The sequence below is a fragment of the Amblyomma maculatum genome, chromosome 7 (genome assembly GCF_055883805.1).
Source record: "Amblyomma maculatum isolate TAMU_Amacu chromosome 7, ASM5588380v1, whole genome shotgun sequence".
Classification (NCBI taxonomy): domain Eukaryota; kingdom Metazoa; phylum Arthropoda; class Arachnida; order Ixodida; family Ixodidae; genus Amblyomma; species Amblyomma maculatum.
In genome coordinates this window covers 130,246,710-130,318,798 of record NC_139350.1, presented here as the reverse complement: position 1 = coordinate 130,318,798, position 72,089 = coordinate 130,246,710, and the positions used below count along the sequence as shown (strand labels likewise).

Genomic DNA, 72,089 nt, shown 5'->3' with positions numbered 1-72,089 from the left:
TTCAACGTCCATGGTCAGTGAAGACGGCAGCGACAGTACGCACCCGTTTTGTCGGAGGAATTAGAGCCCAAATAGTTTCCTTTTAGGTCATGTATTGAGGGTCACTGTGCGTCTGCAGGGCTTAAAATCTCCAAATTAATTGAAGATCAAAACAAGGCTCGTGCTCGCCACTCCAAAACTTACCAGTCCCAAGGACGTCTCTAGGCTCTAAGGCTCTAATTTGCTTACAAGGGCTGCTCATGCAGCTCAAGCCGCACTACAACCTGGAGCTAACGTGCTCGTAAATCCCTTGCATATTATTTTGGCAGGGACATCAGTGCGCGCTGAACGCCCACTTTCGGAATTAGGTGCGAAAAGCAAAGAACTGCTACACGAATACAGCCCAGCGGTAAGTTCTGTTAAAATAAATACAGTTATCAAGATTACGATTTCAACATGCCGCGTAAAGTGAATACTTAACATCGCTAACCAATTTCTGCTAATGAGTCGCACAACCTTGACCGCTCCCTTGTTATTTTGTGTCCGTCAAACTTAGCACAAGCTCAGGGAAGGGGGGGGGGGGCTGCATCAACGCCATCATCACCGTTATTCTCTTATGAAGCTGTAGCAATTTGAAAAAACATCTTTTTGACCCAACCCTATCAAGTGACTTCCTGGGCATACTGTAGCTGAGCTCCTGCAGGGCTACTAATGGAATTTCCGTTTCACTGTGTATTGCTGCAGATGCAGCCCCACTCGAAATAAAAAATAAATATGCGATTTCATTGATATAACAATTATTCCTCCCAACGTGACTTGGCTTTTCCACTCCATTTGCCTATAGAGTGTATTTGATTGCGAAATTTCTTCACATGGATTTGACCATCCCAAAAACGAAGCCCTTAGGTCAGTCTCCTAAGACCGCTTTTGTCGCGCTGCTCTGCTCCGCTATCGTGTACAAAACAGGGCATTTATGCCCGCACTGACGCCGAAGACGACATCGTGCGTGTGTAAGCGCAAAACGAGGTGCGTGAACGATCTGGAAGACATAAATACTGTATTCTTATACCTATCAATTCTAGTTATCTCACATCGGACACATCCCGCGTCGCAAACGAGGCGTTGCACCACTCGCTCACCCTCTGTGTGTATTTCCCTTAAGTCCCATATTGCAGTTTATACAACCACTTTTTTAGGAGCCAGCTGTTTCTTGTTCAACGTTATCGTGGCGCGAAAGGACACGGAGACCAGACGGCGCTCGTCACGTCTTACTCGTTCCACTCTTGCGTCCATGCAGTATTGAGCCGTACTAGATTCCATCGCCGTTCATATCGCTGCTAAAAGTGTTGCAGGCCCAGCACGGAAAGACAGTGAGTCAGAGCGGCCTGACTGAGATATGGTAGCAAGGCTCACTGTTCTAAAGGTTATCCGTGCCGGCGCTAAATCCTTACCACAAGTAGTTAAAAATGGTAACTGAAGCTATGTAGTCGCCCCAAAAAGCTTTGCGACAGCCATCGGCAGGGCTTCGTTTTTGATTGCAGGGCCTACGACATACCCACGGCGGTCCCATCATCCTCGAGGCCGCATCACGCGCGCTCGAATTTGTTTCGGTGGTGCGAAGGGTGGGAGGATGGCTCTGAGTGCACCGCTGTTAGATAACCCAGATATCAGTGCATTTTCCCCTCCTAGATTCCAGCACGTTTCGGAGAGGTCGATTTAATATTCGCGGACGCACGGGAACACACGCACAGACACCGGAGGGCGCATGCAAAACAAAGGACTCAAAAAATCTTGGGCGCTCCGCACCCCGTGGTATCCCGGCTGCCGCCAAAAAAAGATTTCGGTAGGTGAACGAAGTTGCGCGCAGCGACCCGCAGCTTGGAAAGTGAGCGTCTAGCACAGAAGAGTGCACAATCCAGTTCTACCGACCGACTAATCGAAACGAAATTGCGAGGGAAGGTTTCTATGGATAGAAAGTTTCCTACGGATACAACTTTCTTTGAGACGAAGCACGCGTTAGAAACCAGGAGAAAAAGTCAGCCTTCGCCTAGTCGCGTTTTGTGCGTGAGGCACCTGCACTTCACCTCGAACATCTTATTAACCTAGGTACCACTTCAGACCTTTCCAAGACAGCTTAGCGACGCAGGTTTATTAATACAAGCTACTTTCCGAGGAACACTCACCTGACTGCTCCTAAGGTTTGTTATCTCTTTTAGGTTTGTCATATACTTGCTTGGAATGACACACTGAGCGCAGTAGGGTATTGGCTGGCTGGTTTGACATATATGGTGCGACATAGCATGGTCAGTGACCAGTGAATCTGTTGGAAAAGCGCAGTCAATGGGAGCGCCACTGTTGGAAAGGCGTAGTCAATGGGAACGCCGCTCCCTAGAGATGCATCTGACAGCGTAGCCAGGCCAAAAGTACGACGGTTTATTTCCAGATCAAGGGGTATTATATAGTCAGAGGGGTGAGGGGAAAGAAGGAAAGAAAGAATGAAAAGGTTGGTGCCGTTGCCGGTTCATAGATGGTGATAGCATCGATTGGTGCCGTTGCCGGTTCATAGATGGCGATAGCATCCCTTCCTCCTAATAACCATAGCTATCCACAGGTTTCTTGACCCGGGTAGACCTGCGCAGCTGTGTCTATTGGGGAGCAGGGTCTGCGGGCTCTGACGTGGATGCGTTGTTCTGAATTGCCAGCGGGTGGTCCACTGGTTCTGCTGCTGGACTGTCTGTACCCGTGAGTGTGGATCCCTCGACGTTGCGCTTGCGGATTTGATCAGCATGACGACGGACCACCACATTATCCTCCGTCTTGACGGTGACTAGTCGAGCTCCTGTTGTTGACTTCACCTTTCCGGGTGTCCACTTGTCACCAACACCGTAGTTACGGACTAGTACAGGGTCCCCCGGAGCTAAACTCCCGCTGGCGTCGTCCGACTCTGGTGTAGCTGCTCTGCTCTGGACAGGTTTGTTCCTTAGAGGAAAACACATGTCAAGTCTGGTGCGTAGTCGATAACCTAACAGTAACTCTGAAGGTGATAGGCTCGACTGCCTTGGGGCATTCCGCTATCGACACAAAACTCGTGCGAGTGCGGTTGAGAGATCCACGCCAGGCATCTTCTTTAACCCATCCTTAACCGTTCTGACCGCGCGTTCTGCCAGCCCATTGCTTTGTGGGTGGTAGGGCGGTGTTCGAATGTGGGCAATGCCATTCCTGTTCATGAATTCGGCGAAATCCGACCCGGTAAAGGGCGTGCCGTTATCAGTTACTACAGTGCGCGGTAGTCCAAACTGGCTGAAGAGCGTACGCAGCGCGTTTACCGTGCTGCTTGACGTTGCACTCGAGAGTGGAAAGGCCTCGATCCATTTGCTGTGGGAATCAACCACGATCAGCAACATTTTGTCCCTGATAGGTCCAGCGAATTTGAGGTGCAATCGGGACCATTTTTCTTCTGTAGCTGGCCAGTTTACTGGTTCACGTGCTGGAGGCATTGGTAAAGCCTGGACCCAGTTTCTGCATTCATCGGCTATTCGGCTAATGTCCCGGTCGATCTCCGGCCACCAAAATTTGGACCGTGCTACCTCCTTCATGGTGCAGACGCCCTGATGGGCTTCGTGCAATATCATCAGCAGTCTACCGCGCGCCTGTTTGGAGACTACTACACGATGTCCCCACAGTAGGAGGCCATCCTGAACAGATAATTCATGTCGCTTTTTGTAGTATTGCAACATCTCCGTATTACCGGAGCAACATGCTTTGGGCCAACCCTCCTGGACGTACCTGCGGACAAGTGCTAGTACCACGTCCGTTTCTGTGCGTGACCGCAATTCTTCTATAGTGATGGCCGACTGGTCCCACTGGTCGATGGCAAGGACAAACTCTGCGTCTCCTTCCGGTGCGGTCTCCGTTTCCTGCAAGGTTTGAGGTAAACGGCTTAGGGTGCCCGCGTTAACCATCATTTTTCCGGATTTGCAAAGCAGCTTGTATTTGTACGCTCCCAGCAGAAGAGCCCATCTTTGTATTCTCGCGGCGGCCATGATGGGGGTCTGACGATCCATTCGTAGAAGGCCGAGCAGTGGCCGATGATCCGTCACCAGGGTGAACTCCCGGCCAAGGAGGTAGTCCCGGAAACGTGAAACACCAAAAACGAGAGCCAACGCTTCACGTTCGATCTGAGAATACTTCTTTTCGGCCGAAGTTAAAGTCCGGGACCGAAATCCGATGGGCCTCATTTCCCCATTAATGCGATGGAAAAGTGCCGCTCCCACACCGTGAGGTGAGGCATCGCATTCCAAAAGTAGTTCGAGCTTCGGATTGAAATATGTCAACACAGGGGCTGTGCGAAGAGCCTTTTTCGACAGTTCGAATGCTGCTTGTTCTTTATCGCTCCACATCCCCCTGGCTCCATTCGTCAGTAGCTTATACAAAGGCGCAAGTAAGGTGGACAGGTTAGGGAGAAACTTATGGTAGAAGGTGATAAACCCAAGAAAAGCACGCAACTCTGTATCATTACGCGGAGAAGGGGCTAGTCTGATAGCGTCGATGTTCTTTTCAACCGGGTGCAACCCGTTTTTATCAATGCGGTGACCGAGATATGTTACTGCTTGCTCGGCGAAGCGACATTTGTCAGCGCGCAGCTTAATGCCATTTTCCCTGAAGCGTTGCAATACGGCTTTCAGGTTTGAGTCATCTTGGCTCTTGTCAGCTATCAGCACATCGTCAAGATATACCTGCACGCCGGTTAACCCTTGGAGCACGAATTCAATTTTCCGCTGAAAGATTGCTGGCGCAGAAGAGATTCCAAATGGTAGCCGATTGTAGCAGTATAGCCCTTTTTGAGTGTTGATGACGGCCAGTTTCCGCGACTCCTCGTCCAACGCTACCTGGCTATAGGCGTCTCGCAGGTCTAGCACACTGAACCGTTCTCCTCCAGCTAAATTGGCAAACATGTCGTCAATAACTGGTAGCGGGTATTTCTCAATCTCACACACAGGATTTAGTGTGGCTTTAAAATCTCCACAAAGGCGCACTGAGCCGTCCTTCTTCAAGACGGGAACAATGGGTGTGACCCATTCCGAATATGGTACAGGCGATATTATCCCTGCTTTCGTAAGCCTATCCAACTCCTGTGAAACTTTTTCTTTGTACGCAAAAGGAACCTTCCTTGCCTTGAAAAACTTGGGGGTTGCTCCGCTCTTGAGATGAATCCGTGCTGGCGGGTCTTTCAAGAGTCCGGTGCCCTCGCCGAAAAGATCAGCATAGCTGTTCAGAATTTCCCCGGCAGTTTGATGGGCAGCTGGCGGAACCTGTGCTGGCCACGTTAGTCTGCGCTTTTACGTGCAGGAGAGTCATTCCGGTGTCCTTCAGTTTCTGCAATAAATCCCGGCCACAAAGACTGGGGCCTTTGCAGTTTAACACCACCAGATTGCATTCCACTGTAGTTGCTTGATAGCGCACGTCCATGTTCATGACGCCCAGCACTGGTAGCTTTCCAAGATAGCACGATAACTTTATCGGCGATTTCGCGAGCGGAGGCCATTCATTGCGATGTTTGTCATAAATAGCGTTTGAAATGACGCAGACTGGGGATCCAGTATCAATGTCCATTTTTAGGCCAACGCCGTTCCATGTGAATGTTTCCTGAATGGGCGGTAGCAGCGTCTGCGCCGCCGTACGGAGGGACCATATCTGCGATGTACTGCTATCACTGTCTTCCGATTCCTGCCGCTTCTGTGCTTCCATGGTACCAGGGGCCCGATCCTCGATATTCGCCTTCCCCTGGCGGCGCCATATTGTCTTTCTGATTGGCTCTGAAAAGAGTCACGTGCTTCAAACTTGTGGCGCGAAACCATCAGTTGAGGCAAGCACTTTCAGCGGTTACGTCAAAATGACGTAGCCGTGAAAATTGATTTCAACCGGAGCTATCCTTGTTGCCTGGATGACAAATAAGAATGATTTTGGAGTGGAAGCAAAGTTACTGATGGTGGTTTGGAGAACACTTACGCTCGATTAACCAATGTGATGAAAATAATGGCATACTAGGAGGGAGCCGATGCTCAAATTTGATTGGCTGGAGCTATGTCACGTGAAACACGTGATACGCAAGCATATTTAGATTACGTCAAATTGACGCGTCATGACGTAACTGATGTGCCGCCATTACCGAAAATGCTGACGTTTGGCCGCCATAATTTCGCCGAGTGGCGAGGTACGCGAATTATGCTAATGAGACTATGGCGACAGGCAAGCTGATTTATGCAGCCGTTAGCCAACCGTAGTTTCTAAGCTTGTTATTAAAAGTAAAAGGATAACTTTATATACACCTTGCATGGCTTTTTAAACGCAATAGAAAGGCAAATTATGAGCGCGTATGAAATAAACGACGCTTGAGACAATCTCTATTGGGGGCAGAAGCGTGCGGCCGTGTGACGGCGCTAACTGCTCTCTTATTTCAAACCCTTTCTTCCCATGGTAAGAAATCATTGGTCTGCGCGGTTATGCTAGCAATGGCGGCGGCCATGGAGGGAGGTACGCTTACATTATAGTGAACTAGAATATATTCTAGTTCACTATAGCTTACATGGAGGAAAGAAAGAACTTGTAACCTTATGAGTGGTCTTCGTGCCGTTCGTCGTCTGCAAGTAGTGATCGAGGATTTGCTGCAGCACAGCAATGCTGTCAAATTGTCTTGAAAGATAGCTCGTCAGTACAGTCAGATCAGTCATCTGACGAGGAGTGTAGTGTGGCGGCTTTGCAAGCTCCGAGGCGAGAATTGCCCTGCGCTCGGAGTGTTGAACTGTTGAGCTACTGGTGTTTCGGGTGTGATCGCCAGTGGTGAACGCACGAAATGTATTCGTTCGGCCGAGCAACGAGCTCCCGGAATGTGTCTGGCTTCTCGATGGGTGTCGACCAGCAAGGCAACGCAGTCAGTCTGCTGGAAATGGTGCAGCACGTCGAGCATCACAGAGGTAAGTGCAATAGGAAAACCTGTAGAGGTGACTATTCATACAGCGTCATTCGCATTCAAGTTGTACGCAGGCGGGAAATGACTGAAGATTAAAGGAATACTTACAGGACGCATGCGGCGAATCCGATATTTTTAATCAACATTTTGCGTTGCTTTTAGCTGCATATTTCTACGACGCATTATAATTTTCTTCAACTTCTCTACACTGCACGAACTTAAAAAAAAAAACTGAGTGTGCTTGTAGTTGTCAAGATTTATTGGTTAGTGGTTTCGACGACCGAGAAAGGAAAAACAAGTGAAATCGCCTGATATAAGTCGTTCCTTTAATTGCAAAAAAAAAAAAAAAGTTAGCCGTCACAATACAATTTCCGCCACCAAGCCGTCTTTACCCGTTACGGAAATGGTTCACTTAGGTTTAAGTTTTGCACTGACCATTTCTTGCATTCATAGATTACACTTTACCGCAGCATAGCTTGCAGCTTTGATGATTTTGAATGTTCCTGTGCAATGCGTGTTTGACATTTTATTTGCATATAATTTATGCACTAAACATTTGCAGGTGATCGTGTGGACCTTGTGCAGCCGTTGCAGCACTTCCGATCCGAGTCATTATGTGGGCGAGAAGTCCTGGGGCCATATTCCACATCATTAACCTCTCTGCTAGGCTTGTATAATCTGGGAGGCCACGCCTTGTCCCTGGACGGCCACATCAGATGTGAAGTGCTATGCAGATGGACAGCTCTTTTTGAAGATCGTTACAGCTTGTAGTGTGTGCAGATCACATGACATTGACGCAACCTGCAAATGGTAATCGCAGCAGGAACATCAACAAGTACAAGGAAGAGGACGTGCAACATTTATATTAACTCGGACAGGAACAACTTGATCACCTGCACTTGAGATTTTCACTCGCTGTCATAATTTGGATATATCCCACAAGTGATCAATGTGCACATTCTTACTGCGTCATGTTCGATAGCATACTGCTGAAAAGCCGTCCAAGACTTAATTTTTTCTGTGGTTTTGAGATATAACCATCTCTTTGGTGTACATTTTGTTGATAGCATGTGTAAGAACCAAGTTCAGCTTTGGGGTGGCGCAGTGGTTACGGCGCTCGACTACTGTTCCCAAAGACGAGGGATTGAATCCCGGCCTCGGCGGCCGCTTTTCGATGGAGGCGAAAAGCAAGGCGCCCATATGCTGTACGATATTAGTGCACGTTAGTGCCATGTTAGAACCCCAGGTTCGAAATTTCCGGAGCCCTCCACTACGGCGTCTCTCATAGCCTGAGTCGCTTTGGGACGTTAAACCCCACAAACCAAACCTTTCCTTGGTGCTATAATTTTTTGTCTACCATCTGTAGACATACTGAGTGTATTCTTCTACAAGTGCTGTGGCCCTTGCTGAGAGCTGTATATTCTTTGTTGTATACTTTGCTTTTTTGTGTTCTGCTTAAACTCAGTGTGCATTTTATTAAGTGCTTCATGTCAATGAAACACAGGAAGGTACAAAAAACGTTCTCCTTCTACCTCCAGAAGTGCCATTCTGAGTAGGACGTGCGTGCACCAATAGTTCACAATTCACTTTGGTGTTTGTGGCAAGCAGGCAGTCTGCGATGTACTACTTCAGTGAGAATATTTGACATACGTGCACCCTTGTGGATGTGTCTGCAGTCGTGTACCATAGCAGAGTCCATTTCGTTACACCTATCTTGTGTGCTACTAGGGTGAAACGTGAGGTGCTCACTGTGTTTTTCCACAGACTGTAGAGTGAAGCGAGCTGTGCTTCTTTGTATTCTTTGTATTTGGTTGCCTTTATGCTTGTTTTCTATTGCTTCCTTCATATGCTGAATGTAGATGAACAGCAATCAAAGGCAACTATTGACTTCTCTGTTTTGTAACTAGGTGATATTGATGTGCATGTGCACCCACTGGCAAAAGTTCTTGAAGGTGGCTTCGCAGGGGAAAGAATGCATTCATTTGTGTACGAGATAAATTGCTTGACATTTCATGTTTCACTATATAACCCAGTCACAATAATGATGCACAAGCGCAGGAATGAAATAAAAACTTTTTGATAAGATTGTCCTTCATAAATTTTTGACTGCAGCTCTACAAAATGCTTTGCTCCTTTTGTGCATTGCTACATATCTTGTTCCATAAAATATCTCCCTCCATGATAGCGTTGTGTGTAGTCCTTCCATACCCCTATTATGAGGCTGCTAACTGGGCCAGTTGCTTCTTGACACATTCTTGCTGCTGCCACATTCCCTCCGGCACTCACATATGTTAAAAGAGGGTTGGTAAAGCTCACATATTCATGCTCTAAGCCACTGGAGCATGGCTTCATCACTCGAGATGTTTATCGAATGATTGCAGCTGTGTATAACTGCTTCATTATTTTTTTTGGGTAATAAGACAGGCAACCCTTAGGCCATGGAAACGCATCCGTACAGCTTGGTTAGAGTGGGCTTTATAGGTATCTAGACAAGTGGTCTTCCACATAATTGGATAACTTACAGGTATACCCTAAAGATATGTATCATAGAATAAATACTAGGTGTTAGCAGTAGCAAAGTCGATTCACATGAATGAGAGTCTGCAGACAGGAGCCATAAAAGCTGTTGTGTCATAGCGGTAAATGCTGAGCTTGCGTGTCCCCACAATTGTTTTTAGAGCATGAAGTTTTCAAGTGCTGTGCTGGTTTGCCTGATAGCCGTCACATTGAGTGACTTGCTGAAATAATGCTTAAGGCTTGTCTTCCTGAGACAAACATTTCTGCTTTTTGGTAGACTGCATAAAGGGAACATTCTAGGTGTGGCAGGTAAAATCTTTCTTACACACACTATAACTACCTTTGCCCTGTCCATAACAGAATCAGGGAATACTTGCTCTGTCCCAGGTGCCGACTAACATTTAAATGACGTTGAGTTCCATAATCTTTGATACTGGTAATACTGCGGAACGCATAGCATCCCTTGACTGTAGTTGCAGCCTAGTGGTTTGAGCATTTGGGGACCAATCCTCAGTGGTGTTGGGTACTCATTGGTAAAACGGTGGGTGCTTGCTTTGCTGGTGCTGGGGTTATCTTGGGCCAAACACTTGGAGAATGGGTTTTTGACCCTATCTTGTGTTCCCTTGCTTTGTATAAGTAGTTTCTCTTCTTTGGTCTCCAAGGCCGTGCCACCTTTCAGATATGGCGATGAGCTGTACAAGTACAACAATACTGTAATTACTTGAATGTGTGACAGCCTTTCATTTTAGGCTGTGTATTGTAGAGTGTGCAGTGCTGTAAATAAATTTTGTATTGTTTTGTATATTGTAACTTTCAGTTTTCTTATAAGCAAGGCTTCATGTCAGGTGCATGTAAAAAAAAATGCCAAAAAGTACCGAAAGCAAATGATACACCAATTGTTAGTCAACGACGAGCTGTTTAAAGCTATAGGGAATGTGTTACGTGAGTAGCACGTCTCTTAAAGTGTGCATGTTTTGCCAAAATAAAGGACAGAAGCTATACTGCAACCTGTTGGAAAAACCATGCATACAAGACACACTAGCTGCAAATCATACGCTCATTTAAATCACGTTTAGTTTTCCAATGATATGCAATCAGAATGTCGAAAAAGTAAATTCCATGCTTTATTCCCATATTTATGCCCGTATTCAGGTGAGGTTCATTTGAGCATGTTTTTGAGTCAGAGTGTAGAGAGTGGATGTTAGACAGTTGCACGTTGGACATTATGCATTGCTGGAAGAGCACACAGGGGATGGCAAAGCCAATACAAATCATACAGTATTATCACCTGGCATTAATGAACCTTTGCCAAAAATCCAGAACACCACCCTGATGTGCTGCAGGCCACATCAGCCTTGCAATTCATGCCTCTTTTTGTCTAATATTCTTCCCGTGCATGCTTCTGTTTTTCTTTTTTGTTGCTGTTACTTTTTACTTACGGTGTCCTTAAAGTCACGCTTGTTTTCCCCTTTGGCTCCCTAGCTTCACTCAGAGACAGGTTCGGGCTTTGTGTAGCATGTGCACTGGTTAATGTGTGCATGAATGCTACATTCAATGACAATTGCTTCAAGAAAATGGTTTCCATACTGCATCTAGCTCATTGTAATTAGGCATCATATATCATATTCACTTGTCATGTCTGTTCCTTCACTTCCTGAGCGTCAAATAGTATATGTGAAGGCATTTCTCCAGCCGACCTCATCACCCTTCTCTCCTCTGAGGAATCTTGCTGCACTGAAAGAAAGTGCCGGATGCTATTGCAAGTGCAAAACTGGTAACCAGTAGCAAAGGAACTAGGCTGTACCTGACAAATTTTGTTTCTCTTGTGACATTGTGGTGTGATGTGCACCTGCATCAGACGAGCAGTGTTGCTACTTTTATAAAATGTTTTTATGCAACATGCTCAGAAACCAAGCAGAATAATACCGACAGTTTTTTTTGTTTTTTTAACGAGGTAATTAATGCATCTGCCACAACACAGTGACACTTTGCATGCGGTGAAATGTGCATACAGCGTGCTATGTCTAATTCAGGGCACATTAAATGCCATCAGCGTGAAAGCTAACCTGTTGCTGCCAGTGGGCATCTGGATACACTTTTTATTGCATTTTCATTTCTGCCAGAAAATCTTATCTGCTTATTTTTGCGACGAAATTCGCACTAACGTTTCCTGTGCGGCTGCGTGAAAACGTCCCCTCCGCGATGGCTCAACAATGATTGTAGACGCCCGGGCTCTCTAACCCGCAGTATGTGCGTAACCCAGCCACGATGATCGCATTTCGGTGGAATTAACACGCTAAAGGTGGTCCGATGTCAGCGCAGGCTAAGATCGCCAGATATATGGCCTAATCGAGCTCTCCACTATGCGTGTTTTCACTACGCCGCTCCACCGGGCCGATATCCGCACGCTACGCCACTGAAGCCGACACGTATACCCGTAGCAGACTTGCTAACATGATGGAAACGGTGGGCTGCCACAGGCAGTTTCCAACGACAGTGATACCCTGAGAAGGCCAGCGTCGTCGTCGGACAGGTGTGTCTCTTCTCTAGAGGCAACTGCAGCCCGAAAATCTGTTGGGCGTTTCCAATTCTCAGTATTCGTAAACAAATTCTTTAATCCTGATACTCGCAGATTTCTCTGCGCGACTACGTCCATAAATGAAACACGCACAGCTAGCCACATGCACGCATCTGAAGTAAGGCGTCGCTCACACTTGACGACCGGCTGTTTGTGGGGTTTGCGTCGAGTACCGCCGTTCGCTCAGCCTAGCTGCTGCTGGACGTCCGACAGCGTGTGTACTATGATGCACTGTGGTCGCAACGACCGTAACTAATAGTACAGTACAGCCGCAATGTATACGTAAGTATCTCACTATCTCTCCTCAGCCTTGCCCTGCCGCGCGACGCGTGTATGCAGCGTAAACACGGTTCGCACCGACCCTTCAGCTTCTCGGCATCGCAGCGTTGGCTTTTTTGTAATCGGCGCCAAGTAGCAGACGACGGCGTTATTTTTTGTCACTTCTTTCCTTGTTTTTTAAATTTCGTCATCAATTTCTGTTTATACGCGTTTTAGCGCCGCCCCAATTTTCACGTCACGGGTACGTCACAACATGGCCGAAAAAGCGAATATCGAGGATCGGGCCCCAGTTCTGTTAACGCTGTCAGCCGCTGAGCACATCTTCGCTAGATGCCCGTATCGTCTGCATTTGAAACATTGCCGTCTGTTAAAGCTACATACTGCAGTCTTGTGGCCGTAGTTACCGCAGCACTGGCATTGCGTTCGCGGTTGCGTTCGTATCTCTGATTGGCGCCGATGAGTTATCTTGAACACGTTTGGATCCCGAGCCTCGCCGGTTATGCCTCGCGAATCTAGTTCGGCGCTTTCTGCAGCTAGTGCTAGAGCCTCTGCTTCCTTTAGCGACAGGTCTTTTATTGCCAGAAGCTGCTTTTGTAAACTCTTTGATCGGACGCCACACACGATGCGGTCTCTGATCATTCTGTCTAGCATAGACGAAAAATTGCAGTTCTGTGCTATTTGCCGTATAGCGACAACAAATTCCTGCACGGATTCTTCTTCTTTCTGATAGCGGTTGAAGAACTTTTTGCTATTTCGTTTGGTGTAGGATCATAGTAGCTGTTCAAGGTCTCGACTACCTTGTCGTAGCTCAACGAACTTGTTTTTGCTGGCGCTACTTTACTGCATAAAACTTGAACGGTCTTCGTCCTAAGGGCGGCTACTAGTAAAGCCCTCTTCTTTGCATCAGCTGAGATTTCATTGGCCTCAAAGTACGCTTCTACTTTCACCAGGTAAGCTTGCCACTTATCTTTTTCCTCATCGAAGTCCGGTAGCTTGTGACCCATGTCTGGCGCTGTCCTGGGCCCGAAATCCTTGCTTCAGCCTCGTCGCCACTGTTGGAAAGGCGCAGTCAATGGGAACGCCACTGTTGGAAAGGCGTAGTCAATGGGAACGCCGCTCCTGAGAGATGCATCTGAATGCGTAGCCTGGCCAAAAGTACGACGGTTTATTTCCAGATCAAGGGGTATTATATAGTCAGAGGGGTGAGGGGAAAGAAGGAAAGAAAGAATGAAAAGGTTGGTGCCGTTGCCGGTTCATAGATGGTGATAGCATCGATTGGTGCCGTTGCCGGTTCATAGATGGCGATAGCAGAATCTAATCATCAGTACATCAGTGACATAGAGCATACAAAAAATTTCTGCTCATGTCTTCCTTTCCTTTTATCTTCATTTGACTATCTCTCACAAAAAGGGAATTGAGGAATTGGCTCCTAGTTTAGCCAAGAAAGGAAATCACGTATTCTCGGCCGGGACATTTCAACCTTGGTGTTGGTCCCACTCTGTTAAGGAGAAAGCCGTTCGGTGTAATTCCGTCTTCTCAACGGTAGGGTCCCGCAACTTCTTTCTCGTCACTGGTTGCGTGTGAGCAAGTTAAACGGCGATTTTTACTGAGAGGTGTGTCTGAACGCAACCTAAAGGTAACATACACTCACTAAAGGCAGGAAATGATTACGTTGAAAATTATTAAATAGTGTAAGCGTTGTCATTGTGTTGTCTCGCGGCTATGTTCATGGCAGGTTTTGTGGCTATTAAGAATTAAAAACATCACATGATGCAACCTAAATGGTAACACCCTCCAGAAAGATATTAGTAGCCTAATTTAATGTTGCAATTTAAAAAACAAATTTGGAAAAAAAACTGCAAACGCAGGATTCGAACATATATTTCAATCGCTAAGTGCTCAGGTAAGTAGTGTTCATCCATTGCGCCACTGAGGCAACGAGTATAACAGGCTTTAAATGTGCTCTTATAAATTTTTACAATATTTCCGCTATCTGTCGCCAGGTGACGCTGCTCAGAGGACCCTACCGTTGAGAGAACGGAATCACGCAGCCGTTCGTCGCTCACAGGCTGCGGGAATATTCGCCGGAAGTGTTCGCTAAAAAGGCCAGTAGGAAGTGACACTTGAAGGACAAAAGTATTTTTACAATCTCTCCGATCCCCAGCCGAACGCAGAAACCACTACTCCACGCCTGGATTTCCGGGGTAATTTTTAATATAATATTTGATACACTAAAATTATATATTTACTAGTACTATTTACAGAGATTTGATGCAACGTCACAGATGATACCTCAAATGATACCACAGTAACAGCACTAGATGTGAGGTAAGGCAGAGCATTTCGCCAAGAGAGAGTGTCACTGTGGTTTAATGTCGGCCTGATCGTACAGTTCCCTGAGTTGGACAATCATTCCACGCCGAGCTCGTGAAAATCAGATCCTAATTCTCCTTGTCTAGCGCAAGTATAGTAGCAGAAATGACAATGACGATGCAGTTAGCGATCATGAAAGGATGATAGCAGCGATGCTGATGGTAATGATAGAGGGATGACAATGATGATGAAGTTAGTGAAAGAAATCGTGGCTATTGCCCTTCCCGATCATAATCAGGTTTAAGCCCGGTCCTGCCATTGATTTTTGCGTCGAAGAAAGTAATTTTGTTCATTTTTAGTAAAGCTTACCGAAATGAGGGAATGGTACACATGGCGTCATTCTTATACGCCTCTTGTGACACAAACAATACGAACGTGGAAGACACTGACAAAAGAATGAGGATGGACTACATACAGACAAAATTAAGAAACCGGAAAACCGTGCTGTTTTCATAAGATGCCCGTTAGAATGTATTGCCCGGAAGAACGTATCAGCATAATTTGCATGCAAGCTTCCACGCTGGCCTTTGTTCTCGACCGGCTGAGCTTGCTCACGAAAACAAATTGGAGAGGCTAATGCTATGCCGCTAGGACAGATCTTTGGAACCTCCTAAAAAATTCGTAAAAAACTTTTCTTCCTGCAAGCCAGAAAAGACGGAAATGTCTGCTCTGTTAGTCAGCCTGAATTTCAACACCGCGATCCCGCTTCCGACACAGTGCTTACACGGGCTTTGAAAAAGGCCCTGAACGAAGGTGACAAGTCGCGCCGAGACGAAGCCCGTACAGGCGTTTTCAACCAATTCTTTAAGCTGCAATCACATTCCTCAGTTTCTCAGCTGACACGCCAAAAAAAGAAGCTATTACAAGTCTTCACGCTGATCCAGATATTGTTTGTTATACTGCCAGCCGACAAGGGCCCCCATACTTTAGATAAATGCGACTACAAAAAGATAATGTTGGCCCTCTTGGAAGACGCTGGCGGATACTCTCGACTCACTCGAGATCCCACCTCAAATGCTCAAAGAGAACTGCAGAAGCTGCTGGCTGACGCCTTTCGGATGGATCCGCTGCAGCACTGTCCCTGTACTAGTCCCTGTTTTGAAACAATGGTTCAATCCGAGCAATCTACGGACTACCTAAGATGCACAAGCCTGATGTCCCACTGCACCTTATAGTGGATTGCAGACGTTCGCCACTGATAAAATGTCTACACCGTGTAATTTCTCCAGTCGCCGGCTGGAGCCCTACACACATCGGGAACACCAAATACTTCATCGCAAAAGGTTCGGCATCTGGAAATAAAGAACAGAGAAATCATGCTTTTATTCGATGTAAAATTCCTTTTCACCAGCGTCCCAATACACCTTGTAGACGAAGACTGCACCGCTGCCCTTGAGGCCGGCCCGAAACTCCCAGAGAGAACTTAAACAGACGTGCACGCCCTGGTTTGACTTCACAGCTTCTGCCTGTCCAACGCATATCTCACTTTGGAGGATGTCCCGTACAGGCGGGTCCACGGAGGGGCTATGGATTCTTTCATTTTCATACCGGTCTCAAACTTCAGAATGGAAATCAAGGAAGACCGCGAATCGTTTAGCCTACACCCAAAGTGTTCCTGAGATACGTGGGTGACTTTTTGTCGCCCTTAAAGAAGCTTTGCGCGATATTGTTGTCCACCTGAACAACTTGGAACCTTCTATACAGTTCTCCGTGGAAGATGAGATCAATGACCGCCTTCCCTTTTCTCACTGGTCTGGCGAAAGTCCTTGCGTCTAAATTTTAACGTTTTTCGAAAACCCACGCACACTGGCTGTTGCCTTCACCTCAAGTCTGTATACCAAGATTCCAAAAAGCGTTTAGTTCTTTTCTCACTCCTCCGCCGAAAAAAAAACGTCTGTTCTAAACAGGAAGGCCAGGTGGCTGAATCGGAGCAAGTACGCCGCTATTCGTCCTCCTGTGGCAGTACTGGGCAATGCCATTGACTCGGTACAACGCCAGCTTGAACGTCCGGCTGCAATCAACTCATGGTACAGAGAAACGAGCTGCAATTCCATATGTTCCAGGCATCAGTGAAACGCTGGCGCGCGTCTTTTGATCTTATGATGTACCAACCGCGATGTGCCAGCTAAGAAACTGAGGAGTCAGCTGGTGCAAGTGAAGGATAAACAAAAGAAAAAACATTTTTCCGGCTTAAATGTACGCAAATTCATGTGCCGACTACCCATCGGTATATATTCGAGTGCTTAAAAAATGAAGACTACGTGATCATCAGGGTGACGTCAGGAACCGGCACATAGATCAAATTTCAATCGTTGAACACTCGATATCTGCCACGCATAGCATACACTGGGCAGAGGCACATGTACTCGTTAATGAAATGGTGAAGAAGTCATGGCTCTACCTTGAGTGAATGATCATCCAGACGTCTGCACACACGCTGAGACGGTACGACGCAAATTCGCCCCCAATCTACGCACGATGCCTCGGCTCGCTCGTGAGCTATGTTGAAAAAGGCGATGCTGCTAATGTTGAATTGCAATGGCAGATCCGGATCAAGTTTTTCTGCTCCGTTCGGGGAAGTCGTATTCTAGTGGCAGAATGGGAGGAAGAGCTGTCTGCTTCAATGACATACTAGGATCGGGTGTGGAGCTCTGATCGCTCCTAGAGCAGCAGTATTTCCTCCACCAAAATCGGGGGACTTGGCTGGAACCCCGTATGCCTTTTCTCATGTTTCTGCTTCTGCTCCTTGTCGCGACCGTCGCATCCTCGCTTCCTAGTCGCTGCAAGGTGGTGTGAGCAGCTGTGGATGACATGAAAGCTGAGATGCGCCTGCTTGCCGACCTGCAAGGAGTGAATGAACTTTTCCTGCGAAATCCTCGCGGTGAAAAATCTTGCGCGGTGGGCTGCATCGAAATCGAGCAAGGAAGGAACGTTGGCTGCAAGCACCGGAATCAGGCCCATCTCAGTGGGCAGCCGTCGCCGTGACGCTGCATACACGAGCAGTGGCTACCGGTTGCAAAAGAAGCTGCTACAGAATAAGACGGAATAATTTATCTGTAGCAAGCTTTTCTTTAATGTTCACCTTACCAATCACGTCATGTGAGCTGCATGTATGTTTCTCAACGTTGTTCTTGTACACTTCGACAGCAGCAAGACGACGAAACCCCGCAGCCAGCCATGAGGATGTAGATATTCGAACCATATTTTTTCGCATTCGGATCTATACATGATTCCGCGTCAAAACCGACGTAAGAACAGTGTTTCTAAGCACTCTGTAGGTTGTCTGTATTATATCGAGTGAGCCCATGAATAACTGCAGGTCGGAAAAACTAGCATTTCCTTCGCTTGAGATTCCGTTGCGCTGCGCTCGTCGTCGACAGCTTTCTAAAACGGCACCTCTGCCGCTTCAATGACATATGTTAGCTTCAATCCAAAGTGTGATTATGAGTTATCAGAAACGCAACGATTCATACGATTAGAAAGGCTTGTTTTTACAACAGCCGGAAAAAATGTGCTTGCAACATAGCGAAGGCGATGGCGGGAATTGAAGGGAACTGAGCCACGAGAACCAGTTCTGCGCGCTTATTGACCTACGTCCAACAGAGGCTATGCTTTCGACGAAGCGCACGCATTCTAAGGCAAATATGGTGGTAAGGATCTACGCAGGCGATGCGCTTCATTTGTGATCCGACCAAGCGCTCGCTATCTGCCATTGCAATGCAAAACGTTTTTCCATCCTTATTCCTTTGGTCTGTGTCTTCCACTTCGTCATGCACCATCCCGATCAGACGGAATTCCCTCTGACACTTCAATGACACAAGGCCTTCATGCAACAATGCCCCGCATGGTTTGGTTTATGCCTACCGATTGCGACCTCTGTGTAAACTTAGCTTCGGCTACAGGCCAATGAGCCGCACTGTGTGCTTCTATCGACTAAACTCAAACTAAAAGAAAGGAAACGCCAGCAGTTTTTCAGATCTGCTTGACCGAAAAACTCGGTTTATAGCTATGCAAGCCAGCACCCTTCGATTCATTTCTTATGCATACAATGCATTTTGCACCGATATTTGTTTTTTTTTCTTTGCTTTCGCGCCTCTACTCTCCTTTTCTCCTCTTACTCCTTGGCAGCCACATTTTTCCTGCAGGATTTCCCCTAGAGAACAACAGCGCCATACGTCTTCACAGCCACTCACAGTGCTCAACTGGATATATTGCCGCCAAACCTTCAAAACTGTATTTGTTCTTTTTAGCAGCCTCCGGCATGCTGCCTTATCACTCTGATTCTGGCACGCGTATCGATTCTGTATTCTGTGTTTGTTAATGCTCGATGTCGCGAGACGCAACTTTATCAGTTCCTGTGTCGCGCAACATGCACCCAGATCTGTCTCGAAGATTCCGGCCCCTCGCGTATCTTTCTACAATGCTACAGGTTGTACTAGTGATAGTTTGCGACGTTGTCGAGATGGTTCTGAGCCGCCTTTAAATTGAGCGTTGACTTGCACTTTGCAAAACAGCTGCGATCGCACAGTTTCGACAGCCCGGTGACAAGAAAGCTGTGCGCCAATTCCTCGGACTGTGCGCATATTAACGACGAGTCGTCAAGAACTTTTCGAGACTCACCGAACCTTTGACGCACCTTACAAAGGCAACGTGCCATTGCAATGGGAAGCACCTCAAGCGGAAGGAACTTGAGCGCCGCCTACAGTCCCCTCCTGTGCTAGGCCACTTAGATGAGAACGCTGAGACTGAGATACATACCGACGCGAGCAGTCTGGACCTAGGCGCCGTTCTCATTCAGAACAATGCTGGACAAGCGAAAGTAGTCGCCTACGCCAGCAGGTCCCTCTCGAAAGCCAAAGCACATTGCTCGACAACCGAGAAGGAGTGCCTCGCGATCATCTGGGCCACTTCAAAGTTCCGTCCGTACTTATACGGCCCACTATTCAAGGTGGTAAGCGATAACCACGCGCTCTGCTGGCTGACCAATTTGAAAGACACCTCCGGCCACCTTGCCAGGTGGAACCTGTGTCTTCTGGAATTCGACATCACAATCGTCTACAAGTCAGGCCGCAAGCACTCCAGTGCAGACTGCTTGTCACGAACCCCAAGAGGCTTTTTGGCACCGGTAAGAGCCAGCAGTTTCGGAGAACAACAGCGATCAGACCCTAGCTTAAAGCGCTAGTCGATTACTTAGAAGGAAAGACCGCGTCCCCTCCCGCTGTGATCAGACGTCATTTATCATCGCTCGCGTTAAAGAATGGCCTCCTCGTGAAGAACTTCGCACCCAACAAGACCGCGCAGCTTTTTGTTGTGCCTAAAACCTCCCGAAGGAAATTCTGGAGGCGTTGCACGATTAGCCCACAGCTGGCCATCTCGGGTTTGCGCGTACGTTGTGTCGAATCCAGGAGAAGTACTGTGCTGACCGCGACTGCCTGCCGAAGTTACCCACTACGTGAAGACGTGTCGTGAGTGCCAATTACGCTAGATGCCGCCGACCAGACCAAAGGGACTACTGATCCCAATTTCGCCCCCAAACTTGCCTTTTCAACACACTGGGGTGGATCACCTTGGCCCCTTTCCAACTTCATCTGTTGGTAACAAGTGGACATCGTGGCTGCTGTCTACCTTACCCGTTACGCCGAAGCAAAAGAACTGCCCAATGGTACCTCGGCAGAAGTCGCCACATTTTTTGTCGAACAAATTCTCTTACAACACGGCGCTCTAGAAGGGCTCATCACGGACAGGGGAACGGCGTTTACGGCAGAGTTGACACAAGCCATCCTAGAATAGTCATACAAGCCATCGACGAACAACTGCGTACCATCCCCAGACCAATGGCCTTACGGAGCGCCTGATCGCGGATCGCGAACATGATCGCCATGTAAGTCGACGCTGAACACAAGACCTGGGACGCCATCTTGCCGTACGTCATCTTCGCGTATAACACGGCAGTCCAGCAGACGACCAGAGCGACCCCGTTCAAGCTTGTGTACTGCAGGGAGCCCACGACGACGCTCGACGCAATGCTGCCGCACTTAACCTTGACAACCTTGACGTCGCCGCCTACCTGCCGTGTGCAGAAGATGCCCGACGAATCGCACGGCTGCGGATTAAAGACCAACAACGCACCGACAGCCGACGATACAACTTACGACGACGCCACGCAGAGTACAATCCAGGAGACCAAGTGTGGGTTTGGACACCAATTCGCCGTCGCGGACTAAGTGAAAAGTTGTTGCATCGATATTTTGGGCCGTACAAAATGATTCGCCGCGTCGGACCACTGGACAATAGTGCCTAGAATATACTGACTAGTGTGTCGAGCGCGCCGGCTGGGATGGCTCGGATAGCAATGAAAGCCACCGGCGGCCGTGCCGAGGCGCTGCTATGCAAGAGGGTGCTGCTTCCGCACGCCAGTGCGACCGCTTGCCTGTGAGCGTCGCCGGATGCCAACAGGTTGCGGAGAATATATCTGATATCTACCCCGCCGGTTCTTTGCAGGCAATATCAACATTTTCTGTCAGCACTGCTGAGTGAAGACGTTGTAGGTCTTTTGTTTTTATATTTACAGAAGAGAAAACGCAACATTGTGCGCGTGCCAGATTCCGATTTGTGTTCTGTATTTTGTTCTTTGCTTTCGCATTTCTGCGAAAAAGCAGACGGCACACCTGCCGATAGCAGTTATCACAGGCCATACAGTCTAGTATGCGTATGTGTTTACATATCAATAATCTGGAAATAAAGAATGGTACTCGGGACAATTTCAGCTTTTATTTCATCCGAGAAAGAGCTTTTTTTTCGGCTTCTCAACACAAGACAGTACAAAATACACATGCTCAATACAAGTTATGCAAACCTCATTCGACTTTTGAGCTTTACCTTGAACTATTGGCAGTGCCGCAGCTTCAAATACTTCTGCCGCTGCCTTTGTCCTTCACGCTCACTGTTCAAACCTTTCACAAGGAATCGAAATCGTAAAAGAATGTAGAACCTAAGCACTGTTGCTAAAGTATTTTTTCCGTGTTCGGGACACCCTAGCTGAGGAAATGTCAAAGAGTGCAGACACTGCGCAAACTCCTGCATGCTGTCTTCGTGCAGCTTATTTTTACTGAAAAACGCAGTGAATGCATCCTCCATGACCCTTACAGCCTTTGCTAGGTCAACAGAGGGTTGCACGGTTGCACTGCTATCGGTAACATCGAACGGCTCGGATTTGTTTCGCCGCCTTTTTGTAGTAGGCTCCTGCAAGCAAAGGTTCCTCACCTTTCTCTTCAGTGCTTTTTTGGGCACTAGATGCTTGGGAGATTGCTCAAACAATGTTGGCACGGCATCAGGCGTTAGGCGGGGTTTGTCTCGGGCGATCTCGTTCACCACGCCGTTCACAGTCACCTTGAAAGAACGTTCAATGTATTGCTCTTCAAAATGCTTCTCGCACACCGCGGATGCTGATGTCAACCGCCTGTCCTCTCGTTTTATCAGTCTCTCCCACTCAAGTAGTCGCGCAGCGTCGGTGGGCTCAGTAAACAAAGAAACATGCTCCTTATTCAAACGATACCCACTTGTACACAACGGGACAAAACACGTTCTTTCCTTGCACTGTCTCTTTGGTTTGGACATGTTGTGTCGATAGCACTTCACTAAGTGGCACCAAACATCAACGCTGTGCCTCGGTGAAGAGCAGATACGGACACAAGGCAGGCAATAACGGGCGCACAGCAGCAACAGCTTTCAAACATGTGGCTTTACGATGCGAGAGAGCCGCGTCGTCTGCTGTGGCCGCACCCTCCGGCGAAGCAGCGCCCCTGTCATCCGCGATTGGCTTTCATCAGATACGCAACCATCCTCTCCCATAGCGGAGCCTATGCGCTCGTCACACTAGCCAGTATATTCTAGGCACTATAACTGGACTATGAAGTAAATCCCGACAGCACGTCAGCATCACAACGGTGATGCGCCCACCCAGAAATCGTACATGCTGTACGAATGAAGCCATATTGCGCGCGTTAAAGAATCTGTGATATTTAAACTTTGTTGTGTTTAGTTGCTTTGTTTTGGAACATTGAGGCGATGTTTTTTTAAGGGGGGAGTAACGCCGCGAAATCTTCAAAACTGTATTTGTTGTTCTTTAACAGCCGCCGGCATGCGGCCTTATAACTCTGATTCTGGATTGCGTATCAGTTCTGTATTCTTTGTTTGTTAATGCTCGATGTCGCGAGAAGCACCTTTATCAGTTTCGTTGTAGCACAAGTTGCACCGAGATCTGTCTCGAAGATTACGACCACTCGCGCATCTTTCTACAATGTTCCAGGTTGTACTACTGACAGTTTCCCATATTGATGGTTCTGAGCCGCCTTTAAGTTGAGCGTTGATGTGTGCGACAGGCATGCTTAGTTCGACGATCGACGGGCACGTTTAGTGCTATCGCCGCCGCCAAGATGCTTAGTTCTTTTGCGGGCGCAAGTCAGCCCAAAAAGGGTTAATTTCTGTACCATCACGCCTGTGCCTTTTTTTTTATGTGTACAGCCTTGCCACCACTACGTGACAATATACTGCCACGCTCTTATGAGGATAGGTTAACCAGTTCTCCACTGAGCCTGCAGGGGGTGGAGCATGAAAAGGAAATCATAGTAGGCTTAGAAAGTGAATACAACCCATGGGATTCGGTCGGAGCACATTTCACTTGGATAAGCGTACATGTTCGAGCTCACCTGGGTAACGATGCGGTTGAACGTATTCGATACGCGATCGCGTATAGCCTAGACTGCGTGCATGTGCGCGTAGGTTTTACGTTAGGTTATCCACGCTAGGCGTGTTTTGAAGATCAAGATGCTGACGAAAAAGAAGCCGCAAGCAGTACATGAGGAAGATTTGATCTTCAGAAAAACACGTACGCTGCTACGAGATTTCCCGTAAAAATGATGCAAGAAAAACGTGAAGAGGGTACCTTATTGTATGAAGACATAGTCCACTGAGCTCCATTCCTCGAGAGCAATGAAAACGCACCGCGGAGAGCCTGCTAGCCATTTTCCTCGCTTCCTCAATAACGCATCTCTCCCTGTCGTCCTTCTGTCATAGTCCGTCCCGGGTCAAATTTTGTAATCTTCTATAATCTATTTGGGGATGAAGAAGGTGGTAGGCAAACCTCCCCTCTTCCTCATTCACCATCCTCTTCGTCCCCACTGTCGGCTTGTTCGTATTGTTCGTACTGCGAATACTCAGCGTTCCGGTTGCGACTCCTTCTCGCCCTCGTCTTCTTCCTACTTCATTCCGACTCCTCTATTAAAGAGGGGTCCCCCGACCGCGAGGTTGAGGCAGCGTCAAGTCTCCAGTAAGGTTTTGCGTTTTGAGGTATTTTGCTCCGATCTTTCGTCTTGCGCGGGGCCTTCAAATTTATTCGTTCTTTCCGGTAGCTCCTTATTCCATTAATGATGGCATCGCTTACTATAGCTGCCTCTAACTGTCATGGCATGTCCCGTCGCCCTAAGAAGCTGAGATCGTTCAGCTTGCTCGTTCAAAAAATGTAGACATTTTGGTTGTGCAAAAGACCTACATCCATCATATAGCCATATCGGGATGTTTGACAGGGCATTTGGTACCAGATCCTATTGGAGCTATGACGCGTCGGGCTCTCGTGGGGTTGGCACTATTTTAATGAAACTATTCCGCGGTTCGGTTTTGCGCCACTCCAAGAATGCTGAGGTTCATGTCCTGTCTGTTCATCTTGATTCTGGCATTCGTATAGTTAATGTCTACGCTCCGAATAAAGGTCGTGATCAGGGCTATGCCTTCAGACCCTTTTTATATGGATCCCTAACCCAATCCGGCCCTCACGTTTTGAGAAATTACTGAATTATTCCAATTAGGCCATGCAATTTATCCCAAGCCTTGTAAGGGCCTTACAAAGCTGGAAGAACGCAGACTCCTCCATCGTTACGCTAAGATGCTGCTGTGCCCGGCAGTTTTAAACACTTTGATCCTGCCGGTAGACGAAAATGACCGCACTGTGCGGGGAAGTCTTCAGACATCTTCCACATGGTATGGGCATGCCAGTCAACCCCGAACCTCGCCCCCAAACCCAACCCCACCCGGGAGGACTGGGAGGCAGCCCAGCTCGACTGCTCCGACCTGGCAAGCCAGAAGGCCCTGGTCCGCCGAGACCTAGCCACGGCGGTCTCCATGGGCTTCTATAATGAGGAGCCCACCTAGTGATTGCGAGATGTTGCCCCGGCTATCTCAAGCTTCCTCTCAACAATAAAGTTTTTTCACACACACATCAGGGTGCATTCTTCAAGCACATTGGCTCTCAATTAGTATGTCCATCCAAGGTAGTTCTGGTTGGTGACTTCAACTGTGTCCTCGACAGGGCGGATCGCCTCTCTTCTCGTGGCACTCAGCCTACGGAGGGATAGGCGGGGAGCGCAGGCACTTAGTGAGCTGATGGAGGAGCTAGATCTGGTTGACATCTGAAGGGTGCTTCTCTCGGGACAGTCAGAGATGATTTGGACCGGGAGGCGCCTTCAGAGCAGGGCAGACCGTTTCTACTTATCTTCGACACTGGCTCCTAGCATGTACTCCATGTGGCCTGTACCCGCGGCGTTGAGTGATCACAGGTGTATCATCCTTCGCTTTACAGATATAATTCTGGTCTCACGCGGGAAGGGGACTTGGCGTCTCAACTCGCGGCTTCTAGAGGGCCAGGAAATCGTTAAGGAAGTCCCCAGTATCCTCAGAAGCTCTCTCAACTCCAATTCGGACTTAGACGGTGCTGGGTGAGATAGCTTTAAGGGTGAGGTGCGTGACTGTTTCAGGGCGGCGGGAATGAGGCGGGCAAGAGAAGAGCAACAGATTACCATCGTCTCCGATGTCCTCCTCCTTCTATCTAAACCTCTTTTGCGGGCCGGGTAGTCACTTAAGCAACTGGCTCGCAGCGCATCCGACTCCGGAAAAAACTACAACGTCCCTGGGATAGCCTTAAGATTATAGCGCGCACTGAACGGTGCAAAAGGGAACATTCGGGCAGCAGGCACCTTCTTCGACGCCGCTTAGCACGCACGGAGACTTCCCTCACTGAATTGGTAGACCTAGATACGGGTTTCGTCGCAAGCACGCCAGATGCTGTTTTTGAAGCAGCACGGCAGGTCTATTCTGCTGTCATTCATGCTCCAGTTCCAAGCAGAGCTACTTTCCCCTTTGAAAGTCCCTCCAATCTAGTTCACTTATCTGGGGCTTTTCCATAGAAGTCCTTAAGTCCTTCTATAGAAACCTGCGCTTATGTCCTTCTATAGAAATCGCAGCCACGGTTCGGACGGCCTAAGTACTGAGCTTTATGTCCATTTCTGCAGGCAGCTAGGAAGCCTTTCACCACCCTTGTGAACAGGCTCCTGGGTGAGGGGACGCTTTCACATACTCAGAGGGAAGGGCTGATCACTCTCCTTCATAAGGATGAGTCGAGACGCACTGAACTGTGAGTCTGGCATCCAATCATGCTCCTGAACGACTACGAGCTCATAGCTAAGTGTCTGTCCTTTCAGTTAACTTCGTTCCTACCATACCTTATAGGTCCTTATTAGGCTTGTGTTCCGGGTTAGCCCTCAGGGACCTCTTCCTTCGGGCTCAACATAAAAATATTTCGGGTAGTTTCTGTTCCATCGATCAGGAAAAGACATTCGCTGTGGTTAGCCATCCATATTTGTTCTGGAGGAAGCTGGTATAACCTGATTTCCAGCGCATGGTCAGAGTTCTATACGCCAGGCCAGTTTCAGCCGTCACTAAGTTAGGTCGTACCTCAAAGGCTTTGGAAGTGGGCCATGGAGTCCGTCAGGGATGCCCCTGTCTCCTGCTCTGTATGTGCTCGCGTTGGAACCTCTTGCAGAGATTCTCTCGGGAGAGTCAGATAGCTCGTTTTACTTTACCACCAGGTTCTCTACCAGCCACCCATCTTTGCAAATGCAGATGACCTAACCATTGTCATCCTGGATAAGGCTTCTTTCTCCTCCGTTCTGAATGTCATGGAGGTCTACGGTAAGTGTAGTAGGGTTAAAGCCGAAGAGGGCCCCGCTCTATATTGGTTGTACACCCTCCAGTCCTCAGCCTGCTCACGGTCTTCCCGTGACCGCTGAAGACCCCTTCTTTTGTTTTAACTTCACTGTCGGGAATGTCTCTCAGGTAGAAATTGGTCTTTGCATGGTTTAAGAAAAAAAATCGAATTTAGGGTAAGAAGATTACGATAAGCTTTTGTGTCCATTCACGGCTCGGGCCACTATTACACGGACGCTACATGTACTCGGTGCTGACCTATGTCGCTGGCATAACACCCTTGTCGGCGCGTACGAAGCTCTGCCTGGAGAGAATCCTTTACCCTTTCTTGTGGGGCGGACTTCAGCAAAAGGTTAAAAAACCTGTGAAGCAGCCTAAGGATAGGGGAAACATCGACATTCCTTAACTGGGCATCGTAGCATTGGCCTTGCACATCAGGGGGACCCAAGTGGCACTGAGCTCGGAAGTGCCTCTGACTAGAGGTCGGGCTTCGTTTTTTCTAAGTACTCGTCTCGCCTCTCTGCCAAGAGCATGTATTCTCTTTGCGTTCGACGGTCGGGCTCGCCATCGCCCTTATACGCCCAGGTAGATACCTTCCTTGAGTGTGTTCGTAAGGCAGGTAGAACGCGAGGAAGAAGATGGTTTACACGGTATGAAGAAGCACTGAACAAGGGTAAATGGGGTACGCCTCAGTCCGCAGGTCGAGCCAAAGTTTCGACAAGTGGACTTGTCTTCGTCTGGGCAAAGCGATCATCACTTGTAGCGGTTTAAAAGCGCTTTTGCTTCCGAAGAAGAAAAGCTGCGAAGGGGAAAGTGGCTGAGAAGAAAGATGTGAAGGAGTGGGGAGGGGAGGATGGGTGAGAAGAAAGTAGGTCATGAAGTGAAGAAAAAATTGTTCAGTAGGTATTTCTCAGCCTGGAACAGGTATTCTGTGGCCTGCAAAAGAAGTAAAAGCGGCAGTACCAGGAAAAACTACAATACCGGGTAGATGATTAGTCACCACTTAAGCGGGCTTGGTGCAGATACACCTTACAAAAGGACAGGCTTTGCAAAGGGCCCTGATATGGCATATATCTAAGGCGGACAATTCTTAAATCTTTCTGCAAAGGTGGGGAGTGGGAGGAGAAGTACAAAGTCACAGGATAATAACCGCACACGGAACCGCAACTCACATGAAAAAAAAATAGTAAAAATATGTTCGAGGACAAATTCAAGCAACACGGGATAAGGAGTAAATGCATTTAGATGAATATGTACAGGTCATGCTATTGCGGAAGGGAATAGAATGTACATGCGTTGTGAATAAACTGTACAATTGACGTTATGTGGGATTGTTTTCCCGAATAGTTATGATGCAGAGGGAATATACCTAAGGAGTTCTAACGTTCCCCTAGATATATTTATTCCAGAAGGCAGAAGCAGACAACGATGTGGTTTTTGGCTCGCCTCAAGAAATTGGTTAGGCTCCTCACTCCAAGTCTTCCTCCTTACCACCGCGAGTATGATCTTGTCTATGTTAGGCCCAGGTGGCGGTACATAACGGCAGACGTTTTGGAAGCAAACAGAGCATCCTTTATGTACCGCTTCGCCAAAAGAGTCCTCCCTATTAAGACTTCAGCATTTACACCGGCCAGCTTGTGACCAACTTCTCCTTTTTGTGGCGGGAGAGAGAACACTGTGCACATGTTGTCGCAGTGTTTTCTTCGTGAAGAGCTTTTCCTTTGTGTAGCTGATCACTTCCAGCTTCCGGGTATACCGTAACAGACTGTGCGATACCTGAATCTGTTGCCAGGCGCAGCCATTAACCAGTGTATCCTCCTGCACGTGGAGTGCACGCACCATGTATGGCTAGCACGCTGCGCGGCTGCATACATCAGCAGGGTGCCGGGCCTCCGTGACGGAACTGCAAAGGTGCGGAAGGAGGCCTGGTTCTACTTGCAGCAGGAACGTCGCATTCTCGGCGAGCGGAGGTTCTCGGTGATTTGTTGTGGGTTGTCCGCGATTTTTTCGATTACTGGTCGAACACTTTTTGTTTCAGTATGATTCCACTACAACGAACGGTTGTCTTTAATGACGCTTGTGTGATGATGAAGGTCCGCCTCGGCTCAATGCCACGATGGCGCTACAGGCCATTTTCGCGTTTAATGCAGCCCACTCCTGTGGCGGCATCGCGCGGCGGCACCCTTGTCCGGGTAGGGTCCTCACCTTGAACAAACAACGATCTCCCAGACCCTACTTAGCTTTGGGGGGTAGAGGGGGGGGGGGGGGCTGACGGAGGTGTTGAACTGATGATGATAGGCTAATGAGTTATGTGAGACTCTGGGGCACGGCACTTTCCTGTGTCAAGTTCCCCGCCCCATCTGACAACGCCAGGCAAGCCGTTCAGAGAATTCACAACAAAGAAAAATCCCTTAGTGGCCCATTATGCCTGTAGTTTCGAAGTTTCACAAGCACCAAAGAAAAACTGTGAACAGTTTGCAGACGTCAATTTGGTTCTAAATTGTCGCTGCTTGGCGTGGGACAGGTTGCAAAGGATATATTTATTTATACCTCAAATGCCCCTACGGGGTATTGCATGAGGGGGGGGGGGGCTGTTACAGTTCATTGGCGAGTCTTTCAATGAATACTTTGAAGTGTGCTGGATGAGCGTGATGAATTGCGTCGGCAGCAAGGCGATTCCTGTCCTTTGCTGTCTGGACGAAAAAAGCATTTAGATGTGCAGTGGTATTTGCGGATGGCGGGTATTCTACTTTATTGTGATTAAGTCGATGGGATACGCGGTGTCAAGTCATGATGGCACAGTTTCCTAGTGATTAATGGTAAAATTTATGAAAAAGGCGCAGTCCGGCTATTTTGCGGCGTGATTGGAGGGAAAGGAGATTAGATTTTGTCTTCAAATCAGTAACACTTGAGTGATATGAGCAGTCTGAATGAATGAACCTTGCTGCACGATTTTGGATGAATTCGAAGGTGAGGGAAAGGTTAGACTGGTGAGGGTCCCAAACTGCGCATGCGTATTCCAGTGGACGGACGAGGGTTAAATACGCCATGCGCATCGCCTATAGATGCGCCACTGAAAGCCGCGTAGCGGCGGCCGCCGGAACCCAAGGCGGGCCTCATGCGGCAAGTGTGGTCGTGGTGCGCGCGTGCGATCTGCCGTTCGTGTGCGTCTTGCGGGCACTTCCGCAGTAACAGCGTGCGCAAGGGGATCGCGCTGCATAATGTGGACATGTGTTCGATATCACGGCCGTCTGGGACTACATCAAGTGTGTGCTGAAGACGAGAGTTAACAAGGCTGCGTACGAAGTGGAGCTCATTTTGAGTTCCCTGCTTTCATTACAACGCCACGCTAATTCGTTTCTTCTTTCACCTATGAACCAGTGTTCTTTCTTTGCTTAATAATACACATTTGCTTCGTTTACATGCAATATATCGCTACAGTAAACTAGGCGGCATCGTCGAAACTGCGAGTGGTTTCGTACCGGTGCGACCGCAGGAAAAGCCAGCGAGCTTGCGAACCAGCATTCTGAGTATCAGAAAAATAGCACAAATAGGGCTCCTGTAGCAAGAGTTCAGATTTTTATGCCTGTGCTTTTTCATTGCCTGTACGGCATGGATTTCATGTATTCCCTCGTCAAAAAGGCAGAGCGGGTAGATACTTTCATTGAGGAGTGAGATATCAGCAGAGGAATTATCTGAAAAGCTGCATCACAGGTTAGCCAAGGGCATATTAGATTTAAATTATATATCTTATTTTATTATTGTAGTATCATCTTCATTTCATTCGTATTACTCTCGCGCCCAACTGCAGAATTACAGCGCGCTTTATAACCAGTTCTAGTCTGAATAGCAAGCGCAGCGACATGTTATGTTTTCGTAATCTTGCCAGACAAAACGAACACTGGCTCTGGTCTTCAAATCAATTGCATGAAAAGTTTAAAACTGCATATTGGAAAATATCTGTTCAATAACCCGCCACAGTGTCTCAGGCTACTGAGGAGGACCGAGTTATCGGGACCGAAGTCGACTGCGCCGCCCCCGTTTAGGTGGAGGCGAAACGCAAAATGCAACCGTGTTCTGTGCGATGTCAATGCATACTAAAGGTCGTCTGGCTAAGCTTTTCACTAATCTGATGCATATTGTATCTTCCCAGCTAGCGGAGGCGACCAAATTTAAACACGAAGTGTTCACGGAAGGTGCAGTGACAAGCAGAAAACACTAAAAACGTAGTTATCACTCAGCCCTGCCACACGGCAAATTTAATGTCATTTCCATCGAATGACATTCGTTCAAAATGATAGATAGATAGATGGATTTATTGATAGGAAAAGGCAGAGAGGTTGGCCCGAATAATTCAAATCTGGCCTGCTACTCTGCACTGGGGAAGGGGAAGGAGAGAAGAAAGAAGGTCATGATGGGTGACGATGTGGGAGAAGGCATATGAAATATATATACAGACACAGCAGCTTGCTTTACAAACGTGAATCAAGTCCACTGGCGCTCAAATAACGGCAAAGAGCGCGCACTGCCTGGATGCCCTTTCCCTTGTCCTGCCAAGCGCCCAGCAGCAGTTCCTCCGACAGAGGCCTCTTGTCTAAACGCTTCAAGGAAGCAGCTAGCACATTTCTTTCGTTCGCATACTCTGGGCACACCAATAATACATGGTCCACAGTCAAAATGATATTTGTTTGCTGCTACACGAGAAAATATAATGACATTCAATGAAAACGACATTAGGTACCGAATGAGATTGAGGTACTCATCCGAATGCGATCAAGAAGCAAATATGTTATCTCTACACCAGAGACTCGGTGAGAAGATACACCCAAAGTAAACTACAAAAGTTCCACCTGTATTAAATACTACTGGGCTCCTATTATTTTGCAGCTAGTCATCTATGTGAAATATGCCACATAGCATCGTAAAAAAAGAACTGGCACCCATAGCTGCCAGCAAACCCGTAGCCACCGCCGCGCAGGCGGAACAGGTCGCTTCTGCTGCCGCGTTCCGTCGGCGCCGAGTCACCGACACGGCGGATTTCTTTCGCCGCCTTCAGAAAAGCATGCTCTGTTGATATTAAACAATACGCGCTTAATTTGATGAAGGAACCTTAAAAAAATATCTTTACTGAGGATCGCTGTTATGTAACGAGATTTTGGAAGACGTGATAACATCAATACAAGCAAATTTCTGCTCACATTAGCAGCTGCCGCCGGTGACATGGTGCGTCATCTGTCGGGCAGCGAGGCAAGCGTGCCAACGGCCAGGATGGAGCTTGTCTCACTGCTCGACAGATGACGCATCATGTTAAAATAGCTTTTCGACTCTCTTCTGCGAAAATTGTGCACGCCACTGAGAGCAGTTTTTTCTCGATTTCGGGAAATCTAGGCAAGTATCGACGTTGAATCACATATCAGATAACGTAGACTATATTTTGCTACTTTGTGAACGTTATTTCATCTCGAATGCGATAGTAGATTTTGCATAGGAATTTTTTAAATCCCAGCCCCCAAATATTCAAGACCCTGTACACTAGATATACTGACTATTTTACGTGTTGCTCTTGACACTTGATTTAGTGCGCAAAGTGTATGTAGTTGAAACTCGTACGCGTTTCGCAGTCGAGCGCAAACGTGCGCACCTTCCGTTCCCTTTTGTAAATAAACGCCGCCGACATTGCCGCTAACTTCGTAATTGGTAGTCCTAATCAACAGGTTGTTTAGAAGGGATGCAAGACATGAATGTCAATTGAAAGGCTGCTTTCGCTTACAGCGCAATCATCTTCGCAACATATTGAAGGTGCACCAACATTTGCATATCAATCGCAGTAGCCGTAATTTGGAAATGGCATTAGCTTTGGTTGTGTATTAGCGCGTCGAAAAAATGACATTAACTTGAACAAATGTCATTCAGTGGGTTTGCTTGCTTTCTGCGTCGAACGCCGCGATTCACGCGCGCCGTCGTTCGTGTGAAGCATAACGGAAACTTGTACAAACGTGTTCCTGGCAAGGTTTTATGTGTGTTCGAAAAACCAACTACGCAGCAATTCTTCCCGGCCATTGCTAAATGCTGACAGCGGCGTTATATCTGTTAAACCACGACCAAAGACGAAAACACGATGCGCGCGCATAGACACTGACGTGAACAGCGTCCGACCGAGCCTGCCTACGCTTTGCAGCTTTGGCGACAGGCGGCGTTGTCGGCGTTTTGCGCATCGCGTATAGACCGTTTACAGGGAGCAGTTCGCTTAGTTGACACTCGCGGCGCCCCTGTCGTCGCGACATGAGTGGCCTTCTGGATAGCAGCCGACTACAGGTGATGTCTATCAGTCACTGATCTCGCATTCTGATCTCGCTGCTGCATACGCAGTGCTTTGCGAAGAAAATGTGGAAAAGCCGAGGGAAAACGTGTTCGGTGTTTGGGTGTAAAAACTGCGACGCCGACTTGAAAGTGTGGGACAAATCCGTTTGTCAGACACACTTCCCTCTACTTCATGAAGACTGCCCGTGCGCTAGGCCCTTCGGAATGCATCGATTCCCGCAAGGTGAAAACAACAAGCCGATTCGCCAGCGTTGGATTTCGAACCTGCAGAGAAAGAACTTCAACCCTGGAACATCGGCTAGAGTGAGTATGCTGCATAGTAGAAATATCGCGCAACGATCGTTTGTTGATGGTAGCTGCCATGCCGACCGCCGTCAGTGATCATATGCCCTTGAGCACGGGCTCAAAACAGTTCCTGTGCGCGATTGAACGGGAGAACGTGTGCATGACTTCATTTTCAATGTCGTTGACTCTTTGCTCACCCTATCGTAGTGGGATACCATTTAAGTTTTCGAATTACGTCCGCGTTACGAGTCAACTGTGCGTTCGCGCTTGTATTGCAGGTCAGTACTGTAAACAACTTATGGGATCAAACTTGTTTCGATATATTCTTCTTCTTCTCCCTCGTTGTAATGGCACATACCCACAGTGGGGGATTGGCCAGAGTTCGTTGTAGGTGACATAATATTTTTGATAATAATAATTTGATAATATTCAAAATGCTTTAGATGAAGTGTTGGATGCATTTCGGTTTCACCGCAACGATGATGCGCTTGGGAGTGTTACGCGCGCATGAAATAGGCAGTTCTGCAAACATCACAAGCCTTCTGTGCATTATGTTGGTCGTTTTTGTTTCAGCGAATTGTGTTATTTCATAGTAGAGGTAATATGTGCTTGGTTTCGTTGAGTAATTGCGGACGCCGGTGGCAGGTGATTGCTGCTGTGCTTTTAGCTTGCGATTGCGAAGGAAATTAAGGTAGGCTCGCGTTTTCTTTATGCCAGACAGCCTCACTAATACATTCCTCAACTGTGCTGTGTCGGCGAAGTTAGTGGTGTGCACAAACACGTTTCAGTGATGCATATGCTGTGCCTACCTTTGTGAATTATTATAAATGACCATGCTGGAAAACAAAGCAAACAAAAAATATGCCTTGAGAAAACGTCGGCAATGAATTGTTATTAAGAGAATAAAGGAAAACGAGCAATGCCATGGGCACCTGCATGGAATGACTCTACTCGATTATGTGACTGTTTCTGTTAATATTCTTTGTATTTATGGCTTTGAAAGTAGCCTGCTTACACTGTTATTCAGTACATGTTGTAGCCCTCGCATTTTTTTTTTTTTTTTTCAGGTATGCTCAATTCATTTTGTTGACAGGCGGCCCTCCAAAGATAACCCATATCCAACGCTGCACCTTGGAACGCCGGTATGGATTTGGAGATTTTGTTTTGAACTAGCATAAACACTACCGGGTAATGACTATCATTACAGAAACTGCCTCACTGCAAGCGTTAAAAAAAACATAAACATACACCTTTTGTGCACACATGTTTGAGCATTTTTTATTCTTTTCTTCAGGGTGCTAAGTGGTGATTGATAACTAACATTGTTCATAGCTGCATATTTTTAGTGGTTTATTACCATGCCTAGTTTGGATTTTGTTTCACAGCTGTGTATTTCTCATATTAATATTAATAGTTTTTACTGTCTGTATTAATGTAAGCCCGTTATACCTAGTGGCACGGGCAAAGGCAAAACATTTTTTTTTTGGGGGGGAAGCCTCACCATATTATATGTCTGTATTAATGTATTACTTTTGTTGTAATGGTATTGTTTAAGAATTTCAAAGCACTGTGGCTTTGTATATTACTGTACTGCTGTTGAGTGATGTGTGTGGGGGTGGGGGAGGGTACAGACACTGAGTCAGGCATTTTTTGCCTTTTTGTCTGCATCCTAGGAATCTTGCTGTCTGAATGAAATACTTTGACGTTGAACTTGACCCTATTTATGGTCAAAAGAAGTAATGCACTGTCGTCGTTTGAGCATTATTTCCCTTTTCTACCAATATGGCCAAACTTACTCGCTGCTTCAGTCTACTTACCGTCCTTCTGTATTTTTGTTCATTGCAATACCTTAGACTGTTCATCACAAAGGACGAAGGAAGCTAGTACGGCACATTGCCACAACTCTGGAGCCAGAGACCAGTAAAACGCCTTCCCCTGTGCCTTGCAACGAAACAGGCACACAAAACAACGAAGACAGCACTGAGGCTGACCAGCTCCCTGGGGATGTTGCAGCGGTTGAACTTGAACATAGGTACAGTACAGTTGATTACTTTTGACGGGCACTCCTTTATATGGTTTTGTGTTTGTCTTGTGTAAAAACATAAATCTTTGCTTTCAGCAATATGTGGCAGAATTTAAGAATTTCAGCAGCATAGCTCGTTCCCGCTATAATGTAGCTGATATTCTGCGATGCACAGCAGACTTTTGCATATTGTTCTTGCCAGCTCTAGCATAATCATGTTCAGTTAAAATTTCTTGGGATCACTCATACAAAGCCAACCTGATTACAGCCGATAGCTTCCAGCCAGAATGTCTCTCATGCTGCCAGGTGTTAAGTTTATTCGAAAAGATCATGCAGTAGAATTGAATGGACTATATATATTATTCTAGAAGGCTCCACAGTAAAAATTGCCAGGGGACTTCCTAACAACAAGTGTGGTAAAGGGTCATAGAAAATGCAACAAATAGCGATAACATCAGTAGAGCATTTATATTTTCAAACTAGCAATCGAAAGCAGGTAGCCAAATGCATTGAAGGAAGAAATAGTTTAGCTCATTTGTTACCAGTCAATTGACTGATGACATGCTGTTAAATATGATAGTGAAATAAATCTGAAGCACACAAAGATTTACTTTCAAAATGCAAGGTAATATGCCATCAAGTTTAGTGGCAAATTTTGCATATTTGATCCTAAGTTTAGGAAAAAGTAAATTATAATGCTTTGAAAATCTAGTGTTTTTAGTTCTATTAAGCTCACTTGTGGAGAAGAATCAGCAGAAATAATTTATCAATCAGTACATCATGCACTTTAATTGAAAAAGTTGTCAGAAGCAAACAGATGTGTAATGCCTGTCACATGAACATTTCGAAGACTTTCAAACTTATAGCCTATTAATTAAGCAGCCAGTTGAATGCTGCTGCACTGGCAGCTCCAGAAGTCAATAGTTTATTAGTTAGCCAAGCAGTGCAGAACTGAGATTTTAAAGACCCTCAAACAGCAGCAGCAACAGCATGCAGAGTTGGGTGCTGAATGCTGTCAGGAACATGCTAAGGAATAAAATCGGAGCTGCATAATTGTCGAAAAATTGTGCAGCTCCAAAATAAGACTTTTTAAAACCTTTTCTCAGGTTACAAATGTGGTCATATTGCTTGCATGACTGTAAAATTATTGTTTACGTGGGCCACATCATCTCACACCACTTTATTGCTAGATTTTGGAATGTTTCAGCAGCTCTTTGCTATGTGGCAGCAGCAAAACTATCTCTAGATCGGTCACCATTGAGGATATAAAAAGCTGTCAACTTGATAGCAGTTTGACTACTCGTGTGGCTGGTGTAAAATATGTATTGCAATAGGAAGACAATTAGTAAGAGAAATTGCAAATATTGCGATTCTGAAAATACTGCTGAATTCTGATAATGGCATCTAGACTGAACAAAATCTTCCTTGGTGTTGAATAAATGCTAAATTTTTGTCGAAAACTACATGAAGCATATGGACATTGTTCTTTGCAATAGTACAATAATTTTACATGTTAGTGAATGGTGCAGAAGTATGTAAGCTGCATTTTAGTGGAACAGCCTTCAATATTGCATTCATTTTCCCATGCAATGCTAGTTTGTCACATGAAGCTTGTACATGTTTATGATGACTTGTTTGTTTCACGACATTTCCCTGGGTGGGAGTTCTGTACAAGCAATATATGCGACAGGTATCTTATTTTTAGTGCATGTACATTGTAGAGCCATTCTACTGCACAGTTTAATCATCTACTGCATGCTGGACATAATACAGCATTGGTACTATTTATAAAGCCTTTGGAACTTAAGGAAGTTGGCTAGAGAGTACAATATAGGTCATTTATTTGCATATAGTACTGGCACGCGGCAAGGTGATCATGTTTTGGGTGGTATAATATAGCGGTGCCAAAAAACGGTTCTATGCCGTGTTGATTTTTCACCCGTCACGCCCTGCATTCGCACTTCATTATTGGCTGCAGCCTAGGCCGTGGCATTACTTCTGTCAGTGGCAAGGGGGGGGGGGGGGGCTTAAAATGGATTTGGGAAATAATTTTTATATTATACAGACCCGAGTGTACCTTCTGGCTCATGCTGCTGTGTTGTTTCCTATATTTATTCACATTTTTCTTTGCACAGGTTTGAAGGAGCTCGGAATGTGGTCGACAGCTGCAAGACCTGCGGTTGCAGATGCAAGAGTGCCGAAACGGCTGAAAAAGGAGTTCAAGTTCAGCCAGCACGTATCCATGACCACGCATATGCAGTCACCCGCAAGCAGGCCCCTGTTGTTGCTGACAGTGCTTGCCAAACAGTGTTCAGTGTCAGTTCATTAATAGCAGCAAGCCAGTTCCGTTTCTTTACAGGACTATCGAAAGTGACATTTTACGAGCTGGTCAGGACTCTCAAAACTGTTGTGAAGAGCCTCTTTACGATGCCTTTTGAGGACCAAGTCCTTCTAACATTGATGCGGCTTCGCCTAGGCCTCTTGCTCAATGACCTCAGCATACGTTTCTGCGTATCGACAGCAGCCGTGAGCAGAATTTTCTGCTTCGTAGTATCTGAACTTGCCAAGTTTGCCAGAGAGTTTTTAGTGTTCTGGTTGCCCCGACAAACAATAAGGAGAACATTGCCTGATTGTTTTGAGGAGAATTATTCGGTGACTTGCATTGTGGATTGTTTTGAAATTTTTATTGACAGGCCCGAGAATTTGCTGCGAAGAAACATAACATATAGCTCATACAAATCACACAACACGGCCAAAGTCCTTCATGCTATCGCACCAAGTGGATTCATAATGTTCACTTCGAAACCATATGGTGGCCGTGCAAGTGACCGCTACATAACACTGGAGAGTGGTTTTTTAGAGCACTTGACGCAAGGTGATGAAGTTCTCGCCGACAGAGGCTTTACCATCGCCGATCTTCTTCCGCCTGGCGTGAAAGTTTCACTACCGAGCTTCTCTAAAGGCCGGCCCCAGATGAGTCGGTCCGAACTTGTAGCTTCGCGTCGACTGGCCAGACTACGTATTCATGTGGAACGGTCAATCAGGCGTCTTAAGTGCTTCAGAATCCTGAAGCAATTCCCAGCTAGCATTTTTGCTAAGAAACCGCTAGCAAACAACATACTCATTGCCATAGCTGGGCTGTGTAACCTTCAGCCACGTTTGATCAGGGATCAGTGCAATGGAATGTCAGTACCTGGAGCTTGATTGCCATCGCATCCAGACTAGCAGCTAGGAGACAACAGATGCCAGATCTCTCTAAATTTCGCATTTTGATTTGCCCACTTGACTGCCACTTTGATATTATTGGTTATCTCCCTTTGCATTAGGTGTCCTGCCTGCAGCCACTGCTTGTTGGTTTCAACTCAAATACCAATAGTGAAACTATGTTCACGCAATAAACCCATCCTTTTCCATAGCTTGGTATGCTGCCTTCATCTTAATTCCAGGCTTATTTGTTAGGATCCAACTACCTTTCTATGGTGACTCCTGGCAAGGATACAGCTATTGTATACTCCCCTCTTGGGGGATGCTGGTAAACTATTGTCTATGATGCAAGGGTTACTGTCAAGTTCGCTCTAGCCTATTTGTGTACTCCTAGCTATTTCAGTGTCACGGTGATGACCAGCAGTCATTACCACTCATTAATAGATGTATTCATTTGCCCCTTCCAATGCTTTGCTCTGTATCGTGAATTGGTGTTCTTTACCCACGTAGGTAATTTTTTTATATCAGATTTTGGATCCGCATTATTATTTCACTTGTTTAGATCATCATCTCCACAGCTTGTTGTATTACTTAGCAGTGCATTATTATCAATCATCGGAAAATTGCAAATATATTTTCCATTAACTTGATCTCATCCCCATTGAATTCCATCGCTATGTTCTGGAAAAACCTGATTAGTTGTGAAACTGTCTTATCTTTGATTGGTATTTCGCCATGTTTTGTATGGATGGCCATCATTGCCTTGCAATCTTTATATATTTCTCAGCACTTATGCACATGCTTTTTCTGCACTTAGGTTGCACAGTCACTGCCAGTGTTTCGATAAATCAAATTTCTCAGTCACTGGAGGATATTTTTTCTTTTGTTTTGTAAATTGGTACAGAAGGCTATCTGGCATCTGCCTTTGGCCCTTAAGTGCACACCTTAAACCTTTCAAGGTGAAGCAAAAAATATTACAAGTTGGTTTTATTGTCTTACCTGCTTTTGCAAATATTAATAGTTATTGCAAACTGAACAAACCAATTCATTATTCCTTTAGGTAACATATACTTCAATGAACTCTTGCAGGTGCTATACTTGAAGAACCAAATTTTATCCACAATGTATTGTCCATGCTCAGTACTGATGCCAATATGTGATGCGAGTTGCCCAGTAATTACTTTGGATTCCCAAAGTACGGCAGTCCGCACCTCCTCAGAGTGCAGAAGTTGGTAGAAGTTTAGCTCGCAGGACTGTTAAGAGAACTTGCTGTTTCTAATACTAGTACACAATAAATATGTCATGTGTAAAATGCAATGTCATATTTGGCAGTTTCTGTGTGTGCTTGCTTCGTGGAACCTCGCCTTTAAAAATGCTTCCCGAGCTCCTTGCGTTCGTTAACAACTAGAAATTGACTTTTCAAGGAAAGGGTTGACCAGAAGTTGAACACTGGGCAAGCATGCAAGCCTGTTGCTTTATGTAATATGGTATACTGTGTACATTTTCTAATTGGTTCACGGGAAAGGAAAAGCGCAGTAACTGTCACATTTGTCCGTGGACACCCGAACCGTGCAGTAAGGGAGGAGAGGGAGGCGGAAATTTTTGTATTATGTAAATATGTGCTCATGTTTTGATACTAGTGTATTATGTAGAGCATTAGTAAGAAAGGGCAGCCAGTCCAAACATTTTTTTCGATGAAAACTTTACTGCTTGCTCTCGACGATTGCCGGCAGCAGGTGTGAAAAGTAGAAATCTTCAAGATGTGCTACTTGCTTCTTTAGAAATAAGTCATCATAGGGCACCTCAACAACATATGCCTCACTGGGTGACCAAACCACAAAGTCACATTGGCTTCTCTCACAACAAAAAAGCTGTAACTGTACTTGGTGGTAGTACCTGTTTTTGCCAGTCTTGCTTAGTATGAAGCGGTTGTCATTTTCCACGACGTCATACTTGCCACTCTTAAAGAGGGCAGCAAGACTTCCATGCTTTTGAATTGTCTGAGGGGTTGGACACTTGATCTCCAGAACTTTATCCAGGCTTGGAATAAGGCCATCAGGGCTGGCACCCAGCCACGACGTAGCAGGCCGGACGACAAGGCCGCATTCTGTAACGTCCGCATTCTTCACCTGCTCGTACCAGGCACGGGCTTTCACTTCTGACTCCCTTCCATACCTTCATGCAAAAATAGCAATCATGTTCATGTGTACCTTGTCTAATGCAAGCCACTGCAACAATGATTAGTATCCCAAAACACTCAAACTGTGCATGCAAAACATAATGAATATCAGTAAACATTCCATTCAGAGCCTCCTACTTAATAGTGTCAGTATTGCACCATACATGAATTTTGCTTTGAACAGTCAAGTAATGCTTTGTCATTCAAAGCAATGCATATAAATAATAACATGCAAATTTCCACCACAAGCTACAACTGAATAATTCTGTGCTTTGCAGATAGATGCAGCTAGCATATGCCACTTTGCGTAATGCTATAATAGAATCCATGCTAATTTGTGACAGTGCTGCTCTACCTAAAATGTTATAATTTATAATGAAAGCATGGTGTTCAACTGGCTTATTGACAGCATCACAAGTGAATGTTTAGCCAAGTTTCTTGCACTACCAAACTTGGCATAGCAGTTATGAATCAGTGCTGCAGAACTAGACTTTCCGCATGGCATGCACAGTAAATGTGACCAGACACAACTCAAAAACGAAGTGAGAATGCCCTTCAAAGGAGAACTTCCAGCTGATGACAAACTGTCATAATATTGAAGTCAGATTATTAATCTGGTGTTAATCCCCTGACACCTGCCATCCACATGTGATGTCATGACAGCGGGCTAATTAAAGAATTTAGTCCCAGTGGCATGACAGTCAGCCACATTGGCAGGACGGCTTCTCTTGAGGAACACTGAAAATTCGTTCTTGAGTTATATCCTACTTTACATCACTTCAAGTCTACAATCAGTGCGACTGTTCGTGACACTGTGTTTAGATCTTACCGTGTGCTGGCATTGCCATAGAAGTTTGGGTGTATGTGCTTCGTCACCCACTTGTCAGGGGCAGCCTTGACAGGAACTGTTCGAGCCTCACTCGCTGTTATTCTTAGTAGACGCTCCTCGTACCAGGCTGCACTTCCTTGGGGGTGTTTCGCCAAGGCTACAGCTCGGTCAGGGGACAGCAACACATTGTCCCTGTAGAACTTCTGACATGGCTGGCACAGCAGCCTTGTGTCATGCTGCCCATGCTCTTGCTGAACAGCTGTAAAGTTATGAGGACTGCTTTATTAACGAGCTCTTTCTGTATACATTCAAAACTAGTTTCAGGTGGCTCACACCTAAGCTTTATGCGATCAGAATGAACACTGGCAAATCAGGTATTATGTATTATGTTCATCTTCAGATCGCACAAACTTGAGAAAAAGTTTGCTGCAGTATGGCCTCATGGCCCAGGTTTATGGCACAAAGTAATATATCAAATGAGGCTGTTGTAAAGTGATATCGCATTAACGCATTTTCATTGTCGACAATGCATCCTATTCTATTACTAGGCAACTTAGATTGTGTGTATCAGCATGAACAGTCTGCTTGATGCAATACTTCTTGTCCCAAGATCAAGATGCATGCTATACTGTAAAGCTTAACACCGGATAACCATCACAGCAGTTTCATATATTGGGACTATTTTAACTAAAGAAATGTTACTTACAGCTTTGAACACAGTAACTGATAGCACACTTTATACTCAATACAATGGAAAAGGAAATCTTACGTGCACGTCGATCTTCATCTGCATGTGCTTTCTCGCGTTGCATGAGGACGGAGTGTAGCATGGTGTTCTGCAGCTGGCTAATATCCAGTGGACATTTTTTAAAATGCTCTATCATTTCTCTCTCGGACAGGAACTGTAGAGTTTTTGCAGTTGTTTTTTTGTGACAGTAGACTGTCTCCATTGTTGCCGGGGTCACATTTTTTGCCGTTGATTTATTCCATGTGCACAGTCTGTCTGTGGCTGATACTCCAGTAAGTCCCCTTGATGTAGCATCAACAATCTTCATAAAGAGGGCACAGATATGGCTGCATCTTTCACTCAGCCCTGCTTTGCATGTGCAGCTTGCTGCGACAGTTTCTCCAAAATCAATCTGAGTACTGTACATCCTGCCAACTGTTTGTGATGACCTGATTGTTGCTTTTATGCTACACACATTTTTATTTTGCTGGCACAGTGCCACGCCAACATGCCCACTGTCGAGCAGGTTGCTGCCCTCGGCGAAGCCTCGATAGTTAAGGGCTGGTTTTCCGTCAGCGTCTGGAGCATTGATCATGTAGTTGTAGACAACTGAAATAAAAGGAAATGATGTACATCAATTTTGTCATTTGTGAGTACTACTTCCATAGTTGGCTGACTCTTGAAACAATACAAAAATTGCCCCCATACTAGAAGCTGGTGTGCATGCCAGCTGTTCCCTGTCTGCTGTTAGGTTTGCAAGGGACCTAAATAAAGTCAATGCTAATGCTCTGAGCTGGGGTAGACATCCAAATAAAATAGCAGAAACTGAGAACTGGTGATCGCAAGCGCAGATCTTGCGTTTTTTAAAAGTTAACCTCACAGGTGCAGAAATAGGCACAAAAATTGGAAATTGCGGGATTTAATGTTTAAAATTGGGTATCAGCTATGAGGAACCCCATAATGGAGAGCTCTAGAATGATTACGACAACTTGAGGTTCTTTAACGTGGAGTGGCATCGCAAAGCACACGGGCACATTTTGCGTTCCGCTTCCATCGAAACACGGTCGCCGCAATCCAGGTAAATCATGCAATGAAGAATAATGCTTGCGCTGTCATTTTTCTTCGGTTTACTGACGGCTGTAACTTATGGCTGTCTACGCTGGCAACTGCAGTTTATCACACGCAAAGCTACCGCAACACATCGCGGCATGTAAAGCAGCAACTGCCGGTTGGGCAGCAGATCTCGCAAACAAGGTTTTTAAAACGCACCTGAACCAGTACGTGTTGAATATTGCACTCGTAAGAAAATAAGAAAAGCTTGAATTCGAGCACGCTGCCCGCGCAAGCGCGAAAAAATCAATCTCAAGCGCAGTCTAACGTCGGGGGGCTTGTTAATTCTACCAATCTGCGGTGGGTCGCACGCAGAGCAAGATTTCAGCAACTTGAAGAAAGGCTTGTGCGATAAGGCGCAATGTAATCAATCCTCAATATGCATTACCACCTTGTGCACTGTTGCGAGAAATTTCTCGTAGTTTGGGGCAGTTACGCGCCGGCTACATAAAATACAAACTTTTAAGCTTTACTAGACGCGCTTTATCAACAGCTCCTACAACGTGTACATGCATACGCCAAAACTGTCGCAAACACACAAGCAGGCATTAAATTCCTAGCAGTGCATTTAAGTTTAGAAAAATTAGGAAAGGGAACAAACAGCGAAAATGCCATCTTCAAACAGTGGAGGCGTGAAGGCCGAAGAGAGGCTCGAAAACAAAGCCAGAAAGGCAGCGCACTTACACGGCCGCTGAAGGTTTGGCCAAAGCTTCGTGTCATCAATCCATCCCGTCGTATCCATTTTGGGAAGAAATAACAATATTTCAAATGTACTTGCAGTAACAAACAGACTCGCAGGTCTAGCGTCCACACGGGCAGGCAGCGTCCGCGCGGACAGACAGCATCAATACGGGCGGACAGCGAAGAACGAAGGCCACCGATGGCGTCGGACGTCACGTGATACAATATGGCAGCCTACATGCGTGAGCGCTGTAAAGGGTCTATAGGTCAGCAGTTTGACAGAAGGAGGTGAAAGTCGAAGTTACGGCGTAAAAAACCAAGCGTGCGATTGGCGTCTTTAGCAATGTTAGTGACGTAAGTAGACCAAGTAAGGGAACGGGTAATGGTTACACCAAGATATTTATAAGAGTCAACTGCGGAGATTTCAGAGCCAAATATATAATACGAAGGTGAAGGAAAGAACTGTCTACGGTGAAATGTAATTAATGACATCTTATTTGTGTTTAGGGACATGAGCCATTTGCTACACCAGGATTCGATGTAATTCAAGTCGTTCTGTAACAGTTTAGTATCGTTGCTGTTAGCGATATGTCGATAGACTACGCAGTCATCCGCAAACAGTCGTATGTTAGAAGTAATATCAGTAGCCAGGTCCTTAATATAGATTAGCAAAAGTAATGGACCGAGTACAGTACCTTGTGTCACTCCAGAGGCGACGGAGCCTAAAGGTGAGGAAAATTCATTAGCCTGTACGAACTGCTTTCGGTTAGTGAGAAACTGTTCTATCCAAGTTAAAATGAGTGGGTCAAAGTTCAAACGTGAAAGTTTAAGAAGCCGTCTGTGGGGAACTTAGTCAAAAGCTTTCTCAAAATCCAAGAATAAAGCATCAACTGGTATGTTGTCATCTAGATTAGAACTGATGTCATTAATAAATAGAGCTAACTGTGTGTCACATGACATTCCTTTACGAAAACTGTGTTGGTTAGGGTGAAAAAATTTAGATATAAGAAAATTTGCGATGTGTGTGTAGATAACATGCTCCATTAACTTTGAACAAATGCTTGTGAGGGTTATGGGACGATAGCTATGGCGTGAAGATGGCGAACCTTTTTTAGGAACTGGAATCACCTTGCTTACCTTCCAGTCTTGTGTCAACATTCCAGATGATAACGATTGCTGAAAGATGTGCGACAGAATGATACTTGTGATACTTTTGGTGTTTTTCAGTAGTTTGGAGTTGATGCCATCAACCCCGGCTGAGGAACAGACCTTTAAAGAATCAATTAGTTTCGCAATTCCGTAGGCATGAAAAGTTATGGGAGGCATGACAGGGTGATTGTATTGCGGAAAAACAGGAAGTTCATCTTTAGACTCGTTAGTATAAATATATAAAAATACAGAATTCAGAACTTCTGTACATCTTTATCAGGAATAGGATTATTTCGGTCATCAAGCAGAGATAAGTGATTGCTACACGAAGTGTGAACAATTTTCCAAAACTGTCTAGGGTTTGTCCGCAGCATGTTGGGCAACGTATTGTAATAAAAGCTTTTCTTTGTTTTGGCGGCAAGTGTCTGAAATGTTTTGTCGATGGTGTGATATTTTTCCCACGAAATTGAGGTGTTTAAGCGTTTAGCTGCTCGATAGTACCGTTTCTTTTTGTTGTTCATTCGTTTTAGGGCAGCGTTAAACCACGGCGATGTGAGTCGTTCCGTTACAGTTATAGTGGGAATGTGGCGATACGTTCATGCATTTTTGTTCTTGAAAAGCGACCAGTTAGTTTCGACAGAGCGAGTAGTGAAGTCGGTTAAGTACCACGTCGTAAACTCGGACAACTTATCATGTATGTATCCGTAATTACCGCTATGATATAGCGTTAGTTTCTTTTTAGCCTTTTTTGTGCGAGGTAGCTGGCCTTGGAATGAAGCTTGTATTATTTTGTGATCGCTAATACCGGGTAAGTACGTAAGGGACGAGACGTTATCGGGGTGGGAAGTTAGTACCAAGTCGAGTATGTTCGAAGAATGGTTATCTTCCCTGGTAGGGGCGGAAACAAGCTGTGACAAATTGAACGCGCGGCATGCGTTTAAAAATTCGCTTTCAGTGTTATTTTTGGCGATTGTTAATGGGACATCAGACCATGTGATAGCAGGAAAATTGAAATCACCCGAAATAAGAACGAAAGCGTGGTGATATGACGAAGTTAAGGAGTGGATAGTGTCGGTAAAAGTGATTAGAAAACAAGGCATCAGCATCTGGGGGGCGATAGAAGGCTCCGATGATGACGGGAGGGTAAGAGAGGTTGCACATTATAAAAACAGCTTCTAAAGGGGAATTTGGGTTAATTACGGCGCAATGTATAGCTATGATGAGTAGCTATTAGTACACCACCGCCTCGTGTCTATTTACACGATCGAGTCGGAAGATATTGAAATTGGGAAGAAATCTTAGAATCTCGGAGTCATGGATAGTTGCGTTTAACCAGGTTTCACTTAATAGCACAAGTTTGCTGTCCGTTGTGTCGATAAGGTAGTGAAGTTTGTCAAGCTTGGCATTAAGCTCCTTACGTTAGTATACAGAAACGGAACGGCTTTGGTAATTGATATCGGGTTAGTTTTGGATTCGAGTAATGGGGTACGTGGGACGACTGTTTTCGTGGCATGGTTAAAAGTATAAGTTTCATTGTCAATAATGAGTTTATTATAACGCAACTTGAATTTTTTGGGTTGTGCCTTCCCGTATTCAACAAGATGTTTTCGCGCGGTACGGGTGTTGGGTGAGTAGTCCTGGCTTATACGGTAATCTGCGTTTTTCAGCTTATTAGCGCTTGAAAGTATGTTTTTTTTTTTTGTCTTGAAGTGAGCGAATTTCACGATGATAGGTCGGTTTTGTTCGCATCAAATTTTCCTAGTCTGTGTGCGCGCTCAATATCCATCGGTGTGATATCGATCCCATGTTTATCGCTGCAAAGATTTATGATTGCGTCTTCGGACTGGGACCAAGATTCGTTTTCTTTATCGTTTAGTCCAAAGAATAGGATATTAGATCGGCGCGCCCTGTCATCTGAATCATCCAGCCGGCTTGTTAGTACTGATATGTCGTGGGCGTTATCTTCAGCCAGGGCCTGGACATCTTCAATTTGGGTTTCTGTTACTGCGATAGACGAGAATGCATTTTCGATTTTTGATAACCTTTGCCTAATGTCCTCTAATACTGCGTCGTTTTGGGTGAATTTAGTTTGCATTGCCTTTACTTCGTTTAAGATGGAGGCTTGACCTTCACGAATTTCCTTGAGAGCGGTCAAGATGTCGCCAGACGCCTCGTTTTAAGACGAACGCGTATGAGGGCCTGGATTTAGCTCAACGTCGCCAGCTAGTGCTAGAATTCCAACAATATGTCTGCACAATCATGTCTGCACAATGTCAATGCAACAACAGGGGCTCGACAGCACTAAGAAGGCAGGGTAACGGGTACGCTGTGCGTATAGTGAGTACCGATTCGTTACCTGAAAGGTGAGAAGACGGCGGGCGTAAGACGACCGCATCGTTGCTGTGCTGCCGAGCCCACTGAAGGGAGTGATGGGGTGAGAAGCGCTTTTAAGCGGCTGTGTTGATGTTGCTTTCGATGCGATGGCTAGCTTTCGGGGGGGTAGCGGGTGACAAGCGCCGCGCCAAAGTGTCCAGAGGCGCACTGGGGCAGCGGCTCAAAGATCCCGCTGCTCAGTCTGGTCCAGATGATAAGCAGCGCGGCGAGGCAGGAACATCCGAATCGCCACCGCTCAGATTGGTAACTGGCCCCGCATCAGATTCGCCGATTAAGCAGTCATCGCCAGACGTCGGTAGACAGGCCAGAAGGAACAACTGAAAGGTGAGAAGATGGCGGGCGTAAGACGACCGCATCGTTGCTGTGCTGCCGAACCCACTCGCCAGCACAGCCCACTCGGACCCACTCTGCACGTATGTTGGGGGCATGAAGTGTGTGACATTCGCATGATGAGCTGCATCATTTCGGTTTCCACTACATGGGTCATTCATTTGCTTAGTATGCAAAATCAAATCCGGCACACGACGACTTACATGCATTACAGTGCTACACGAGTTTCCTTTTGAGCCTATGAACCTCGGCCTTCCACTTCAGAAGCAAGTTCTGAAAGCACTGTGCTGTAACACTTTTCTTCTTTATGGTGTGAGGTGGCAGCACCTCCTGGCCGCTCTAACCCGGCTTATCAAGCTACCCCGGCAGATGGACATAGTGATCAGTGCGCCGATCGCCTCCCACTCAGCGCTAGAGTCGAACATCAGCCAGCCAAGAGCGAGCCGCCAGCCGTCAAGAGAAGCAGCCGCATGTTGAAGCTCAGCTCTGCGCGCCTTTGTAATCTGTGTGAACATGTTATCATCATCCTCAGCCGGACTATACCCACTGCAAGGCGAAGGCATCTGCCATATATCTCCAATTAACCCGGTTCTGTGCTAGCTGCATCCAATTGACCCCTGCGAACTTCTTAACCTCATCCGCGCACCTAACTTTCTTCCGCCCCCCGCTACGCTTTCCTTCCCTTGGAATCCAGTTTGTTACCCTAAGCGACCATCGGTTATCCTGTATGTTTGCACTACATGTCCTGCCCATGCCCATTTCTTCTTGATTTCCACTAGAATGTCAGTAACTTTAGTTATTTCTCCGACTCACTCTGCGCGCTTCCTATCTCTTAATGTTACCCCTACCATTTTCCGTCCACATAGCCTGTTGCGTTGTACTCAACCTAAGTAGAACCCTCTTCATTAGCCTCCATATTTCAGCCCCATAGGTGTAACAATTGCAAAGCTTCCTTTTGAGCTATACCGGTAGGCTGCTAATTATAATCTGCGAGTGCTTGCCAAATGCGCTCCATCAAATCTTATTCCCCTTGTTATTTCCATTTTATAGTACGGATCTGCGGTTACTATATTCACCCACTACTTCCTGTGCATCGCAACCTAACGCAGACTGTTGTCCCTTCCAGTGGCTATTGAACATTACCATATTCACTTTCAATCCTACCTTTCACTGCATATTCACTTCCTATCCTACCTTTCTGCTTTTCCTGTCTAGGTCACCAATCATTTTTGCAGTTCATCCCCTGAGTTACTTAGCAAGGCAATGTCATCAGCAAATCGCAGATTACTAAGGTATTCGCCATCTACTATTATCCCTAACTGCTCTCATTCCAAGTCTCTGAGTCTCTGAATACTTCCTATAAGCAAGCTGTGAATAGTACTGGGGAGATTGTGTCTCCTTGCCTAACACCTTTCTTTATGGGAATTTTGTTACTTTCTTTATGCAGAACTATGGTTGCTGTGCAGCCACTATATATATCTTCCAGCAATTTCACGTACGGCTCGTCTACCCCCTGATTTCGCAATGCCTGCATCACCGCCGAGATTTCAACTGAGTCAAATGCTTTTTTGTAATCAATGAATGATATGTATAAGGGCTGGTTATATTCCGAGCATTTTTCTATCACCTGATTGATGGTATGGATATGATCGATAGCAGAGTACCGTTTCCGAAACCCTGCTTGATCCTTTGCTTGATTGCAGTCTAAGGTTGTCCTGATTCTATTAGCGATTACCTTAGTAAATACCTTGTACGTAACAGACAGTAAGCTGATTGGTCTGTAATTTTTAAGGTCCTTAGAGTCCCCTTTCTTGTGAATGAGGATAATGTTTGCATTCTTCCATGGTTCCGGTACCGTCGATGATACCAGGCACTGCGTATACAGGGTGGCCAGTTTTTCTAGCACGATATCCCCCCCCCCGTCCTTCAGCAAATCTGTAGTTATCTGATCCTCTCCAGCTGATGTCCCTCTTTTCATAGTTTCTAGTGCTTTCTTGACCTCGTCCCTCCTCACTGGTGGAACGTCTGACTGTTTTTCCCTACCGCCAATCTCATTACGGTCCTGACTACATTGGCTACTGTAGAGATCTGTATAGAACTCCTCGGCTACTTTCACGATCTTGTCCATATTAGTGATGACGTTGCCAGCCTTGTCCCTTATCGCATACATCTGGTTTTTGCCTATGCCCAATTTCTTCTTTACCGCTTTAAGGCTTCCCCCGTTCTTTACAGCATGCTCAATTTTCTCCATGTTAAACTTCCTTGTATCGGCCACTTTGCTCTTATTGATTAGCTTTGATATTTCTGCCAATTCTATGTGGTCTGTTATTTTGGAAGCTTTTATACTCTGACGTTTCTTAATCAAATCTTTCGTCTCCTTAGACAGTTTACCGGTTGTCTCTCTAACTATCCTACCGCCTTCTTCTACACTGCACATAGGATTGATACCACTGAAATTATTATTTATTGCTTCTAGGGTAATGTCGCCATCATAGGTTAGAGCTGGATATCTATTCTGTAGCGAGATCCTGAACTCTTCTGCCCTCCCCCTAACCGCTAATTCATTGATGGACTTCTTTCTTACTAATCTGTTGCGTTTCGTCTTCAGATTCAGACTTACTAGGGACCTCACCATCCTGTGGTCACTGCATCGCACTTTCCCAATTACCTCTACATCCTGCATAATAGCGGGGTAGCAAGGTAGGGAAAAAGCAGGCAGAAAACAAGGCAGCAGGTGACTATGGCATTGGTGCTAGGAATAGCACGGGGAGCTACCAGTTGAATTTGCAGAGCCCAATTACTTAAGAATCATGAATACCATCTTCAGCAAACGGAAGAACCGGAAATGGACATGGAAAAGTCCTAACGGAGAGACTAAAAATGAAACCAACTTTATACTGTGTGGTCATGTGAACTTGTTTTATTACACATTTGTACCTTGTTTCCTCATTCAAGCCATAGCCCAGCCCTCACATTTGGCGCAGTCGACTATTGAACAACGCCTCGCCGCTCGCCCACAACCGTAGCCTCCTATGCCATAAAATGCCTGCGTAAGCCTCACGTTGCTGCCCTTTTGTGTCTGCAGGTACGCGCTATGTCAGAAAACAGTTGAGAAGTCACCCGCACAGCCGTGCCTGCACAAGCGCATAGACCGGCGCCAGCTTCCGCGGCGCCATTGTCTCCTGCAAATCTCGCCTCTGCGTATGCCAGAACACAGCTCCCCGAACATTTGCTGTTACATGTGCCCGGCTCGCTGGGCCTACCGCCGCCATTGTCTGCAGCGCAACAGCTAGGTGTGTGTGACGCTTCCGCCATGCCAGCGCATGAACGTTTCACACCACTGGCTCAGCACCATCAGCCCAATGTAACAGCGCCTGGATTTGACACCAGAGCGTAGTACTACCAGTAGCAATTTGAAGTGCCATATTTTACAATGATATCGCTGCGGTACCCAGACCCCTGCATGCCGCAGATTCATGCGTGGCAACCATGTCTGACGTACCGTCCATCCTGTCATTGTTTGAAGACTGCCGCAAGCAAAGGGCGCGTTTGTGGATGTAGGAAATTCAACGAACACAACAGCTAGCATCATGGTCCCCAGAAACAACTCGCCTCATTGCTGCAATCAAGCTGAGAAGAACAGCAAAATACTGGCACCTGACTTTTGACGCCCAGTTTCCGACGTGGAACTCTTGGCGGAAAGCTTTCTTGGAGGCGTACGCCGAGGAGATGTTTCTTGATACAATGGCAACAGCAAGTAATGACCCTGGTGCAATCCAGCTCTCAATCGCTCCGCGACTATGCCTATGCATAGCCTCACATCATAGAGAAATGCCCAGCGCCACTGACAGAGCCCCAGAAAATTTAGTATCGTTTACAGGGTATTTTGTGTACATTCACCGCGACAAGCAAAGCTGCTCAACGCCCGTCGTCAGTATACAGCTTCGTTAACATCTGCTCACAGCTCGACCGGGCAATGCACCACATGCAGGTGGCAGCTCTAGGTCAAGAGCAGACTCCTCGCATTCGCAACAACGCAAGTCCTCGTTCCAACGAAATCTCCCCAAGGCCAATAATATCAGGAGAGTCATCTTCAAGTACACGCAACTCCAGGCCCAGCCATGTGCCTACAACTCGCCCTTGCATAGCAGACCTCCCGCCTGATGAAAAGGAAGCTCGCTATTCTGTTCTATCACAACGTTATGGTGCCCCTGCCTTTCGTCCTGGACAGTCACTAAGCAAAGCTGCCTGCTTCAAGTGTCATGGAATGGGCCATCATGCTTCAAAATGTCCAGCGAACCAAGACACTGATGCCAAACAGCAGCCAGCCATAGTAGTCTTCACCACTTCATGCAGCAGCCCCTGCATTGCATGCCACCCCTCAGCAAGATGTGCTTGGCTCTCAGCTAGACTGTTCTTTCTTTAGTGACAACATCGCGCACCTCGGCATCTACGAAGTCTTTCCAGACACAGGCTCCCAAATTACTATAGTGACGAAAGCCGCAGTCAAAGATCTTCCCCTGTTCCCATGGATGCAGTTGCCTTTGGCTATTATCGGTGGATCAAGCATTATTCCCGAAGGCACAGTCTACTTTAAGATTACAGCAGGCGCAATCACAGCTTTGGTAGAAGCAACAATCATCGAAAATAACATCTTACCTGTGATCCTCGTTGAGGACTGATTTTGCGCCAGTGGGACATAGCTGGTGTTCTAGCCACCTAATCCAGCTGAAATCCATCATGCTGCCTCCCGGAAGTGTCATACCGACACAAAGGAAAGAGTATCTGCAAGCATCTAGTGCTGGACTGTCTGCTGCTCCTGCTCTGTACCCTCAGCCAAGGCAACAGATGCTGTCTACCACTCCTACGCAGCTGCCTCAGAAATTGCTTCCATCAGAACAGCAGCCACATCCTCAGCTCCCACCATATGGCCCACATGCACAGCAGCAGCTTTTGTAAAACTCTCAGCTGCAGCCACAATCATTGCAGACACAGTATCTACAGCCTCCATCACTACACTCAACCTCAATGGGCATGGCAGCTGCATCTTCAGCATCATCAGTGTCCCCGCAAAGCTCCACTGCGTCCTTGTTTCCTAGTAAGGTCAATAGCTACGAGCCTCCGAGTCAGCCTCCTTCACTGCCTGCACCTACGAACTCTGATCAAGACTTGCAAAGTTCAGTGCATTCGCTGCATCTGGCGGATATCCTGAGTGTAGCGCCAGCTGCTGTGGATTATATGTGCCCACTGGAGGGCCTTACGCCTCCAGAGAGCCCTGGCAGCATTCCTTTTCAGCTTCCTCAGCCGCCATGTATAGATGTGCCGCCTCCTGCACTCGAAAAGAAGAGCAAAAAACTCAAGCACAAGGAGCCCAGTGAAGGGGAGCCTTCGGAAGAGCGCAAGCTAAAAAAAAAACAAGGCTGCGAAGCCTCCGAAAGAGCCCAAGCCTATGAAGTTCAAAACTTAAGTCTTCCAAAGAGTCCGAGCAGAAAAAGCCTAATGCTTCCAAGCCTATGAAGGTGAACGCTCCAAAGCCTTCGAAAGAGTCGAAGCCAAAGAAGCGGAAGAAGCCCAATGCTCCCAAGCCTCCGAAAGAGTCCAAGTTCAAGAAGCAGAAGACGCTCAAGAAAGTCTCCAAAGCCTCCACAAGGAGATGCGCCAATGCTCAAGAGCTAGTCAAAGAGGACTTTCACTAGCTTTTGGGGGGCCGGATGGGAAGTGGCAGCACTTCCTGGCCGCTCCAACCCTGCTTATCAAGCTGCCCGGCAGACGGCCATAGTTTTCCGTTCACCGATCGCCTCCCGCTAAGCGCTAGAGTCGAATGTCAGCCTACCAGGAGTGAGCCCCCAGCCATCAAGCGAAGCCGTCGCGTGTTGAAGCTCAGCTCTGCACGCCTTTGTAGTCTTTATGAACATGTGAACTCGTTTTATTACACGTTTGTGCCCTGTGTCCTCATGGAAGCCATAGCCCAGCCCTCAAAATTGGTGGCGTAACTACGGATTCTAAGAGGAGGTAAGTGTAGCAGGGGGCGGCCGAAAATTCGGTGGACGGATGAGATTAAAAAATTCGCAGAGTTAGGTAATTTGAATATAATTGGAGAGGTCTTCGCCCTGGGGTGTAGTCCGTCTGATGATGATGATCATTATAATGTCTCACATGCATCGCAAAGCTTGGCCACCGCTCTTCGCTCACTGCTCATTTCTCTGATAGTAATTTTATTCTGTTTCATCATCTACATAAATTCTTTTCCCCAACGTACTATGCCTGGTACACAGAGCATTGAATCTGGTACACCACGCTGGCCTCTTTTTTCAAAACTATTATCCTTCGGCGAGGCAAGAGGCCCGTTATGATGGTAGTCGACTTGTGCATTGTTTGCTGCTCTTTTTTTTTAATAATGTGCGCGCCTAAGTTTCGCTCAGGGCCACAAAGTTTCGCTAATAATGGCATCCACTGTTTTTCAAGACGTCTTACTCTGTACCACAGCGAGTTTTCATGCAAAGCCGGAACACGCTCACGACTGTCGTCAGCTCTTCACAACGGAGATGTTGCGTCGTTTGTGGGCGCATCTTGTACGGATACATATGGTAAAATTCCCGATAGCCATTCGAGTAGAAATAGCGTGCCATGATCACTTTCACAATGCCGTGGAGAGCTGTAATTGGCACACAGCGCAATGCCGTAGCCATATCGGCAGTTTCTCTTGTCATCAGAATGTCATCACGCGACGTCTTGGCAAATCACAGGAGGCGGAGCGACCAACTTGGAGCCCTATGTCGTCGGCTGCGTATTTCTGCTAAACAAGGTTGTTTTTGCTTTTTCCTACCAAATTTCAATTTGATATTGAGTTCCCAGCATGAAAAACGGTACATTACTATTAAAGTCTGATTTTTGCAAAAAGTGCCTCAGTGTCCCTTTGAGCATTCTCCTAATTTTTGGCACTGAATAGTTGGCACATGATATGGTAGTATTGAACATCTTAAGTTTATTTGGTTTTTGGAAAAGGAGGGTGCAGAGCTGGTTTAATTCCACAGTGGAGACCTACGCTTATAGTTAGTTATATTGGGTTTTATGACGTAAAAGCAACTAAGGCTATGCTGCGTCAAACACAACGTTAAAAACTGATGATATAGATTGATAATGCCATATCTTGAGTGTTACAGTTTGTTTAAGATGCTGGCATTATTGAGGAACTTAAAAATCTCTGCAGAATTAACGAGTGCTTATAATCAACGGCATACAATTGGAGGTAAATGAGATACACATATGTTGTGTGTTTTACACTGTAAAAACATTTTTGTGAAAAAAAAAATGAATTTCCATGACAAATTTAACGACATAACGCTCCGTTTACATTTGTTTTGTTTTCAATTTCTATGTAAGTTTGCCAACATTTTGTGTCAGCGCGTTTTCTGTAATTCAGCGCAATTTTAAGTTACCTAGTTTTTCGTTAAAAAAACAGCCCAGTTGCGATTTCACATATTTTATTGTCAATCTTGTTCCTGTAATTCAAGAGAGATTATAAAGCTCATTCACGTGACGTCATTGTAGCTTCACTGACAACCATGGCACGCACAACGCAATGTCGGAGAGCGGGAAAGAGAGAAGGGGGGCCTGCGGGGAATCACGACACGGCGTCGGAGAATTCCGAGATCTGCTTGGACGGCGTTGCAAACGGCGTCTCAAGTGTCCCATAAATGAACGGCGCGCAGCAGGTAGGACGCCGGTAGGCCAGCGCCGACGCATCGGAAACAATTTTTGTGCGCTTTTAGTTTCCAACCGCCCACCGTTATGGCGTCTCCACAATACAGGGTTGCCACAACTGCCGCCTGCTAAACTTGATAGTGAATAGGGTCTACATGTTTTTGATATTCCGTTAAAAGACAGGCTAGCTTGCAATTTAACATAATTTTTTTTAAATGTTTTTTTTGGTCTACTGATATGTTCCGTTCCTAGAATCATGTTAAATAATTTAGGCAAGCTCAGTGTAAAATATTTTTGTTGAAATATACTCAAATTTTCTTTTCTGGTATATTTTTGCATTTATTTTTCTGTGGTTTTAAATTTTTCTCTGCTTAGAACTCACGGAATTTTTTTTTTTTTGTAAATTGACAAACATTTTCTGTTATACGGTGTTTTCTGTTTTTTTATTTTTCAGTTTTTTTTTTGTCGCAGTTAAAAGAATGATGCAAATATATCTTTTTTTTACTAACCTTTCATCTCACATGTTTGCTTGTTACACCAATAAATTGCGTTCAGTGCCAATTTCTTCAATGAAGACCATTTTTGAGGCGAAAGCCTTGCTAACTCGATCTCACGAATATCTCTCGGCGCATGGGCATCTCTACTGGCCACGTCCCGGACACCATCAACTTCAACTCAGCCCCTCCTATGATCGTTGCTGCCTCTAACCCTAGCTTTATGTCTCGATACCGCTACCGCAATCCTAATGACTGGCGTACCGCTGACGATCGCCCCATCTGCTTCAACTGTTCCCGTGTTGGTCATATCTCCCGTCACTGCCACAACCGCTGGTCCATGCCGTCACGCCCATTCTATTATGTCAATCCCAGTGGAGTCTCTGCACCGCGCCGTTGCTCGCCTCAACCTGACCAGTCCCGTGCAGATCCTGTTCCACCTGTTCGTGTCTCCAGCCGGTCGCCTTCCCCACAAACCCGGCGTTCCCGCTCTCCTCTTCCTCGTCGTAATTCTTCACCGTCCTATGCCGGCCACTTCTCGGAAACCTAGACGATGCAGCTCCCGGAGGTCATGCTGCATTCGCGACCCGGACTGAAAAACCTCTGTTCACCTTTGCTCCACATTCTAACCTTAACGAAGTCTTTGTGGATGGTGTTCCTGTCTCTGCCCTTATTGACACTGATGCCCAACTCTCTGTCCTCAGTTCATCGTTTCATCGTCGCCTGAAGAAAGTCCTGACGCCGGCAGTTTCGCCCACCGTTCGTGTCGCCAACGGCAGCCCTACTGCCGTGCTTGGTATGTGTACCGACCGTGTAACCGTTGCTGGTCGTCACACACCAGTCTTATTCACCTTGCTCCAGGAATGCCCCCATGACCTTGTCCTTGGCCTTGACTTCTTGACCGCTCACTGAGCCCTTATTGACTGCTCAACCGGAATTCTACGCCTGGACCTTTCCCTCTGCTCTGCAGACCTCTCCACGCCACGTCGCCTCCACTCAGCAAAATATTCCCGCCTCCCTCCGGAAGCTGTTTTTTATATTCCTATGTGCCCTTTCCCGTCCGTCCCCGACGGAGACTACCTGGCGTGCCCAATTACAGACGTCGTCCTGCACCGTCACGTCACCCTCCCACACCTCGCCGTACACGTATCTCAGAATCGCACCACTCTCCCAGTCCTAAACTTCCGTTTGTCGACCCAAGTCCTCCGCGACGGAATTTCATTAGCTGAACTTTCCCCGCTGACCGACTGTGAAGTTTCAGCCCTAACTACCGACCCTCTTTCTGCCCCTTGCACAGCCCCTACCGTTCCTATGTCGTCTCACTTACACCGTGACCTTGTTTCCAGAATGATTGCGGCCTACCTGCAACCCGATTCTGTCGACACGCTCTACAAGCTGTTACTTTCATATAGCGACATTTTTTATTTTCGGGCCAAATGTCTGTTGTAGCCCACCGCATCGACACCGGCGATGCTGCTCCTGTTCACAAGCGACCGTACCGTGTCTCTCTTTCTGAGCGCCAGGTGATTCAACGTGAACTTAACAAGATGCTAGCCGACGACATTATTGAGCCTTCAAACAGTCCCTGGGCGTCACCTGTTGTGCTAGTTCAGAAAAAAGATGGGAGCTGGAGATTCTGCGTCGACTATGGCCACCTCAACAAGCTGACCAGAAAAGACGTTTACCCTGTTTCGCGCATCGACGATGCACTTGATTGCTCACATGGAACGAGCTACCTTTCCTCCATCGACCTTCGCCCTGGCTACTGGCAAATCTCCATCGATGAACGACACAGTCAAATAACGGCATTTATCACTCCTGACGGCCTCTACCAATTTAGTCATGCTATTTGGTCTATGTGACGCCCCTGCAACTTTCGAACGGATGGTGGACTCGTTGCTGCGCGGCTTCAAGTGGACTACTTGTCTCTGTTACTTAGACAACGTCATTGTTTTCTCGTCCACTTTGACAGCCACCTCTCTCGCCTTTCTACCATTCTCGAGCTATTGCGCCGCGCGGCCTTCAACTCAACTCCAAGAAATTCAGCTTCGGCCATCGAGAAGTCAAAGTTCTTGGCCACTTAGTGAATACTGCTGGTGTTCAGCCTGACCCCGATAAGATTCGTGCCGTTCGTACTTTTCTTACACCACAATCATCTACTGATGTTTGAAGTTTTCTTGGCTTGTGTTCGTATTTTCGTCGTTTCGTCCAGAACTTTGCAGCCCTTGCTCGCCCTCTCACCACCCTACTGAAAAAAGATGCATATTTCTTTTGGGGCCCTGACCAATCTGCAGCTTTCTCTGAACTTATCGCTGCTCTCACCAATCCACCCGTCTTGGTCCATTTTAACCCTTCGGCACCTACCGAACTCCGCACTGACGCCAGTGGTCACGGCATTGGAGCTATCCTCGCTCAGCGACACCACGACCACACCAAAGTGATTGCGTATGCCAGCCGCCTACTATCTAGGGCAGAACATAATTACTCTATCCCAAAGAGGGAGTGCCTAGCTCTTGTTTGGGCTATTGAGAAATTCCGTCCTTATTTGTTTGGACGACCCTTTACGGATGTTGAGGGTTGTTAGACACGATTGTGCAGTGCAGTCAAGTTATGTATTGACAAATTTGTTCCGCTCAAGACGGTAGTTAAATGCAGCGTAAATCCTTGGATTAATAGAGAAATAATTCATGTTAAACGCAAACTGAAAAGACTTAGGAAACAGTACAGGACAGGAACTCCGTTATTTGATTCTTTTAAAAGCAAGATGAAAGACAAAGTCAGACAAGCTGGAAATAACTTTTTAAAAACAGGCTTGAAGCATTCATGAGGCCGGACCCAATAAAGTTTTGGCGCCATTTGAGCCCTTCCAGGCCGGAAATCAAGAAGATAAAAATTGACGATGTGACTTCAACAGACACTAGTGAGATTGCAACGCATTTCAACAATTACTTCCAAAGTGTGCTCACGAGCTAGATGAATGTAAATCTCAGACTGTCTGTAGTAACGTTTCTTCTTCTGCTAGTAGCAACGATTTGATAATTAGTCGCGAAGGAGATTTAGCAATGTTACTTAAACTTAACACAAAAAAGTCTTCCGGACCAGACGGCGTTTCGAATTCATTTCTTAAACGCTACGCGGAACAGATATCTCAATACTTGACTGACATATTTAACTTGTCCTTGTCTATAGGTGTTATACAGTCTGATTGGCGTAAGGCTCGAGTTGTCCCTATTTTAAGAAAGGAGACTGCCAACTAGTTACCAATTATCGCCCTGTTTTTTTGACGAACAATTGCTGTAAGTTGTTAGAGCATGCTATTTTTTGTTATATTGTAAACTTTTTAGAGGACCGTGATATTTTGACAGCTTACCGGCATGGATCTAGGAGGGAGATGTCAACTGTTACCTAACTTTTACCTGTGGTGCATGAATTTTCAAGAGTGTTGGATGCTTCCGGCCAAACAGACGTCTTATTTTTTTACTTCAGTACCGCGTTTGACAAGGTGCCTCACGGAAACTTATTGTTTAAACTGGAAGCGATTGTACTTCCCTCCTTTATAATTCAATGGGTGCGCGCCTATCTTACAGATAGGCAGCAATTTGTGTTGATCCAGGACTGTTGTTCGGACATGCTGCATGTGACTTCAGGGGTTACTCAGGGGAGTGTCTTGGGACCCCTGCTTTTTTTTATCTATGTGAACAACCTTGTGGATATTGTTGAAAAGGATGTAGCGTTGAGGTTGTTTGCCCACGATTGTATTGTTTTTAAAGAGATAGTAAGTGATTCTGACCACTTGTCCCTACAAAGAACTGTAGTGGCAATTGCAGACTGGTGTGAGCGCTGGGGTATGGATATAAACAAAGAAAAACCGTATTATTAAGAATCACAAGAAAAAAAGTGCCCTAACTTCACAGTTATATACTTCACAACTTTCCCATTTTAGAAGTACAGAGCTATAAGTACCTCAGAGTAACCCTCACTAGCAAACTTACTTGGTCCTCTCATATAGCCGACGTCTGCTCATCAGCAGTAAAAAAGTTATGGTTTAATAAAAGAAAACTTCGAAACTCTCCCGTAGTACCAGAATCGCTGCATATAAGGCATGTGCTGGATCCCGGCTTGAATATGCGGCAGCAGTGTGGGGCCCACATAACAAGAAAGACATTGCTCAACTGGAACGTGTCCAGCGAAAAGCAGTTCGTTTTATTTACGCCGAATATAGAAAAACAGACTCTCCAACTGCATTAATTCGCAAAAGTAATTTACAGTTCTTAGCAGTACGAAGAAAAGTTACCCGTGTAGTATTGCTCCATAGTTACTTGACTGGAAATCTGAAGGCAGATCTTCCTGATTGTGTGGAATTGGCGAGCACTAGGAGAACACGACATGTACATGAGCATTCATTAGCACCAATTTTCGCAAAAACTAGTGGAATTCGACACAGTTTTTTTTTTCCGAATACTGTCGCGGGATGGAAGAGTCTTCTTTCGGGTCTATGTACATTCAAGTGTTTTGTAAATCAGCTGGACAATTTATTGTATGTTTCCTAGTATTGTTTTTTGGTGCCTGCTGGTTTTGTGTCCTGTTATTGATTTGCAGCTGTTGTGGCTGATGCTTTTATAGGTTTATATTTAGCTGTATGCTCCTCCCGCTTGAGCCAACAGTGGCTTGCAGTATGCTCAAATAAATACTGTTATCACGGACCACCATGCCTTGCGCTGGCTATCTGTATTGAAAGACCCTACTGGACGTTTGGGACACTGGGGGTTAAGATTGCAGGAATACACCTTTTCTGTGGTTTATAAGTCTCCTCGGCTTCACCAAGATGCAGACTGCTTGTCCCGCCACCCTTTCGATCCTCGCAGCTCTGCAGCCTGTGGCATTGACGCATGTGGCCTGTCTTTATCGGCCTTTCCCCACATAGCCAACGAACAGCGCTTGGACTCCGCATTCCGGTCTATCATCGACCGTCTATTCGTACTCCAATGGGACGCACTATACCGCCGCAACATGCGACCTGATCGCGCTGCGCTCTTGCTCGTCGTTCCGAAACATCTGCGCTCCACCATTTTGGAACAATTTCGTGATGCTCCCACCGCTGGACATCTTGGAGTGTCCCGCACGCAGGACAGTGTGCGCCGACGTTTTTACTGGCCGGGTCTCGATCGCTCACTTCAGAATTATGTGGCCGCATGTGAGTTGTGCCAGCGTCCGAGAAAGCCATCCGTTCTGCCATTAGGACACCTGCAGCCAATATCCATCCCGACAGACCCGTTTTTTCGTGTTGGTGTTGATTTGCATGGACCCTTCCCGGTCTCTGCGTCGGGCAACAAATGGATCGCCGTAGCGACCGACTATGCTACACGTTACGCCATTACCCGCGCGATCCCGACTAGCTGCGCTACAGACGTCGCGGATTTCCTCCTCCACGACGTGATACTACAACATGGCGCCGCTCGTGAACTACTCACGGATCGTGGTCGCTGCTTCATCTCCACAGGGGTTGACGAACTACTTCGTGTGTGCACCTTCCGCCACAAATTTACCACCGCCTATCATCCTCAGACCAACGGCCTCACAGAATGCCTCAACCGTACACTCACCGATATGTTATCAATGTATGTCTCCAACGACCATCGAGATTGGGACAATAATCTACCCTTTGTAACATTTGCCTATAACACTTCTCGTCATGATACCGCTGGCTACTCTCCCTTTTACCTGCTCTTTGGCCGACACCCATTACTCCCCTTTGATACATTGCTACCCACTACTGACGCCGCCACTTGTACTTACGCTCTTGATGCCATATCCCGGCGCTAATGATGCTCGCCACATTGCACGCGACAGGCTCTTTGCTTACCAAGGCTCCTAGCAATCGCGTTATACCAGTCGCCATCGCGATGTGCACTACGCCCCAGGCTCTCTCGCTCTGCTCTGGCTCCCACTACGCCGAATGGGCTTGTGAGAAAAACTTCTACCACGCTACACAGGCTCCTACCGTGTCTTGCGCCGAGTCACCGACGTCACATACGAAATCGAACCTGTATCGTTCGTTGTGTCGTCCAAGTAACCGCCGAGACCAGTTCCGAGCAAACGGAAGCCGCCTCAGCGTTTATTACCGCTCGTTTTATACAGGCTCCGGGAAAGGGCACACAAGTGGCGAGCATGCGCCGATGATGCTGCACGCAGGCTCGCATCGCATTCAGCTTATCTACACGATACATCTTCCTTTGCTTGCACAGAAAAAGAACAATCTAAACCCATTTGAAATTGTGACAGAAAACAATCACACTCACAGTTCTCACACTCACAACAAAACACAGTTCTGGAGGTTCAAAGTTTCCTCACGGAACCTGCATAAAGTTGTCACCGTATCCCAACCGCTGCGGCTGCCTTCTCTCGCGCTGGGATCTTCTTGGTGCTGGTGTCGGTAGGGAGGGTGCAGTGATGGGCCCGTTGTCATCGTTTGGTTGGACCTGGCAGGAGGGTCCGTTCTCTTGGCTGTCATCTGGCATGTCGTCATCGCTGTGCAACATGCTGAAAGGCTCAGCCTTCTCCATGAGGTGTTGTCGGTTGCGTTGCAATACTCTACAGTCTTCGGTGGCAACCTGGTAGGACCTTGGTGGAGCCTGTGCATTAAGAACCTTGGCTTTCGGGGACCAACAGTCTCCGCGTACTCTGACAACCTGTCCTTTCTGTAGCGGTGGAAGACTACGTCTTGGGGGCCGGTATTGTTTATGTTTCCTTACAGATTTGCTTGGAGCTTCGCTGAAGTCGGGGAGAGGTGTCCGAAGTCGTCTACCCTGAAGTAAGTCTCCAGGTGACTGGCCGTCTTCTAGCGGACTGCTCCTGTAAGTGAGCAATCCAAGCCAAAAGTCATCGTTCACCCCAGACGTCTTCTTCAAAATTCTCTTTACAATTTGGACGCCTTTTTGCGCGAGACCGTTTGAGCGGGGAAACCGCGGGCTGGAAGTTATGTGTTTGAAATCGTACTTCTTCGCAAACAATGCAAACTCGTGACTCGCAAACTGCGGACCATTGTCCGTGCAGACTTCAATAGGCAATGCATACCGCGTGAACACTGCGCTGAGCTTATTCACAACTGTGGCCGTCGTTATGTTGCATAGCAGTTCTACCTCTGGAAAGTTGGATAGCGCATCAAAAACGCAAAGGTACGATTTTCCAGCCCACTGAAAAATATCGACACCCACTCGGTACAGGCATGTTCAGGCACTGGGCGGTCCAAAATTGGTTCACTTTGTTGTCGGTAGGCGTACTTCTGACACACTGCGCATCTCTTGATGAGGGTTTCAATGTCCGCATTAATACCAGGCCAAAACATGAACTTACGAGCTCGTGATTTGCATTTATTTATCCCCAAGTGGCCTTCATGAATTATTCGAAGTAGCTCAGGGCGCATGCTTGACGGTATAATAGCCTTGCATCCCTTAAGCAACACGCCACTCACGACGACTAGTTCGCTTTCAAAGGGCTTCAGTGTTCCCTGGACTGGACGATTATTTGCCAAACAATGAATGACTTGACTCAAGTAATCGTCCTTGCTAGTTTCTTCTGCCAAACGCTTCAACGTTGCCTCGCTGACGATTGATGAAAGAACACTTACAGCATGAACTTCCACGTCGTCGTCGGTGCTTTCGTTCCCTGGGTCTTCAACGGATGCACGAGACAGCATGTCTGCGACCACCAAGCATTTCCCTGGAACAATTTGGAGCTTGTAGTGGTATCTAAGCAAACGAAGAAAAAATCGCTGCAGTCTGGGCGGCATTTCTCCAATCGGCTTTTCAGATATTGCTATTAAGGGACGGTGATCTGTCTCGAGGATAACGTTGCGTCCGTACACAAAATGATGAAACTTTTCGCACCCGAAGACGACAGCCATAACCTCTTTTTCTATCTGAGAGTATCTCCGCTCCGATTCGGTTAGGACCCGTGATGCATAAGCAATGGGCTTCCAGAAACCCTCGTCACGCTGCCAGAGAGCCGAGCCTATTCCATTTTGCGAAGCATCGGATGTTATCTTCGTGATCCTTTTAGGATCGAAGATCGCCAGCACAGGATCTTTGCTCAGACTATCACAGATCAGTTTCAATTCTTTAGCGTGATTTTCCGTCCACTCAAAGACCCGATCCTTCTTTATCAAGTCGCGAAGCAACGTCGTTCGCTCTGTAATTGATGGCAGGAACATCGACAAGTAGTTTACAGCACCGAGCATGCGCTGCACTGCTTGCTTGTCAGCCGGTAGCGGCATATTTAGCAGAGATCTGACCAAGGCAGGATTTGGGCGTATGCCGTCTTCCCAATAACGTCACCAAGAAAAAAATCTTGCGCACGCCAATGCTGCATTTGTCTGCATTGAATGTCAAGCCAGCTTTCTGTGCCGCTTCTAGTACCGCTCGTAACCTCTCGTCGTGCTCTTTCCTTGTGACACCCCATACGATGACGTCATCAACGTACACTCGCACTCCTGGTAGTGTCTCGAAGATTTCACTAAGAGCCTTTTGAAACACTTCTGGGGCGGAGGCTATACCGAAGGGTAGCCTCAAGAAGCGGTAACGGCCAAAGGGAGTCGCGAACGTACAGTCGAGCGCGATTTGAAGGTTATCGCGCGAGCGTCGACCGGGTACATGAACAGCGCCATGGCCCAGAATTCTCTGTCGAGGCGAGGGAGGTATCAAGCCAGCTTCCCTCACTCTTTTTGCTGTTCCTTTAGCAGCCGTCACTCCCTGCTGGGACATCACTTTCATTTTTTGTTTTCGTTTGGTTCTACGAACAGGCAGTTATCGTTGTGAACACGACGTATTCTTCGGTATTATCTGAAATTGGACACTTTATCGCAACAAATGGAAAGCTTAGAATAGAGAGAAAGGGCGGTGAGTATGTCGCGGGGGTGATGGTTGTTGATGGAACAGCGAACGAGGGAGAGGAGAGTGCGAAATCATGATTTTTCCTGTTCCAAACCCAGCCGCCAGGTGCCTGGAGTGCAAGGCTGGTCGACGCTCGCGCGATAACCTTCAAATCGCGCTCGACTGTACATATCCTTGACGTTTCATCATGCAACGGTATTTGGTGAAACCCAGAGTTGGCGTCAACGCGGGTAAAAATGCGTGCTCCAGCTAGTTCAGATTCAATATCTTCTCTACGTGGCATCTCGTAGTGCTCGCGCTTTAGACTGTCGTTAATTTTCCTCGGATCCATGCACAATCTTAGTTTGCCGTCCTTTTTTCTGACAATAACCAGAGGACTTACCCAGTCTGTCGGCTGGTCTTGCTTGGCTATAATGCCGGCCTTGACAATGCGGGCAAGTTCTTCGCGCAGAGGCTCCCGCAAAGAAAGGGGCACCCGGTGGGCTGTCTGGACGACTGGGACAGCGTCCTCTCGAAGAACCATGCGGTATGGTCGCTAAATACATCCAGTCCCCGAAAAAAGCTGTCGAAATTGCTGAACAACTTCCTCGCTGCTGCTTACTCCGACGTCGTTTACGGTGCGCGAGAACAGTTCAAGTAGTTCGCTGGATCGCAGTCCAAGTATGGCCTGTCGTTTCCTCTTCACGACGAAAAAATCAATATCGGCCTTCTTTCTTCCGACAGTCACCGTGGTAGTTATGACGCCATGGTGCTTGATGACTCCTCCGTTGTAAGCTCGTAGGATACAGTTGCTTCTAGTCAAGGGTATTCGCGGCTGTAGCTTTTTGTAGATTGAGAATGGCAAGAGGTTGGCTTGCGATCCCGTGTCAACTGTCAAGGTTAGTGTCGTGTCCGCAACTTGAGCCTGGACCATCCAGTCACGGTCATGCGCTCTTCCAACGCTGTTGACAGATACGTCAAGGATGTCAAATTCAGCATCGCTGTCGTCGGCGCTCTTCACTTCCCGAACTTGTGGATAAACCTTGCAAAGTGCAGCAAAATGGTTCTGCCCTTGGCATTTCCTGCAAGTTTTGCCAAAAGCAGGACAACTTCACGGACCATGTGTGCGCCCACACCTGCGGCACTTGAACGTTGCGGGCTGTTCGTCGCGCAGCTGCTGCTGCTGCTCCCGTCGTTTGACAGCGTGAATCTGTCTGTGTTCTCGAGACCAGATTTCGTTTTGCGCGGCAGTCATTTTCGCAGCCCTGCATACTTCTTCCGCTTTAGCCAAGGTCAACTTCTTATCCTGAAGCAGCTTTTGTCTTACTTTATCATCATTCGTTCCAAAAACTATCTGATCACGTTGGAACGACTCTGCCATAGTTCCAAAGTTGCAGGAGCGAGACATCTTCCTAAGCTCTCTGACAAACTGTTCTACGGGCTCACCTTGAGCTTGTACGCGTTGCCGAAACAGGTAGCGCTCATGCACTTCATTTAGCTGCTCTTCGCAGTAGGTGTCGAACTTGGCGATCACAGTCGCGTAACTTTCCCGGCTCTCTTCGTCACTGAAGGTGAAGTTGTTGTAAATTTCCAGTGATTCGTCGCCTGCCACAGCTAGCAGTAAAGCAGCCTTCGCGGCATCCTTTCGAGGTTGATTGCTGGGCTCGGAAGCAGCCAAGAAAAATTCAAACTTTTGTTTGAAAAGTTTCCATTGCTTACTGATCTCTCCGATGAAGCACAGCGGCTCCGGTGGCTTGACAAGTTCCATGCTTCTTTACCGTGGATGAGCTTCGTGGCCGTGGCTTCCGATCCCGCTTCTGACACAATGTGTCGTTCGTTGTGTCGTCCAAGTAACCGCCGAGACCAGTTCCGAGCAAACGAAAGCCGCCTCAGCGTTTATTAGCGCTCGTTTTATACAGGCTCCGGGAAAGGGCACACAAGTGGCGAGCATGCGCCGATGATGCTGCACGCAGGCTCGCATCGCATTCAGCTTATCTACATGATACAGAACCTTTGAACCCGGAGTCTTCTGCACTATGAGTTTCCGACATTGTGCACAGGACACGACTCAAGCCGTACTATTCACGCCCTGCTTCGTTTACCTAGAACGCAACGGGACTGTGCTTTTGCGGTGGGGGTAATTTTATGGGGTGCACCACGCTGGCATTCAGCAAGTGAAGAAAGAGGTGTCTGGGTTAGTGGATGACGGCGAGGCTCAATGTTGAGTTGTGCGGCTAAGCGGTGCCCATCGGTTTCAGAGTGCTGTGACCCATCGGTGCGTGAATTCCACTCGTAACAATATATTGGTAATCCGAGTTCAGTGAGTTCATTACGAAACAGAAATCTGCAATTGTCAATTGCCTGGTGGGAAACTGTGTCACATGCATATAAAATATAAGCAGCGACAGGTGAAAAGAAAAATATACCATAGGTGTGCACCGCGGATCAGCTAAGAGCACCTATGATGCCCTCGGAAAAAAGAAATGTAGCGTGATGCTCCCCTGTCCTTCCAGTCAGTCTAAAAATAGTGCATACATTTCTCACTTCTATATCACCTCTCCATTGTCTGCTAGTTGGAGGAGTGCAGCCAATATCAAATCATCCGGACATGTCTGGCTGCCAGTAGGTACAAACAAGACAAATATAAATAACAATTGAAAGCTTTGCTTTATGATTTCTCTAGTATCGCTGGCTGCTGGCTTCCCTTATGTAATTTGTCTTTTGATGGATTTCATTACTACAAAAGCAGCGTCACTTCAAACTTACGCTGTCATGGTCTTGCCTAAGTGGCAGTATTACCTTAAAATTCTGTAGACCCCATATAATACCACAGCATTCATGGCTTTATTCTGGATATAGTCTGATATAGGCATTTTGAGCAAAAATCATGAGCACGTCACTAGCAGATGATGGTTGGCAGGTGATATGGCTGGACACTGCTCAGTGTTTGTGCATGTCACAAGTCTACTTGACACGGCTAAGTTGGCAGAAAGAAATTCCGGCTTTAACCAAGCCATCTAAACGTTCCTGAGTGACTTAGGGGTAGCATGTCTTTGTCTGGATCCAAGGCTCTTTGGATCCAGTCAACCAGGCATCCCCAGGTGACTCAGGGAGTTTCACATGGCTTGGTTAAAGCATGTCTCTACATCACTGTTATGTGGCCTTTAACATAATGTGGTGGCTTACTACTGTGTTAATGAGTATGCAAAACATAACAGAGGAACAAATTGTGGGATTACTCATTTAGCATGTAGTAAAGTGCCTGTACAAGAATGAGGTTCCACAAGGGAGCCTCAATGTGCTCCATCATACACTTAACATAGAGTTTAAAGGGCCCCTGATTTTTTTGTGTGTTGTCTTTGTAGCAGTGTGCATGACTATACATGGACTACCATGTGGTATTTGTTTATGGCTGTTAAATAACAATAAAATCTCTCCCATCATCAGTTTCAACTTCAGCACCATAGCAATGGCTGTGTCAGAAATCAGTATATGCCATGGAATGCGTGAAAAACAAAAAACTGCAATATCTGCTTCATGATTTTATTCACTATATCGCTGAAACTAACCTGGCTCAGGAGCAGTTATCCCACCGAACAGGCCTTTATGACCTTCCTGATATTTGACACCGGAGCCTTCTTCACCTGGCTACTGAATATAACTAAAGTCAAAAATTCATTGAAGTTATTAACGCGAAAGCGTTACTTCGCTATGTTCAAAGATTTCCGTCTGCAGACCGCTTCCGCAAAATCCTTTCCGCAGCAGTAATTGAGAAGTGCTAGAGTTAATGAGTGGTGTCAATCGATAGAGGCTGACGTGATGTTGCTGCCAAAAATAATTAGGCCAAAAGGGTAATTAGGTAATTAATTAGAGGCAAAAAATGAAACTAAAGGCAAACGGCCTCATTAACGAATGGCTTGGCGCCACATTTGAATGTATCAAACACTAAAATAGGTCATTAAATCAGTCCATTAAGGTGACGTCAAAGATGTGACATCACGCAACCTGAAGTCGAGCTAAAAAAAGGGCACAGGAAGGGATGCGCGCACAATTTCAAAGTACCAAAGACTAACGTAGTTAATTAAGGCAGTCAATTAGGGTGACGTCAAGGATGTGGCATCACGCAACCGGAAGTAGAGCCGAAAAAGGGCATAGGAAAGGATTGGCGCACAGTTTGAAAGTACCATAGACTAAAATGAATAAACAAGAAGTGAATTAATGTGACGTAGAGGATTTGACGTCACGCAAGCAGAATTAGAGCCGAAAATGGGCATAGGAAGGGATTGGCGCGCAATTTTAAAGTACCTAGGACTAAAATGAATAAACAAGAAGTGAATAATTGTGACCTAAAGGATGTGACGTCACGCAACCGGAAGTCGAGCCGAAAAGGGCATAGGAAGGGACCGGTGCGCATTTTGAAAGTACCAAAGACTAAAATGGGTAAACAAGAAGTGAATTAGGCAACCAGAAGCAACCGACAGCAGCATCCATGCTTTCTCATTACTCCAGTGCATATTCTGCAGTGCTCAATGTAGTTGTCATAGATGGATGCTGCTCTGCAGAAGCGGCCTCAGTAAACTCGAGAGAGAGTGGAGGTTTGCCAGTACAGCTGCATGTGTTCTGCATCCAAAGCCAATCTCGGGCAACAAACGGTCCAGTGCAGGCCAGGCTCGTGTTCAGCCCCTAAGGGGACTAGCATAGTGGTATTTTCACTTGAGGTATAGCAAATTGCCAGTCAGAAAAATGAAGTATCTGGGTTTCTAGATCACTAGCTCTGTTTAGTTATTTGTAATGAAAAGTCTACACTTGGTCATGATGTGCCACTGCCTAGGGCATACCTAAGTGGCGACCCCAAGCCCGCACACCAATTTTTTGTTGCATTAACTGTAGGTTAAAATGAGAAGCTTGAGATTAGAATTATGTTTAGTTGCTTATAATCGTTTGCTTTAACATCCCTTACATCGTTTTTATTCATATATGCAGGCACCTGGAGAATGCAAGGATATTTTTAGCGGCTTCACTCGGCTCGGCAAGCTGCGGTGTGGTCGAGCGACAGGATTACTTGGCTTGTAGCAGTGTTCTGGGCATATAATGCCAAGTAGGCTGTGGTGTCCAAAACACTGATGGGCCTAGACCTCACAAAGTACATCCCGAATGCATTGCTGCCACCCACAGCAATCGTGAGAATAAAAATAAAAGTTGTCATCAGTGTTCTTTTGTACGTGTCCCTATCTATTGAAGCACCAATCTCACATCACAGACTGTTGTGTGCCTGGTGCAAGAAGTGTGGGAAAAAATTGGTCACAACTCATTTCAAGTTTATACGGTGAAGCAAAAACTGTTCATTAACCAGTGAACAGTGTGTAGTGGGAATACTGTGCACCATTTTGCAGAGGAAGGTATGGTCAACGTGAGTCCACAAAGCATATGGCTGGAACTGGTTTTGTAGGAGTGAAATGAAAAAAATGGTAGGGTACGTAAAACAGGCCATGAAATTTCACCAGAAGGAGTAAATTAAAATGGGCGCTAACTCTCCTTGAAGGAGTGCAGGCAGTCGTATCAGTAGAGTCCTTGAACTCCTGGAAGATTTGTAGGATGCTCCTGCAATGTGTAGTTGTACTTCTTTCGGACGAGTGCCTTCACTCTATTGCAGGAGTAGTATCGTACTCCATCAGTGGAGTCTTATTACTCTAAGGCTAGAGAAAAAGGGGCCTGGAAAAAGGAGTCGTATATGGGACGAGCGAAAACACCTCCAAAGTGCGTTCTACTACTCATTCTGTTCTTAGAGTGTAGTCTTAGTGATGTGCTCTACATTGCCTCTTGTTTAGGCTTTTGTTGACTGGGCGTATCCTATTGTACATCGTGTTGATTTGACGCTCTTGTTTTAATAATTTGTACACAGTCCATGTACATATAAGACACGGTTTCAGTGCAATAAATACCATGCTGAAAAAAAACTTCTGTGATGCAATAAATTAACACTACTTATCTCCACACTAAAACATGTGTTTGGATCCTGTGAGTGCAAACTTTGTTTTTTAATCAAAACAGTCAAATAAATTACTAATACCTTTCCTGGGGTGTGTTCCCCTTAAGATTGCATAATGAGATGTTCTTTCACTCTTAATAGCCGCAAAACCAGCCGTTAAAACAGCCGAGAGGTGATGGTATAACAACAACTATAATATGCAGTTACCTTTACCGCAATCAATCCCTGCCGTAAGTGAGTGCACGTGACCTTTAGACTGCGTTCACATACACCTCTTAGCAACAATTCTTGTTTAACCCGCTGAGAAACAACCAGTAAGGAGAAAGAAGTTGTGGGAGCCTACCGATGAGAAAACGGAATTACGCCGTGCCTACATCTAAGTTAGCTTGTTCAACGTCGCAAAAATGGCGCGACAGACATAACCGTTGTATTAAGCTCTCTACAGTAAGTAATTTTGCACGAAAGTATTTTATTAATAGTATATTTTAGTTTGCGTATTGCTCTGTAAGCTCGAACAAAGCGTAAGTTAGTGTTTTGCATTTAATGACATAGCTGTCCCTTCTGTGGCTTGAGTTTTCGGGGAGCGGCAATACGCTGCGGCGATACCACAGTGCTATTTTGCCTAGTCCAGAAAAGCTGATCTGTTCGTTCTAGTGCGGCTTCGAAACACAGTCGCCTTATTGCCGTAGCCGTACCTTCTTCACTCCTCGCTCCTATTACAACGCCGACCGCCGATACTACCAAGGACCTCGACGCTTCCCTACCCAACCAGAGGAGCTGCGCCCCGACTACGATGGACCTGGACATTATCTTTCTCAACAAGATGAGCCTCGAAACGAAATCGTCCCCACTGCCCGTCGCTCCAGCCGATCTCCATCCCCACTGGCTCATCGATCCCGTTCACCGGTATCTCGCCGCTACTCCTCTCCATCATACGCCGGCACCTACTCGGGAAACTAGCGAGTGCAGCGCCCTGGAGTGACGCTGCATTCCCGACCCGGACTGTCAACTCGGAACTGACCCCCGCGCCCAGACCTAACCTGATTGATATTCCTGTGGAGGAGTCTCAGT

The 72,089-nt window shown here is 46.5% G+C and overlaps 2 protein-coding genes across 2 annotated transcripts; one reads left to right on the top strand and one right to left on the bottom strand.

Moving 5' to 3' along the window:
* The first annotated feature begins 33,004 nt into the window (after positions 1-33,004).
* On the top strand, positions 33,005-40,281 carry LOC146184729 (uncharacterized). Its single transcript, XM_084609483.1, has 4 exons — positions 33,005-33,356; positions 34,406-34,480; positions 35,192-35,370; positions 37,497-40,281. The coding sequence occupies exons 1-4, from the start codon at positions 33,117-33,119 to the stop codon at positions 38,563-38,565; spliced, it is 1,563 nt and encodes a 520-aa protein (XP_084465609.1). The 5' UTR covers positions 33,005-33,116; the 3' UTR covers positions 38,566-40,281.
* Positions 40,269-44,296, bottom strand: LOC146184728 (uncharacterized). Its single transcript, XM_084608611.1, has 4 exons — positions 44,095-44,296; positions 42,343-42,909; positions 41,574-41,832; positions 40,269-40,740 (listed from the first exon to the last, which is right to left on the bottom strand). Exons 1-4 carry the CDS (start codon positions 44,150-44,152, stop codon positions 40,269-40,271), a joined length of 1,356 nt encoding a protein of 451 aa, XP_084464737.1. The 5' UTR covers positions 44,153-44,296.
* Between the last annotated feature and the right edge of the window lie 27,793 nt (positions 44,297-72,089).

Coding starts and splice junctions, on each gene's coding strand:
- LOC146184729 (XM_084609483.1), top strand. CDS start 33,117: ATGTGGAAAAGCCGAGGGAAAACGTGTTCGGTGTTTGGGTGTAAAAAC. Junction 34,481..35,191: donor CGCTGCACCTTGGAACGCCG/GTATGGATTTGG, acceptor GCAATACCTTAG/ACTGTTCATCACAAAGGACG. Junction 35,371..37,496: donor GCGGTTGAACTTGAACATAG/GTACAGTACAGT, acceptor TTCTTTGCACAG/GTTTGAAGGAGCTCGGAATG.
- LOC146184728 (XM_084608611.1), bottom strand. CDS start 44,152: ATGGATACGACGGGATGGATTGATGACACGAAGCTTTGGCCAAACCTT. Junction 42,910..44,094: donor GCCAAACCTTCAGCGGCCGT/GTAAGTGCGCTG, acceptor CTTTTATTTCAG/TTGTCTACAACTACATGATC. Junction 40,741..41,573: donor TATGGCAATGCCAGCACACG/GTAAGATCTAAA, acceptor TTTTGCATGAAG/GTATGGAAGGGAGTCAGAAG.